Source organism: Euleptes europaea, chromosome 12 (genome assembly GCF_029931775.1).
Source record: "Euleptes europaea isolate rEulEur1 chromosome 12, rEulEur1.hap1, whole genome shotgun sequence".
Lineage (NCBI taxonomy): Eukaryota > Metazoa > Chordata > Lepidosauria > Squamata > Sphaerodactylidae > Euleptes > Euleptes europaea.
The window spans coordinates 23,162,164-23,225,816 of record NC_079323.1 but is presented as its reverse complement, the minus strand read 5'-3'; the positions used below and the strand labels follow the sequence as shown (position 1 = coordinate 23,225,816).

General features: G+C 44.8%; 2 protein-coding genes across 2 annotated transcripts; one reads left to right on the top strand and one right to left on the bottom strand.

Moving 5' to 3' along the window:
• Positions 1-31,250: 31,250 nt before the first annotated feature.
• Positions 31,251-37,473, top strand: MTIF3 (mitochondrial translational initiation factor 3). The gene is made up of 4 exons (XM_056858155.1): positions 31,251-31,758; positions 31,874-31,876; positions 36,314-36,468; positions 37,264-37,473. The coding sequence occupies exons 1-4, from the start codon at positions 31,278-31,280 to the stop codon at positions 37,471-37,473; spliced, it is 849 nt and encodes a 282-aa protein (XP_056714133.1). The 5' UTR covers positions 31,251-31,277.
• An 8-nt stretch (positions 37,474-37,481) lies between these two features.
• Positions 37,482-50,639, bottom strand: GTF3A (general transcription factor IIIA). Its single transcript, XM_056858154.1, has 10 exons — positions 50,609-50,639; positions 48,803-49,116; positions 46,847-46,947; positions 46,389-46,479; positions 45,045-45,133; positions 42,932-43,005; positions 40,092-40,175; positions 38,886-39,115; positions 38,745-38,804; positions 37,482-37,750 (listed from the first exon to the last, which is right to left on the bottom strand). The coding sequence occupies exons 1-10, from the start codon at positions 50,637-50,639 to the stop codon at positions 37,595-37,597; spliced, it is 1,230 nt and encodes a 409-aa protein (XP_056714132.1). The 3' UTR covers positions 37,482-37,594.
• Positions 50,640-63,653: the final 13,014 nt, after the last annotated feature.

Below are 63,653 nucleotides of genomic sequence, written 5' to 3'. Positions count from 1 at the left end.
CATGCTGTTGCTGCTTCTTGTTGTTCTACTGATGTTTTGTAACTTTCTATTTTCATGAAGCTGTCTTGACAATCTGTTTGCTATGAGGCAGTAGATAAATATTTTCAAACAACAAATTAATTATGGGACTTCATTTAGTTCTAAGTCAATGGGTTTAGGATTGAGATGTAAATGTTGGTGTGGCTAACTGTGGTTTTTAACTGAGTGTTGGTGTGCCAAACAAAATACCTGTGTGGTTGTAATGCTGGAGATACAGATCACACCAAGTGCAGCTCTTTCGGTTTGTATTTTACGGGGGCTTTCGTAATTATGCACCTTATGATGATGCTAAATCATGTCCTTCTAAAAATGCCTCAGATTAAAAGCTTTTACGGACTCTTTAGGCCATGGGCCTGCAATTACAGAAAATGAACTGCATTTTAGCTTTCATTGAAATTAATAACAGCACTTCTCCAATTGACTCAGTGAGTAGTTAATGGAACAAACTGCATATTTCACTACAATATGGTTTTAAAGCTATTTGAGATGGATTCTGTGTTTCAAATGGGATAATAATTTACACAATACAAACTCTTCTCTGGGGCAGATTTTGTAGACTCCTCAAAGTGCGTCCTGTTTTTAAGATGTAATGGCTCAGCAATCATTGACTGTTTCCATCTGATCTTTCTTGTGCAGCACAGTTTGGAATGGTTTATTTGTACCAAGGACACATTTTAGAAAGACATGAAAACACAGTGGATCTTGCATCAAACACCAAACTTTTATCATATGGACAAACTCCAGTTCACTGGCATTTCTATTGGTCATACTAGTCATTTGATATACTGTGTCCTCCTCTCCTGTAGGGGATGATGTATATATACAAGAAGGCAGGCTTAAACAACAACTTCTGACCAAAGAGACTTAACCCTGCTTTCATTAATAATGATTATTAATGCTTGGCCAGCTTCTAGATTCATGCTTTCCATTTTAAAAGGGCAAAACTCCTGTAACTCAGCAAAACTAGTTTGCATTTCTTCTGGCACGTGGCCAAGAAAATCTAGCTATCCATTCTTTGCTATGTCGCTTGCACACAAGATATTTTGCTCCACCTTGATTTCCAAACTGGAGCACTCTGTTTTGGAGCTTCCAAAACATGCTGTAGTTGTCCTGTTTCCAGGTTTTCCCCATCCTCAAGACACTCTTTCCCAGATGTGTGTTACTTTGATCTTTTTGGAAAGAATGCATTCCAAGCATTTTACCATGGGGGCCACTAGACATCTGATTGGCTGTGCAGAATTTTTAAAAGTTGCTTTGGCAGCAGCTGCCACCACAGATAGGGTTGTCAGGTCCCTCTTCACCACCAATGAGAGGTTTTTGGGGTGGAGCCTGTGAGGGCGGGGTTTGAGGAGGGGAGGGACTTTAATGTCATACAGTCCAATTGCCAAAGCAGCCATTTTCTCCAGGTAAAACTGATCTCTATCGGCTGTAGATCAGTTGTAATAGCAGGAGATCTCCAGCTAGTACCTGGAGGTTGGCTACCCTAATTAAAGGCCTTGCTATATATCAGCTATATTTTGCTTCTTAGTCTAATTCTTCATGCAGTGAATGTTGCCATACCTGCTGGATACAGTTTGCTGTGGGCGAGAAAGGGTCTGTGTGTTAAAAACGCTTTCTATTGGTCGCCAAATTATAAAACAAATGTGGAATAACTCCGGCTAGCAAGACCAGGCCTTGTTTACTAGTTTCCATCCCTGACCAAACTTTAAAAAGGTACGTTGGAGCTGGGGAACTGAATTTACTAATGGAAATGCTGACACACCTTTACTTATAGCGCTATAGAGGGTGCCCCTGTAATTATTCAATTGCCTAATTCCATTTATCTTCCATGAACCATTATGGGCTGCTGACATGCGGCGGCTTCCACAGCACAATACCTATCCGAGTCTAATGGATTGCAGGCAAAGTCAGTTAAATGGAATGAGTCTGGTGCCTTATTCTTAAAAGCTATTATTTTATAAATGAAGGCAGGTGGGTGCATTTACATTATTAGGATAAATATTTATGAACTGTATCCCTGATACCATCCATTACGAAAGCATTATCTCCCAGACTTTTTTTTAAATGCAAAGAACAATCCACTCCTGAGTATATTTTGATTTCTGTATTGACTGTGGCGCTCTTTTCACAAACCCACAATATAGCCTGATCCCAAAAATGCTCACTTGGTATTATTTCCATTTAATTTTCTGCATCTTACACAAGCAAAGGAAGTACTAAAAAGATAGAAAAAACCCTTTAAAGTAGCATTCCATGACAAATATTTTGTTCAGATCCATAGCAATAACTTTCCATTTTTTAATTCAACCCCTCATGGAAATATTCGGTTGACCCGCTATGATTAATATACTTTGCCAGTTCACATGTTACAAAGTTCTCTTGACCTCCTTGTCAACAGACATGCTCTGGGATTTCTGTGCTCAGAACCTAATTCTCAGGTGTGTGCATGACTGATTTGGGTCATGACCATGTCACATGGGGAAAGGGGGCTTGAAGCCTCCCCCTCCATGTTGTTTTCCTGACGTGAAATAGTTCTGGAGAGACAGTATTGTCCCTTTCAATAAACTTGTGTAAAGCCTGCCATCCACTTCCCAAGTGGGGCAAATAGCAGCTCCCTGGGGCCTCTTCAGGTCAAAAAAATGGCACGTGTGAGAAGGTTTAAGCCCCAGTTCTCTGTGCTCTATGGTCCTGATCCAAATTGGGCCCACTCCTAACTGGGAATTAACTTCCAATCTTGGAACTCCCAGAGAACACCTGTTGACAGGACCCATGGGGGCATGAGGACTTGTAAAATATGTATTGCCCATCAGTGGCTGCGCTCCTGCTGGCTTTGTGTTTTGGAGTGGGGAAACAAATCCAATTCACCAGATTTGCATCCGCCGCTCACATGGAGGAGTGGGGAATCAAACTTGGCTCTCCAGATCAGAGTCCACTGCTCCAAACCACCACTCTTAACCACTACACCACGCTGACTCTCTTGTATTGTATCTTGTATGATGTCACCCGCCCTGTATCGGCTTTGGCCAGGGCGGGCTATAAATCACAAAAACAAACAAATTGATCAATGTGTGGGTCAAGTGCCATCAAGCAGTAGTCCCCTGCGCAATCACCAAGCCATTAGTGACCCATGAGGTGATGTCACATCACACACAGGGTAATATTAGAGTTTCCAACACTGCCTTGGGAAATGCTGAGAGATTTTGGGGGCAGTGCTGGGGAAGGTGGAGTTTGTGTGTGTGTGTAAAGTGCCGTCAAGTCGCAGCCGACTTATGGCGACCCCTTTTTGGGGTTTTCATGGCAAGAGACTAACAGAGGTGGTTTGCCAGTGCCTTCCTCTGCACAGCAACCGTGGAGTTTAAGGAGGATTTATTGTCACTTCTGAGTGGCATTCTTCGCTCCTCTGGTCTATATGGTCTTTATCATAGAGCCAATGTGAAATGCTTACGGCATTACTACAGTGAGGGGGGAAAGTATTTGATCCCCTGCTGAATTTGCCCGTTTGCCCTCTGACGAAGAAATGACCAGTCCATAATTTTAATGGTTGGTTTATTGTAGCTGTGAGAGACAGAATAACAACAGGAAAATCCCCAGAAACCCAGAAGACAAAAGTCAGAGATTGATGTGCATTATAATAAGTGAAATAAATATTTGATCCCTCTGCAAAAGATGACTTGGTACTTGGTGGCAAAACCCTTGTTGGCAATTACAGAAGTCAGACGTTTCTTGTAGGTGGCCACCAGGTTTGCACACATCTCAGGAGGTATTTTGTCCCACTCCTCTTTGCAGATCCTCTCCAAGTCAGTAAGATTTTGAGGCTGATGTGTAGCTACTCGAACCTTCAGCTCCCTCCACAGATTTTCGATGGGATTAAGGTCTGGAGACTGGCTAGGCCACTCCAGGACCTTAATGTGCTTCTTCTTGAGCCACTCCTTTGTTGCCTTGGCCGTGTGTTTTGGGTCATTGTCATGCTGGAATACCCATCCTCGACCCATTTTCAATGCCCTGGCTGAGGGAAGGAGGTGCTCACCGAAGATTTGATGATACATGGCCCTGTCCATCGTCCCTTCGATGCGGTGAAGGTATCCTGTCCCCTTAGCAGAAAAACATCCCCAAAGCATAATATGTCCCCCTCCATGTTTGACGGTGGGGATGGTGTTCTTGGGGTTGTAGGCAGCATTCGTCCTCCTCCAAACACGGCGAGTTGAGTTGATGCCAAAGAGCTCGATTTTGGTCTCATCTGACCACAACACTTTCACCCAGTTCTCCTCTGGGTCATTCAGATGTGCATTGGCAAACTGCAGACGGGCCTGTACATGTGCTGTCTTGAGCAAGGGGATCTTGCGGGCTCTGCAAGATCTCAGTCCTTCACGGCGTAATGTGTTACCAACTGTTTTCATGGTGACTATGGTCCCAGCTGCCCTGAGATCATTGACAAGTTCCCCCCGTGTAGTTCTGGGCTGCTGCTTCACCATTCTCATGATCATTGCAACTCCACGAGATGAGACCTTGCATGGAGCCCCAGACCAAGGGAGGTTGACAGTTAGGGTTAGGGTTGTCACCTTCTCACCAAGCTGCTTGGCAATAGTCTTGTAGCCCAGTCCAGCCTTGTGCAGGTCTACAATCTAGTCCCGGACATCCTTGGACAGCTCTTTGGTCTTGGTCATAGTGGCTAGTTTGGAATCTGATGGATTGATTGCTTCTGTCGACAGCAGAACCCTAACCCTAATCTGGCTGGTTGATAGGGGATCAAATACTTATTTCACTCATTATAATGCACATCAATCTCTGACTTTTGTCTTCTGGGTTTCTGGGGGTTTTCCTGTTGTTATTCTGTCTCTCACAGCTACAATAAACCTACCATTAAAATTATGGACTGGTCATTTCTTCGTCAGAGGGCAAACAGGCAAATTTAGCAGGGGATCAAATACTTTTTTCCCTCACTGTATGTGGAAGCCATTTTTTCTCTTGCTCCTCAATTCTTCACGGGGAGGAATCTGGGCTTGGAGGCAGGTAATTCCCCACCCTGGTTGGGTAAATGGGAGGCCTAAGAAATAACCAGTTATTCCATTGAAATGGCATGTCATCAGTATGTTAATATCAGGGAGGGAGACCGTTCTCTTAAACTTCAAAGAACAAATATGTTGCTCACACAGCAATAATTCAATTCATAACCTTTCAGAAATTCAATATCCTAAGAACACTTAGGAACAAAATGTATAGTTGAGCCCCAGTCCAGAGGAAAATTAGTCATTCCTCAAGGTCACTTTACACACTAAATTTCTTAAAACAGCATACCTAAGATGATTTAAGCGTACATTTTAAAAATGTGAATGCAACAAACACGTTTTCAGACATTTCAGTCATGCCGGTGTATTCATCAGGCAGCTGAGAATGGCTGTTGAACATCCACTTGGTGATGTACTCATTTTTGTTTCTGGATGAAATGTGAGTCGGCCCTAAGTCCCATGGATATCAGTTTAAGGTTAGTTGCTAACTTATCCCATTAAATTCGGTGGGGCTTAAGTGCAATTCTGAATTGGTGCCAAGGTGTATAAACAATTTTCCCTCTGCCCAGAGAATGAAAGTGAGAAAAATCTCAATGCACCATTTTTCTTCTCTCTTTGTGTCACTTGGTATTCTGAGCCTGTAAACCTTGTTTGGAATGTAAATGTAATTGATTCAATCAGACACCCATCATTTAGAGCTTGAATATGGCCACTTGCTATCTGAGGAATGTTCTGCAAGACCCCATGCTGAACTGTATTTTGTAACACCGAGCTGACAAGACAGTCTTTGCTCACCACATGACAGAACAGAATTGTTTCTTTCCCAGAAACCATAGTTTAATCCGGGTTTTAAAATCCTGGTTTGTGGGGAGCAAACAAACCCCAGTTTGTTAAAGCACACAAATTTGGATTTCCAACAACGTGGAGTTAGATGGATACGGCTGCCAGGTCCCTCTTCGCAACTGGCTGGAGGTTTTTTGAGGCGGAGCCTGAGGAGGGTGGGGTTTGGGGAGGGGAGGGACTTCAATGCCATAGAATCCAATTGCCAAAGTGGCAATTTCTCCAGGGAAACTGATCTCTATCGGCTGGAGATCAGTTGTAATAGCAGGAGATTTCAAGCTAGTACCTGGTGGTTGGCAACCCTATAGATGGAAGACTTCCTAATCCAGGAACTAAATTAGGAAATCTTCAGTTGCAGATCCATGTGTGAGAGGTGGAAGGGGTGCATAAGTGTAGAGATTTGAGGGCTGTTCAACTCACAAATTGTGTGACTCGTTTGTGTCATCTGAATGCAGGCAAACAAAAAGGTTTAATCCACAGAGGTTCCTGTCTAAATCTTGACAGGGCACGAGGTAACCGAAGGAAAGGAGGGAGGAAAGGAGGGAGGACAGCAGGGGAGAATCAGGGCCGGTGCTTCCATTAGGCGAACTAGGCAGTCACCTAGGGCGCAAACCTCAGAGGGGTGCAGAACTGGCCTGAGAGGCACCGTTTTAAACAGATTAGTTTTTGGAAAAAATGCAACTGACAATTTATATTTTTTATTTTAAGATAAGTACCACAACAGTGCTATGGAATAAAATTAATTATAATGTCTTATAAAAGGTTTTGTGCTTTTATTTTTTCTAAGACATCCGTTTTTGAAAATTGGTTAGCAATAGAGGGTGGGGCACAAGAAGTTAGCCTTGCCTAGGGCACAAAAATGACGGGCAGCAGCCCTGGGGAGGATAAGCACAAATGCAGATACACTAGGGTTGCCAGCCTCCAGGTACTAGCTGGAGATCTCCTGCTGTTACAACTGATCTCCAGCCGATAGAGATCAGTTCACCTGGAGAAAATGGCCGCTTTGGCAATTGGACTCTATGGCATTGAAGTTCCTCCCCTCCCCAAACTCCGCCCTCCTCAGGCTCCACCCCCAAAATCTCCAATTATTTCCCAACCCAGAGCTGTCAACTCTACTTATCTGGGATAAATAAGAGACACAAGATGGAAGAACAAAATATTTCCCCTCCCCTTCGATACTGATCACAGTTGACTTTTCAGTAGGAAGCTCAGCCCATGTTCAGAGAAGTTTCTTATTATTTCACACATTCCAGGGCTGATAATAACCTGATTTAGAAAAAATATTCAGGTGATGAGCCATAGTGACCACTTGTCTACATTTTGCCTAGTGAGGCAACACAGAAGCCATGTTTTCCTGTTTCTGTAAAAGATCATTTTACAACATATGGATGCAAGATTGACAGAGGGCTTCAAGGCCTACAGAGCATGGCTGTGGGTAGGGTGGAGGAACATACAGGAATTAAAGTTTGGTTGAATCCCAGAGAAAACACAGGCATGATCATTCTTTATTACCATTACAAAGCTTTCTTGTTTATGTGATTAAGCATGTCAACAAACTTCCTTTTAACATAGTCCTTTCCCCCTGGCTAATCAGAATTAAATATGATATAAAAACCCCATGTATGCAACGCTTATTTGGGATAAGAACGTCTTGTGATGCTAAAACTCAGACTATGTGAGAGAAGAGGAATACATTTTGCTTGTGTGTCTGTGTCTGTGTGCTTTTCCTTTCTTGTGACAGTTATTTATTAATCCATTTACTCCTTCCGGGATATTTCCTGAAGTGTGTTTTCCCCCCAGTCTTTCAAGAAACATGAAAACATTTAAATTTCTTTAAAATTCCATTTGACTTAATTATGGCCATTGGCCTCATCCTGGCTCATTTTACCTGCTTTGGGTCATAAATAGCCACCGGTGCTCATCTTTTCATAAAGAGTTGTTTTTCCTACCTGATGTTCGCTATGTTCAGAATGTTAATAGCTACTATAGCGGAATATGAATAGGCTTGGTGGAGCCACTTGAAATATAGAAAAATGGCCCAGACATTAAAAAAGATAAAAGGGAAAAGGGCAGTAATGAATTTAGAGGAAAATGAACATTAATGGTACTAACATTACTCATGTTCCACATAACAAATTATTGGAAGTCTGTCAAGCACACCAAATTACCTACTCATCGGCTGTTGTGGGGCCCTCTGGAGCCATCCAAAACCAGCAAAAGCAAGACAATTTGAGCTAATTTTACTATTTATAACAATAGAACAGACCATTAAGATAAATTAATGTCATTATCAAGTTTCTATGAAAATGACAAATACCGCTATTTCAAGCAGCTTTAGAAGCTGTTGACTATAATGAAATCTGCTGTACAGGTACTAAAAAGAAACACTCCAGGTAATTATTTTCTAGTAGCTTGTTTGTTTCCCTCCCATTCATTTGCTTTCACCACAATTAGTTCTGTACACAATACGTGGTAACTAAACAGTCAACACGACGTGGGCATTAGGACTAATTGGGCAATTAGGAGGCAGTTTCCATCCTTTTAAGTCCTAAAGAGAGTGAGGAGTAAACATTCTCCAGGCAACAAAGACAGCACTACACAGAGCAAGATTGACAGAGGGCTTCAAGGCCTACAAAGCAGGACAAGAAATAAAGTACCCATCAAATGCTCCGCCTAAAGCAGCACCCAAAATGAGATGGTTTACTTAACCGATCCAATTGGTCACCTCCTGAAAACGGCAGCAAATATCTTTGTCGAAACCACAAGATGGTCCTAGGACATCAGTACAACACCTTGTGGTTAAGTAGCATGGTACACCAGGCATTTCTAAACTATGGACTGGGTAGGGGGACATAGTCGCTCATGTACTTCACAAGGGAGGACTGTCATGGTGACCTGGCAGGGGGGTCTCACCTCATTAAGATTAGCCTAAGACCCACGCCAAAATGGCTATCCATGTAACTTTGGGGAAAGCTTCATCCAGAGAAGGAAGCAGATTTCCCAGTCTGGAAACAGGGGACTGGATCCAGTGCAAAATTTCTGCTTGCTCTAGAGCTCTTTTTTGTTTGTTTGTTTGTTTGCCATCAAGTTACAGCTGGTTTATGGTGACCCTGTGGGGTTTGCAAGACAAGATATGTTCAGAGGTGGTTTCCCATTGCCTGCCTTTGTGTTGCAAACCTGGACTTCTTTGGTGGTCTCCCATCCAACTACTATCCAGGGTCAACCCTGCTTAGCTTCTGAGATCTGATGAGAGTGAGCTAGCCTGGGCAAGAAGAAGAACAAGAAGAGTTGGTTTTTATATGCTGACATTCTCTACCTTTAAAGGGCCTCGAAGCAATTTATAATCTCCTTCTTTTCTTCTCCCCACAACAGACACTTTGTGAGGTAGGTGGGGCCGGGAGAGTTCTGAGAGAACTGTGACTAGCTCAAGGTCACCCAGCAGGCTTCATGTGGAGGAGTGGGGAAACCAACACAGTTCACCAGATTAGAGTCCACCGCTCACGTGGAGGAGTTGGGAATCAAACCCGGTTCTCCAGATTAGGGTCCAACGCTCTTAACCACTACACCACGCTGGCTATCCAGGTCAGGGCTCAAAGGTAGGTGGAAACAAAAGAAAAAGACTACAGTAACCACTTGTGCAAAGTCATGGTATCCCCACTTTCATTTCTGCCTATGCCAGATATTGTGTAGCTGGTCCCAGGGTTTCTGGAAATGAACCTAGCATCATCTTCATTCTTAGAATGGCTCCCCGAGGTACAATATGGGAGACTGTTCCCAGCTCTATTCAAGCAGCCAGCCGGGTGCATAAAAGGATAATATGTTTTGATAAGAAATTGTACGTCTGTATAAGGAATAACAACGTTTGTGAAGCTGTTGGCTGAGGAAGCTGTCTTGTGACAGTGAAAGCGTCCAAAATCATCCAGAAGGCGCTCCCACCTCTCTTCTCTCCGGTCCACGCTTCATTTTTATTTCCTGAGAATATATAAAAGACATTGTACTTACCTTCAGACATTACACCATAGTTGAACTTACTATCTAAAGCAGTAGCTGATTAGCTACACTTTCTTGTTCTATATCTTGTCTTTGTATATATTGTACATATTGTTGTATTTTTGTCACTGTTGGCTACTTGTATTTGTACTGAATATATGTTCACTTTTTGCCTACATTGTTGAGAGCTGAGTACTATTGTTTCTCACAGCTAGTCTATTTAGTATTAGTGCTTTATTTTTTGCTAGCTAACCTCCAGGTACTAGCTGGAGATCTCCCGCTTTTACAACTGCTCTCTAGCCGATAGAGATCAGTTCCCCTGGAGAAAATGGCTGCTTTGGCAATTGGACTCTATGGCATTGAAGTCCCTCCCCTCCCCAAACCCTGCCCTCCTTAGGCTCTGCCCCAAAAACCTCCCGCTGGTGGCGAAGAGGGACCTGGCAACCCTAGTAGGCACTCTCACCTATAACCTGGAGCTACATTCCCACTTCCCTTTACAAGTCAGATAAGAACTTTATGGCTGCTCCCTGTTGGACAGGAGGGCTCCTCCATCACATTCATGCCCTCATTGTGAGTTTCCATAGATATCCCTCTGGCCACTCTTGGCAAGGGAATACTAGTCTTGATGGGCCTTTAACTTTATCCAGCAAGGCAAGTCTTATACTGTTACACACACGAGTGTTGCAGACATAAAGGATCTATCGAGTCCAGCACTGTGGTTTCCAAAGTGGTCAATTACACGGCTGCAGAAGGCCTCTGAGCAGGAAATGAAGGGCAAAGCCTTCCCCAAGATTTTGCCACCAAGCAAATCAAAGCGTTTACTGGAAATATAAATGTTTAAAAACCACACTGAAATGATATTTGGGCAAATTCCAGCTGTAATACCACCGCAGCATTTCAACTATTTGGCAGAAAACTGACGAAGGTGCATTTTGTTAAACCTCCAGAAAGGTAGCTGATATAATGCTCTCTTTTATAGATAATTCTGGTGTGTGTAAATCTCCCATCATACTTTTGCTGTTGTGGAAAGAATTTGCATACCAAAACTAAAGATGCTCAGTCACCTGCTGGTTCAGCTTATAGTTTGTTTCCCAGGTGTGATTGATACAGGTAAAAATTTGGTTCCTAAGAGATTCAATATTGTCTCCCTCTGTCAGGCTTGAACAAAAACTTGGATTTCCTCCCTCACTGCAGTTGTTAATAGTTCAGTGTGACCCATGCTTTAATGTTAATCAGTTCTGCTCATGTTTCACACTGTTCCTTGATTATATTTTATGTTGATGCTACTCTGCCCACCTGTTACAGGCAGGGCCGTAACGGGGTGGGGGTTGTCGCCAAGTGCCGCCCTCTCTGCATGCCACAGGGGCGGCAGCTGCCCTCCCCCCCCCCCATTATGGCCCTGGTTACAGGTAGGAGTGGTCATTGCCCATTCTGTACAGATTAATTTCTCTTGCATTGGTTATTGTTTCAAACTGGCCTCTTTGTAACATCTCCCCACACCTGCCCATCTGTTTCTTGTAGCTCTAAGTGTAAATGTAGGTGGCTTGGGTGGACGTGTTATGTATCTGATGAAGTGAGGTCTGACTCACAAAAGCTTATGCTAGGATTAGTGTTGTCAGTCTTTAAAGTGATGTTGGATTTCTGTTTCATCTGGCCCCCTAAGATGATTTTTTTATGGCCCTGAGAACCTGTGTTTTTGGAGCAGCACTGTTTCAGCCTTATAACAAAGAAGTTGCCTCCTCTTCCTACAGCAAAACCTCTTCCCCAGATCTGCCTGGCTATCTCCCACCTATCCACACTAAGCTCTAGACTTTTATAGTGAATGACCTAGGCCCCTTGACTGCTAAATAGGGTTGCCAACCTCCAGGTAGTAACTGGAGATCTCCTGCTATAACAACTGATCTCCAGCCAATAGAGATGAGTTCACCTGGAGAAAATGGCCACTTTGGCAATTAGACTCTATGGTACTGAAGTCCCACCCCAAATCCCGCTGTCCTCAGGCTTTGCCCCAAAAACCTCTTGCTGGTGGCGAAGAGGGACCTGGCAACCCTACTGCTAAACATTATCCTCTCTTGCACTGTACATTAAGACGTTATCCCACAAGTATTTGGAGGCCAAATTATATGTCCCCATACCAAGGGTTAAGAAGTGGCCAGTCTTGACTCAAGAAAGCGAGCCAAACTTACACATTACAGGAGAAAGTACTCAAAGGTCACTAGCTAATCAGACATGAGAAGTGTCTCTTCCCAGCCCCAAATATGGAAATTGTTGATACTGTTGCTTTTCCTGTCTCTTTGGCCAATTCATGTCACTTCCCTTTCCATAATAATACTAATCAGCTACTAGAGTATCTTATCCTAGATGGTGCTCTTCTGATCAGTTCAGTCAGTGTTAAAGTTAATGAAAGGCAATTAGTATGTGAAAGCTCTATCAAACATTTTGGAGCATTTTATTAGTACTATTAGTCAGAGGTTTTCTATGTCAGGGGATTTTGCTTTTTTCTTAATTAGACCTTCATGAGAGGATATCACATTTGATGATCCATTTAGTAATTTATTGTAAAATAAAGGGACTCTGGACCAACCTGGCCTCTGATCCGTGAGGCATAGGGATATAGGAGCTGCATTCTGGGACTGCATGGAGTCCCTTGCATTGGCAACAGTTTTAATATATTCATTAAACTGGGGGGAGACAGATTGATTTGCAGAACAGCCTTGTGCTATCAAAGTGAAAAAATGCTGAAACAGGACAATTGAACTGGCAGCTTATTTTTATGTAAAGTCGAGTGCGGGGTGGAAGAATCGCAGCCCAATCCTGAAATGGGGGGCGTAAGAAAGAAGCTATCATAACAGCTGGGCAGGCTCAAAGGGCATTCTGGCCTTGAGAGGTTTACGCCCTAGGGAACTACAGCTGGGATGGTATTGGGAACATCTGAAACTAATGAGGCCCATGATGTGAAAGAGGGAGGGTTTTTCCATGGAGAGAAGCTCCTTTCGGGTTATGATATTGGGTTAGGGCAACTGCCAGTCAGACCATATGTGATCAGTTTTGTTTTGTAAGTGGTTAGCACAGCTAGTTGTTTCAAGTTTCCTTTTTATTACCTGTGTTGGAATGACAGTTTACCTATTTTTACTCGCCTTGCTCTTCCCGTGCGTTTCTAAACATTTTGCCTGCATTTTCTGAATTCATGTTTAGCCAGCATCCAGAAAACCCAGGTAAAACACACGGAAACATGCGGGGAATGCAAGGCGACCTCTGACGTACGGGAAAGGCATGCATAATCAAAACGAAGCCCCGAAGTAGTCAGCAGGGTTACCGCGAGAAAACAGCCATGCATAAATGGCCTCAGTCAGGGTGGCTGAGCTGAGATTCAAATGAGGATTTCTCAGCTCTTATTCTTAGCCACTGCAGCACACCAGCTCTCAGCTTGCCACATCTACATACACAGTAGGGTTGCCAGGTCCCTCCGGTGGGAGATTTCTGGGGTGGAGCCTGGGGGTGAGGTTTGGAGAAGGGAGGGACTTCAATACCACAGAGTCCAATTGCCAAAGTGGCCATTTTCTCCAGGCAGAGTTGCTAGGTCCCTCTTCTCCACCGGTGGGAAGTTCTGGGGGCAGAGCCTGAGGAAGGTGGGGTTTGGGGAGGGGAAGGTCTTCAATGCCATACAGTCCAATTGTCAAAGTGGCCATTTTCTCCAGGTGAACTGATCTCTATCGGCTGGAGATCAGTTGTAACAGCAGGAGATCTCCAGCTAGTACCTGGAGGTTGGCAACCCTAATGCACGGCCATGGCTTTCCAGCCTGTGGGCACATGCAGCAAGATGAACACGTTTGCGATTACATCTGTGCATAAATTGCGCATGATTGCCAAGCACCTTTCTGTGCAGGAAGCCTCTAATGTGGGTAGCAGCCCTCATTATTTCCTGGGTAGGTGTTTCTTTTAACCCCATCCAATTTAATAAAAATACGTGGCCGTACTGGACCTCTAAAGGGATATGAGATTTTTCACATTGTCTGGCAATGAATAATACATTGGGAAGCAAAGGCAAGCATTAGCTCTCTTCTAATCAGTATCATGTAGCATTTTACCAATTAACCACTTCTCCTAGGCACTTTAGTGTATGAAGTGGCTCTAGGCAGAACTCCCACCAGGATGGACTTGGCCATCTGCATTTAGAAAATTGCCTATACATTTATTAAAGTGAAATTCACCCATTAATTAGTCCTGTCAGTCTTTCCCCTAGGGGGTCTCATTAGCACATTGAGCTAATTGCTACTACCAGAGGCAGAAGGGTGTGGAATTGGAAGGGGGGGATGAGAGACAGAGAGTTTGAAAAAAAAAATCACACCATATTTTAATTCCTGTTCTTTTTAAAAAAAAATTTTGACAAGATAAAAAAGGTAAAATGGAATAAACATTTCACTGCTGTCCTCTTATTCACTCTATATTTAAAATATCGGTTATTAAAACTCACATGGATTTCTTTGATAAAAGGAGGGGGGAAGTTGTTTGTGACAGGACATGGAAGGCCGGTGTTCAAGGAGAAAAAACATTTCACTGGATTTGCTCAAGCCCCCTAGCACATCTAAAGCAGCACGCTGGGTGCAGATAGGGTTGCCAGCTCCAGGTTGGGAAACACCTGGAGAGGTTGGAAAACACCTGGAGCGAGTTTGAGGGCGGAGTTTGGGGAGAGAATCAATGGGGTATAATGCCATAGAGTAGGGGGTGGTCAAACATAAGGCCCGAGGGACGGATCCGGCCCCTTGAGAGCTCTCATCTGGCCCGCAAGGCAGCCACTCTCCCCACTCCCAATCTGGGCTGGCAAGGCATGGCTTGGCCCAACCAAGAAGCATTTATGTCATATCTGGCCCTCGTAACAATTGAGTTCGACACCCCTGCCATAGAGTCTATTTTCCAAAGCAACCATTTTCTCCAGGAGAACTGATCTCGTCGCCTGGAAATCAGTTGTAATAGCGGGAGATCTCCAGCCACCACCTGGAGGTTGGCAACCCTGGATGCAGCCATTGTGGGCTTGGCTACACAGGCGGGAGAATGAGACGACAGAATGGGAGAAGGGATTCTAGTGCTGAAAACTCCACCTCATCAAAATTTACCTGGAAGTAGAAAATTAGCAAAGACAGGAAGTTTGTATCCCACGTTTTGCCTGTGCTGATGGTTTCAAAAATGTCGGCCACACGTCTAGAGACAGAAGCGGCCCATTCCATTCAATTAGCAGCACTCCTTAACACTTCATTCTGCTAAGGCCCTCTCTGCGTGTGTTATTTAAAGCCTGGGTTCAATGCAGCTGGGAAGTGAGAGGTTTTTTCCTCCTTTCATTCAGCATCGTTGTGCATTCACGCACCTCACAATTTTTCATGGCCTTTCTCCGATCTTTCCCAAATAGGGTTGCCTGCTATTACAACTGATCTCCAGCCGACAGAGATCTGCTCACCTGGACAGCATGGCCGCTTTGGCAATTGGAGTCTATGGCATTGAAGTCCCTCCCCTCTCCAAACCCCAGCCTTCTCAGGCACCACCCCCAAAATCTCCAGGTAATTTCCAACCCAGAGCTGGCCACCCTACTGCTGGGTGACCTTGGGCCAGTCACAGTTCCGTCAGAACTCTCTCAGCCCACAAAGAAGCAGGCAGTGGCAAAACCACTTCCGAACGCCTCTTGCCTTGAAACCCTACAGGGTTGCCATGAGTCAGCTGTGACTTGACGGCACTTTCTAACACCACCAGAGATTCACTTTTTAAAAAGTAAAGTCTGAGGATTCAGAGGAACTGATACACATATTAGTATATCGTTACAATAATATAACAATATTCACTTGCCAATTTAAAAAAAAATACTGAAAAAGCCAGGGTGACATGGAGGGGTGGTTACTGCCAGGAGACTGGGGCAAAGAATATGTGGGGGAAATTGCCATGTGGACGTTCTGTTGCCACCGCACTGTATCTGCAGCTGTGGCAGCAACAGGGAAAGTACATAAGCCTGACCCCGTGTGTGTCCTGGGGGAAGCCACATGGCTAGGGTTGCCAACCTCCAGGTAATAACTGGAGATCTCCTGCTATTACAACTGATCTCCAGCCGATATAGATCAGTTCACCTGGAGAAAATGACTGCTTTGGCAAATGGACTCTATGGCATTGAAGTCCCTCCCCTCCCCAAACCCCGCCCTCCTCAGGCTCCACCCCAAAAACCTCCGGCTGGTGGCAAAGCGGGACCTGGCAACCCTAGCACCTGGAACAGTCGTCACACCTGAGCTCAATCCCACTTCTAAACTTCAGCTACAAATGTGCAGGTTACAACTAGGTCATCAGCTTCAGTCTCCCCCAAGTGCGCTGCTTTCTAATTTAATCCTGCAACACTGAACAATTAAAACAATTAAGGTCATGAATCAACAAAGAAAAACATCTTATTTTATCTGCTAATTGAATTGAACAAACAAAAGATACAAACCTCCACATGCTCTGATTAACTATGTAGGGTACCCCTGCTGTTAGGGTTGCCAGGTCCCTCTTCGCTACCAGCAGGAGGTTTGGTGGCAGAGCCTGAGGAGGGCAGGGTTTGGGGAGGGGAGAGACTTCAATGCCATAGGGTCCAATGGGCAAAGTGGCCATTTTCTCCAGGTGAACTGATCTCTATTGGCTGGAGATCAGTTGTAATAGTGGGAGATCTCCAGCTAGTACCTGGAGGCTGGCCACCCTACCTGCTGTCCATTTGAATTAATGATTTTCTGCTGTCTCATAGGACAGTTTCTGAGATAATTTTACACAAGGCCAGTTCTGAGGCATGGCGAAACTGGATATTTGCATAGGGTCTACCACCGCAGCAGCAGCACCATTCTGACTTCACAACAAATATCCAACCATGTGCAAGACAGCATGAGAGAATTCTGTTTCACTTGTCATTTCCAGGTTGAAGAAGAACAGTAAGTTTTTATGCCCTGCTTATCTCTACTTTAAAGAGTCTCAAAGCGGCTTACAAACACATTCCTTTCTTCTCCCCGCAACAGGTAGGTGGGGCTGAGAAAGTTCTGAGAGAACTGTGACTGGCCCGCGGTCACCCAGCAGGCTTCATGTGGAGGAGTGGGGAAACAAACCTGGTTCACCAGATTATCTTAACCACTACACTACGCTGGCTCTCCTTGCCTCAGCGATCCCAAAATCCAGGAGTCTGAACATCAAAGCTGGTTGGCTTCTTGCCTCAGTGATCCCTAAATCCTAGAGTCTGTACATCAAAGCTGTTTGGTTCCTGACACGCAAATGTGCTAGTGCTGATTGATGTATTTATTTATATCTCACCCTTTCTTCCAGGACCTAAGGGTAGCATATAAGAAATTACCCTATTTTGTCCATACAACAACCCTATGAGGTTAGGCCAGGGGTGTCAAACTCAATTGTTACGAGGGCCGGATATGACATAAATGTCTCTTGGTGGGGCCGGACCATGCCTCACCAGCCCAGATCGGGACTGGGGGAGGTGGCTGCCTTGGTTGGCTCGTGGGCTGGGTAAGAGCTCTCAAGGGGCCGGATCCGGCCCTCGGGCCTTATGTTTGACACCCCTGGGTTAGACAGTGAGAGAGTGATTGGCCCAAGATTATTCATCAAACTTCATGATCACCATCTAGGGTTGCCAGGCCTCTCTTCGCCACTGGTGGGAGGTTTTTGGGGCAGAGCCAGAGGAGGGCAGGGTTTGGGGAGGGACTTCAATGCCATAGAGTCCAATTGCCAAAGCGGCCACTTTCTCCAGGTGAACTGTTGTCTATCGGCTGGAGATCAGTTGTAATAACAGGACATCTCCAGCTAGTACCTGGAGGTTGGCAACCCTATCACCATCCTGTTCATTATAACATACTGGCTCAGCTTTCACCTAGGGTGTATTTGGCTCATTTGTTTAGAAAGAAAAATAAATGCCTAGGTACATTTTCTAGTAAACCTCTCTCTCTCTCTCTCTCTCTCTCACACACACACACACACACACACACACACACACTTCTATTATGAAAAATGTCCAGGATAAGCTAATAGCTACCTTGGGCACCAGATGATATTATGTTAATGAAGAGTGGGATAAATGCTGTGGCAAATTTGCATATAATGATCAGGCCATAGCCTTTCCTGAAGTGCACATCCCAGCGTGGCTGCCCCCAAATAGCAGACCTTTTCCATGCCAGCCATAAAACTAGGGAAAGAGTGTTAGAGAGAAAGAGACAAAGCAGGTTTTCTAATTTCTGTCCTATATTTAACAGTGCTGTCATTGCGGCTCTGAAGGCATCATCTAATTACGAGCATGAGAGTGGTTACGCAAATGAGATGCTGTGGCCGTTGCGCTTTTCAGCTTGTAACGAGCATGCCCAGTATAATTAAGTTGTCTAGAGCCACAACATTTGTTGAGCTGGGCTTGGGTGCCTGAGCATCTTCCAGGGAGGGGTTGGCTTTGTGCTCCCTGCTTATTCTGCTGCTGTTACAAACTTTGCAAACCATAAACTAGAAAACGCAACTTAACATCATGTAATGCTAACAACACATGAAGCTGCCTTATACTGAATCAGACCCTGGGTCCATCAAAGTCAGCATTGTCTACTCAGACTGGCAGCAGTTCTCCAGGGTCTCAGGCAGAGGTCTTTCACATCACCTACTTGCCTAGTCCCTTTAACTGGAGATGCCGGGGATTGAACCTGGGACCTTCTGCGTGCCAAGCAGATGCTCTACCACTGAGCTACAGCCCTTCCCTAATGTGAGAGCCAGAGTGGTGTAGTGGTTAAGGTGTCAGACTAGGACCTGGGAAATCCAGGTTCAGGTCCCTAACCTGCCGTGGAAGTCTGCTGGGTGACCTTGGGCGAGTCATACACTCTCAGCCCTGACCCTGGCTGGTTTTTGAATGGGAGACCTCCAAGGAATACCAGTGTTGTGACACGCAGGCAATGGCAAACCACCGCCAAACGTCTCTTGCCTTAAAAACCCTACGGGGTCACCATCAGTCAGCTGTGACTTGATGGCAAAAAAAATTGCTAACAATGATTGTAGCGAATTGCTGCAGCTCAAGGTTCCTTGTCTCCTTACTGGCTCTCCTGAATCTGGTTCTTGTCCCATGAGAGAGCCAGTGTGGTGTAGTGGTTAACAGTGGTGGTTAGAAGAGGTGGACTGTAATCTGGAGAACCAGGTTTGAATCCCCACTGTTTCACAGGGGCAGCAGATGCTAATCTGGTGAACTGGGTTGGTTTCCCCACTCCTACACATGAAGCCAGCTGGGTGACCTTGGGCTAGTCACAGCTCTCTTATTGCTCTCTCAGCCCCACCTACTTCACAGGGTGTCTGTTGTGAAGAGGGGAAGGGAAGGTGATTGTAAGCAGGTTTGATTCTTCCTTAAGTGGTAGAGAAAGTCAGCATATAAAAACCAATTCATTCTTCTGTTTCTTTCTTTTTCCTCATATGCCCTTGTGTATCCCCCATTTCCTTCAACTGAACTTATATGAAAGATTTCATGATGGATTATGCCTGGGGACTCTTAAATATCTGAAATTGCCGTGTATGTGCTAGTTATTTAGAAAGGCACAATGATCTGAGATCATTACATAAATATTTCACAGGATGACAATCATGAACAGAATTAATCTGTTGCTGTTCACCCGCAGAATTCACAACCAGTTATTTTGGAGATCTACTGAAACAAATAATGTCTGTAGAGCAAGTGATCTGAGGATAATAGCCTGTGCTGAAAGCAAAATCTTTGCAGCTGTCACTGTTGTGATATATTACAGACATTTTTGGTCTTAATTGAAAATATTAATAACCAGCTTCATTCCCATGCCTAGCTTAAAGCATTGGTACAGACATGTCTCAAATCCCTAATAAAGGCATTCCCCCCTCCCCATTTTGAAATCATCCCCCTTGAGGATGTGAAATATAAAAGGGGGGAAATGCCTCTTGCGTCCCCTTCCCCAATCTACTGAAGCTGATAGCAGCAAAGACATTCTACACAACAATGAGATCCACAGGATGGCACACATGGGTATCAACAGTGTCTGCCAATGTGTTTCCTGGTGCCCATTTGCTACTTGAATCTTAGGGATAAAATCCTAAGAGTCTGGGTTGCCAGGGAACCCCTGACCACCGGCGGGAGATAGGGGGATATAGTTGCCAGATCCAGGTTGAGAAACTCCTAGAGATTTGGGGATGGAGCCTGGGGAGGTCAGGGACCTCAGTGGGGAACAATATCATAGAGTCCATCCTTCATAGCATCCATTTTCTCAAGGGGAATGGATCTCTGTAGTCTGGAGATGATATGTAATTCTAGGGGATCCCCAGGTCCCACATGGAGGCTGGCATCATAAGAACATAAAAAAGCCATGCTGGATCACACCAAGGCCCATCAAGTCCAGCAGTCTGTTCACACAGTGGCCAACCAACCAATCACAGTGGCCATCCCTGCTAAGGGTCCTGAATAGAACAGGGGGAAAGGGAAGTTTGGGTCACTCCCTATCAGCTGAGCAGGTGCATCACAACTCTTAGTGTGACCATAAACAGAGACTTTATAGAAACTTATCTCTATGGCAATGCAGAGAGTAAAGGTTCCAATTTGTTTAGAAACAGCAATGAAAATGAATCTTTTCCCGAAAAACCCAGTCTCAGTTTTCCTCTACCTCTTTCGAGAGCCAGCGTGGTGTAGTGGGTAGGAGCACTGGATTCTAACTTGGAGAACTGGATTTGATTCTCCACCACGAGTGGCAGACTTTAATCTGGTGAACCAGGTTGATTTCCCCACTCCTCTACATGAAGCCTGCTGGGTGACCTGTCCAAACTCTCTCAGCCCCACCTACCTCACAAGGTGTCTGTGTGGGGAGAGGAAGGGAAGGCAATTGTAAGCTGGGTTGAGTCTCCTTAAAAAGGTAGAGAAAATCGGGGTATAAAAACCAACTCGTCTTCATCTTCTGGTGTTTCAGAAGAGCCTTTGCTTCTGCAGGAAGCATCCTCTCAGAAAAAGCTTTTTTCCATTGTCACAGGAGATCACTTGGCTTGAAACCACCCATTTTGTGTGCGGCCCTGCCACCATAGCCACAATTTTGTAGTGGCACTGTCACAATCCTGGGCATAAGTGAGGAATGAGTGCGGGGTTGCCAACCTCCAGGTGGTAGCTGGAGATCTCCTGAGATTACAACTGATCTCTAGGCAACAGTGATCAGTTCACCTGGAGAAAAATGGCTGCTTTGGCTTCATTTAGACTTCTGATTCTATTTCCTTTAAATATACTCGTGATATATAGATAGTCAGATATGGAATACCAATAAAAGTTCAGTGGTGGTACATAAATACCACCATAAACTCTGTTTTTAACTGGACTTTGTTCTCAAAATGGTGTGGTGGTTGTGGTTACCAGGTCCCTCTTCGCAACCAATGGGAGGTTTTTGGGGTGGAGCCTGAGGAGGGCGGGGTTTGGGGAGGGGAGGTACATCAATGCCATAGAGTCCAATTGCAAAAGCGGCCATTTTCTCCAGGAGAACTGATCTCTATCAGCTGGAGAACAGTTGTAATAGCAGATCTCCAGCTAGTACCTGGAGGTTGGCAACCCTAGTGGTGATAGAAAATTGTTTCATTTCTGAAAAGAAAGATGTGGGAGTTCAGAGTGTGTGGGAATCCTGCCATCAGGTCAATTCATAGTGCTGGTCTTAATCTGTACAACCCTTCATTGCCTGGGCCCCACTTCTCTTTGTGCTAAGATCTGGCGAAGGCATGCTAATGGTATTATCTTCCATTTGCTAGTAGCATTTAAGGTGGCCAGTCAGGGAATTTCTCAGTTATGGCTTCTGTTCTTTGGCACAGGCTTCCAGAGCAGAAAAGTAAATTTAAATTTAGTAAATTTTTATAAAGGCCGTTGGGACTTCCTTTTTCAGTTGGCTTGTAGGTGAAAATGTTGATGAGATGTTGGGCTGATGTTCCTGCTATTATACTAGGGGTGTACCTGCTCACCAACCCTATAGCTCAATGCCCTTGCAATATGCATAAATGACCTTTGATAGCACAGGGAGGTTCTTAACCCCCCTTTGTTTTATAAAGGAGGGTATCTGCTCCATCCTCCGTTTGTGTTGTGTTGAGAGCCAGCGTGGTACAGTAGTTAAGAGAGATGGTTTGGAGCGATGGACTCTAACCTGGAGAACCGGGTTTGATTCCCCACTCCTCCACATGAACGTTGGAGGCTAATCTGGTGAACTGAATTTGTTTCCCCACTCCTACACAGGAAGCCAGCTGGGTGACCTTGGGCTAGTCATACTCTCTCACAGGGTGTCTATTGTGGGGAGGAGAAGGGAAGGGGATTGTAAGCCGGTTTGATTCTTCCTTAAGTGGTGGAGAAAGTTGGCATATAAAAACCAACTCTTCTTCTTCGCAGTAGGGGCCTAGAGGCTTACATCATTGTTGTCTCTTCCATTTTATCCGCACAGCGACCCTGTGAGGTACTTCTGGCTGAGAGGGTGTACCTGGCCCATGGTCAGCCAGCAGTCTTCAGGGGCAGAGTGGGGACTCCAAGCTGATCTCTTTGATCCTAGCCCGGCATTCTAAGCAATACACCACACTGGCTTTGGGGGAGGGGCTGTGGCTCAGTGGTAGAGCATCTGCTTGGCATGCAGAAGGTCCCAGGTTCAATCCCTGGCATCTTCAGTTAAAGGAACTAGGCAAGTAGGTGATGTGAAAGACCTCTGCCTGAGATTCAGGATAGCTTATGCCAGTCTGAGTAGGCAATACTGACTTTGTCGAAGGCTTTCACGGTCAGAGTTCATTGGTTCTTGTAGGTTATCCGGGCTGTGTGACCGTGGTCTTGGTATTTTCTTTCCTGACGTTTCGCCAGCAGCTGTGGCAGGCATCTTCAGAGGAGTAACACTGAAGGACACGGTCACACAGCCCGGATAACCTACAAGAACCAATACTGACTTTGATTGGCCAAGGGTCTGGTTCAGCATAAGGCAGCTCCATGTGATAGCTTAGTGAAGCTGTTTAACCTCCTTTGTTTTGTAACAGAGGAGGTATTTTCCACCCTCACTGTCTGTGCTGCCTGCACTTCCCTGGGTTCCATTGCAAATAGCAGAGGGATGTTCTGGAGACCATATGGGCCAGGATGTTACAGTTCCCTTTATTTTTTAGCACTGAAAATCCCATCATTGTCATTAAGCTGATAGCCAAGGTTGAGATTCCTAGCTTTATTTTCTGACGAGTTATGCCTTTCACAAACAAACGTGGGTTCCATAGGAAATAGCATGAGGAGATGGGTTTCTGGACTTAACATGGGCCAGAAGATTCCAACTCCCTTCACTTTTTTGGCACTGCAACCCCATTCAGAAGTGGGTGGCCAATTCTAAGACTCTTAGCTTTGTGTTCTGATGAGTTATGCCTTCCACAGAGAAACTTAGCTTCCATTGGAAATAGCATTGGGGAGAGTGGATGGATTTAACATGGGCCAAAATGTTATGATTCCTTTCATTTTTGGCATTTCAACGGCTGTGGTCATGTTGAAGCAGGTGGCCAATTTTGAAACACCTGGCTTTATTTTCGGATGAGCTGTGCCTGCTACAAACAACCTCTGCTTCCACTGCAAATAGGGTAGGGAGGGGGGCTTTTGGATATAACCTGGTCCAACCAGGCAGTGAGACTCCCATAATCATCTTGAACCTGACTGCCAATTTTCAAATGCCTAGCTTCCTTTTCTAATGGATGGATCCTTTTATTATTATGTTTGTTTTAAATGGTGATTTAATTGTTTTATTGATTGACATTTGTAAACCACCTTGATCTTAAGAAAGCTATAGAAGGAATTTTCTTTCCTGACGTTTCGCCAGCAACTGTGGCAGGCATCTTCAGAGTAGTAACACTGAAGGACAGTGTCTCTCAGTGTCAAGGGTGTAGGAAGAGTAATATATAGTCAGAAAGGGGTTGGGTTTGAGCTGAGTATTGTCCTGCAAAAGTAATGTGCTAATCATTGTCCTGTAAGTATTTGATACTTACAGGACAATGATTAGCACATTACTTTTGCAGGACAATACTCAGCTCAAACCCAACCCCTTTCTGACTATATATTACTCTTCCTACACCCTTGACACTGAGAGACACTGTCCTTCAGTGTTACTACTCTGAAGATGCCTGCCACAGTTGCTGGCGAAACGTCAGGAAAGAAAATTCCAAGACCACGGTTACACAGCCCGGATAACCTACAAGAACCAATGAACTCTGACCGTGAAAGCCTTCGACAATACTATAGAAGGAAACTCACTGGTTCTAAAAGTGCAGGAGGAGGCTGCTGATGTTCAGTGGCAGAGGAAAGACATTTGGCACATTCTTATTATATAATATTGCTCCACTTATATTTCTTTTTAAAAGGGGATGGTGCTAATGGGTAAGGCTGAAGGAGGAATGGGACTTCACGATCAACAATGGGGACTGACAAGACTCCCCCCACCCCCACATTTGCACAGTGAATTACATAATGACTACTTAAATAGCTACTTTTCCAAATAAGCAGTGCTAAATGTACTGTTTCGTAACAGTTTGTCCAGAATTTTAAAAGTTGGGGTGAAACTATTCAAGAGCCATTAAAAGAATATCTGTCTAGACCATTTTGCAACATATAGCTTGTCACGGTTGTATGTTTGTATATGAACTAGCTCTATACTGATTACACTGGTACATTCTAAAGGAAGTTTTCTATCATAAATTTTATTTAGACACTTGCACTCAGATTCCTCTTGGTGCTCGATAAGAGAGGAAAACAGAAAGAAAAACTTCAAGGGGGAGGGAATCTCTATGCACAAAGACTGCATTGTTACAACATGATCCCCCAAAAGCTGTCCACTACTGACAATTCTCTCTTCTGCCTATAATGTCCCCGTCTTTTTAGCATCCACAAATTAATCCTGACTTAGCCAAGCAGGGAACCTATTTTCAACCCTCAATTTGAAAATCATGGAAGCTTTATAAAGTCGTTTTCCACCTGCATTTCTTTTTGTGCAACTCAGCACATTTATCTCCTATAAAGGGCTGCATGGGGGGGGGGGAGGGGGGAAGAGCCAGCTTATAAAAACTTTGTTAAGCTGTCACAATCAATAGAGATTTTAAAAATTGACTGACAAAGAAGAAACAAATTGCATCTTCGAATAAGTTTCCTTCCAACTCTTGTTAAAAGCTATAACCTCTGGTGTTAACTAATTTTAACCCATTCTGACCCTCCGTGTGGCCCCCTAACCTTCTCTTTCTTCTGCTTCCTGTGCCTGCTGAAGAAAACTGGTCCAGTCACTTGGAAAGGGTTCTGTGTTGCACACAAAGGCTCAATCTAGTTGTTAGTCTGTCAGGAGGTAGAGAATAGACGGAAAGGTCAGCACCTGTGCCGAGAAGCAGGTGACGGCAAACAGCGCAGACCATTCTAGGGCCGGCTCTAATAGTGTCTACCCTTCCCCCCCCAAAAAAAATTCCACACTGTAGTCGAGGGTATTCAAGGCAGCAAAGTTTGCAACTGCTCTGTGAATGCAGACTTTAAACAAATTAATCTATTGCTGTTCAACTGACTGTAAAATTAGTAGATTTACTGTTGCAAAAGAAGGAGAGCATTCACTTCCCTTTTAATAAGGTCACGGATGTGTCCTGGGCTTCCAACAAAGCAGCTTTCAAAATCCTTGCAGCTGAAGGCAGCGACTCGCCAAAGCTACGGAACAATGTCTCAGATGTACAGCAAAAAGGGCCCTGCCATACAGGGCCTTGTGTTTAACGAGACAGTTAATGCATTGGCTACACCAGTGAGGGTTTGTTAGTTTTTAAAAAATCATTATTTGCTAGCAAGAACACATGGGGATTGTGCCAGGGTAATTATTCAATCCTACAAACCTGAGACCGACTGGGACTCCCTAAAAAAACTGGCAACGTTATGCATTGCTGGTTTTGGGTGGTTGGTTTATATGCCAAATTTGGCAAGATGCCACATGTGTACCCCAAATGTTACCCTCAATTTGCTTTGTGTAGTCATATGAGGGAACTATGAAGATGAGACTCCATACTTCCACAATGAACTATTACTGTATTAAACAGGGGCTCATCCAGGCCTCAGAGATGCCCAAGGGAATTCAGGAACAAGTAAAAAAAAAGTTTAAAAAACACAGTTCTAAGGACAGGTTGGTGTCTTGATATTTAACCCTCATCATGTTAGGAAAAAATTACACCTGCTTACCATCCCAATCTTAGATGAATATATTTGATTAATTCATTTAGCTAATTCACAGCACTATATTAAGCCGAGTTATACACTTCCAAGTTCACCAACTTCTATATGTAATGTCCATCTCATAGATTGTTTGAGATTCAAAAATATCCCTCATCCTAAAGGAAACCAAACAATCAACAGATATTTTATAGTAAACCCTTGTGGGTTAAAAGTTCATACCATCAATCCAGTAATTCTCCCTGCACATACAGTGAAAATTAGCTCCAGAAATCCAAATCTCCATCTTCACCCACTTTCAGTCTGAGAATGAAATGTGAAAACCAACTGCTGTATTCTAAAAAGTTACTAGATTAACAGATATCTTAGTCCAGGGGTGTTGAACTCATTTATTACGAGGGCCGGATATGACATAAATGTCAATTGCTCTGGCCGGGCCATGTGTACCATAAAATTTAATGCCAGGTTCCGGAGATACAAACTTTATAGCAGACACACGCAAAGCCAATTAACAATATTATTTTTTACTTTGTTACTTAAAATACAAACAAGCTTAAAACAATAACACTGGTGTAGTGGTTAAGAGTGGTGGAGTCCGGTCTAGAGAACCGGGTTTGATTCCCCACTCCTCCACATGAGCGGTGGAGCTAATCTGGTGAACTCAATTGGTTTTCCCACTTCTACACATGAAGCCAGCTGGGTGACCTTGTGCTAGTCACAGCTCTCTTAGAGCTCTCTCAGCCCCACCTACCTCACAGTGTGTCTGTTGTAGGGAGGGGAAGGTGATTGCAAGCAGGTTTGGAAGGCAGAGATGGAATCCCGTCACTTCATTCTGGATACAAAGGGGCTTGCTACAGTTCAACAGAAGTGCCATAGCTATTTAAAATGCTATGGTTACATATTTGTTATTTCTCACATTATTGTGTTTGATGGGGTGGCACCCAGGGCATATAGTACGCATGTGGCTCTTCTGAACATAATTGCAAATGTGGCTCTCTGCGGGACATGGAGTGAGTACCATTGTCTAACAGTGTAATTCTATATAGAATTACTCCAGTCTAAGCCCAATCAAACAAGTTACTCTGCATAACTACTCCCTGCTAGCTCTTAGCAAGGCAGCTAGAACCGATATGGCTATGCAAGATCTCTTCATACACATACCTTTTTTCTACAGATATAAGCTCAACTATACATATATGTGTGTGTAAACCTGCACATCATGTGAAAAAGTTATGGAAATGTACTTTCTGCTATATGAACTAGCATCTACAATCCACAGGACAGCAGAGGCCAAACAGGACCAATTTAGAAGAGTTGGTTTTTATTTGCCGACTTTCTCTGCCATTTAAGGGCGAATCAAACCTGCTTACAATCACCTTCTCTTCCCCTCCCCTGTGAGGTAGGTGAGGCTGAGAGAGCTCTAAGAGCTGTGACAAGCCCAAGGTCACCCAGCTGGCTTTGTGTGTAGGAGTGGGGAAACAAATCCAGATTAGCCTCTGCCGCTCATGTGGAGTGAGGAATCAAACCTGGTTCTCCAGATCAGACTCCACCGCTCCAAACCACCACTCTTAACCACTACACCACGCTGGCTCTCACATTTACATTTTACATGGCTGGTGAACTGTGTTGCAGGAATCAATCATCATAAAATGCAAAGTGGAAATATGTGTTTGTAAACAGACCCTGGAACATGATAGCAAAATGTGGCCAATCTATCAGAGCTTCGTGGCACATGCCTATTGCGTGTTTCCAAACACACTATACCATCTCGATTTTTATTCACTTTTTACATCCCACCTTTCTTCAAAGTGGAATGCATCAGGTTTCCCAGATATCTTCCATCCAGGAAATGACCAGACCCATAAATAACTGCATAACATACTCTCCAATCATATTCTGGTACCCCACCTTCCCTCCTGTATCATTTGGTATCTAGTGAGTGGAGGAAAGGAACCGTTATATGGGCAGCAACCCTGTGTAATTTTCACATGTATGAATCAAACTCCAGAGGGATCCACACCATGATGACCACTTAACTCCTGGGTTTTTGTGAAGACAATAATATCCAGATGAAGACAAGAATATCCAATTATTACCGTCCAACAATGTAGATCCAGTCAAACAGCACCTCCCCACCCCCCAACTTCTGAAGTTAAAAATTGTTGTTGGGGGTGGAGATTTCTCTCCAGGAAACTGTCTGGGGGCGGAATTAATATCCCTCACCCAAACGCCACGTGGATTGTGAAAAAAAACAAAAAATGCATGGGGGGTTTGCCGCTCTCTAGATGCACATTTCCCCCATCCGAATTCTTAAAACTCAAAAATAAGCCCCTATGTCTATGCACGGGAGGTTTTGCCTTGGATTTGCCGCTCTCTAGATGCACATTTCCCCCATCCAAATTCTTAAAACTCAAAAATAAGTCCCTATGTCTATGCACGGGAGGTTTTGCATTGGATTTGCCGCTCTCTAGATGCACATTTCCCCAACCCAAATTCTTAAAACTCAAAAATAAGTCCCTATGTATAAGCATGGGAGGTTTTGCCTTGGATTTGCCGCTGTCCAGATGCACATTTCTCCCATCCAAATTCTTAAAACTCAAAAATAAGCCCCTATGTATAAGCATGGGAGGTTTTGCCTTGGATTTGCCGCTCTCTAGATGCACATTTCCCCCATCCAAATTCTTAAAACTGAAAAATAAGCCCCTATGTCTATGCATGGGAGGTTTTGCCTTGGATTTGCCGCTCTCTAGATGCACATTTCCCCCATCCAAAATCTTAAAACTCAAAAATAAGTCCCTATGTCTATGCATGGGAGGTTTTGCATTGGATTTGCCGCTGTCCAGATGCACATTTCTCCCATCCAAATTCTTAAAACTCAAAAATAAGCCCCTATGTATAAGCATGGGAGGTTTTGCCTTGGATTTGCCGCTCTCTAGATGCACATTTCCCCCATCCGAATTCTCTAAGCTCTGCACGGGGGGCTTGTTGTTGAGTTTTGAGAATTTGGGTGGGGAAAATGTGCATCTAGAGAGCGGCCAATCCAAGGCCAAACCTCCCGTGCGTTTTCGCCCAGGTCGGGAGACTCGAGGCTGGATTTCCCGCGCCTCGTGAAGTTGCGCGGTCGCTTAACAAACATTGTCGTCCCCCCCCCCGCCGCCCTTACCACCACCTCCCTCTTTAAACAGACGTGTCAGAGAGGACTCTTGCTTCCAGAGAGCGGCCCCGGCCCCAGCTAGCACGAGGACGTCTCCCCGACACGTTTCCTGCCTATTCACACAAAACGTCGCCAGCAGGGCACCGGCGAGCTGCTCGCACGAGCGCGCCACGCGCGGAGGGGGCGGCGACACCTCACGACTGCCCCGCCCCCCTCCCCAGCCGCGCATGCGCAGGGCGGCAGACTGGGCCTCGCCCCGCTTCCTCCACAGGCCCTTCCTCTTCCCGCCCCCTCGCTTCCACTGCGCAGGCGCACTGGGCTTGTGGACAGGTAAGTGGAGGAGGCGCCTTCTGTCCCCGCCTCGGGCCTTCCTGGTGGGCGGCTCTGCTTGCAAGACCCGCGCCGGGCAGGCTGGAGCGTGAGGCTGGGCTGCTGGGGGAGCGATAAGGGCAGGGTCCCGTCGGGCTGTGGGTGGTGCTGAGCCCCTGCCCCTTTTGCAAAACCTGGGCTTCTCTGGTAGAAGGATCCCACCGCCTGTGTGCGCGCGCGCGCCTTATAACCCTAGAACTGGAAGGGGCCACCAGGGTCATCTAGTCCAACCCCCTGCACAATGCAGAAAACTAACAACTACCTTCCCCCCCCCCACACACACACACACACACAGTGACCCCTACTCCATGCCCAGAAGATGGCCAAGGTGCCCTCCCTCTCATCATCTGCCTAAGGTCATAGATAGGGTTGCCAACCTCCAGGTAACCTTAGGGGAATATAGAGTACCAGGCTCTATAAATTACACACAAACTAATAATATGTAATAAAGTGAATTTTGGTGCAAAAAGTGTTGGCATTCAAAAAAGGAAACTTATAAATTATTGCTACGAGTACAAGACAATGCGAAAATACAGACAACAAAATCTACTTCTATCTTGTCGCAATAATTAGCTATTAGTCCCCTAGGACTCTTATAAAGTTCATGTGCATACGAATCCCACAGGCGCAGGAAGAAGTAGAAGTAGATTTTGTTGTTTGTATTGTTGTATTGTTTGTGTGTAACTTATAGAACCTGGTACTATATATTCCCCTAAGCTTGACTGTTTTAGTACAAGTGCTACTTCTGCTCCAACCTCCAGGTAATAGCTGGAGATCTCCTGCTGTTACAACTGATCTCTAGCCAATAGAGATCAGTTCACCTAGAGAAAATGGCCGCTTTAGCCATTGGACTCTATGGCATTGAAGTCCCTCCCCAAACCCCACCCTCCTCAGGCTCCACCACCCCCAAATCTCCCACCCGTGGCGAAGAGGGACCTGGCAACCCTAGTCATAGAATCTGCATTGCTGACAGATGACCATCTAGCCTCTGCTTAAAAACCTCCAAGGAAGGAGAGCTTACCACCTCCAGAGGAAGCCTGTTCCACTGAGGAACTGCTCTGACTGTTAGAAAATTCTTCCTAATGTCTAGATGGAAACTCTTGATTTAATTTCAACCCGTTGGTTCTGGTCCGACCTTGTGGAGTAACAGAAAACTACCTCTCCAGAAACCTACTCGAGGCAGCTCACAAGGAAAAAGCAATACCCCCACCCAAAAGGAATCCAACATAATCAGCATTAAAAACAAGCTTATAGTCATTGATAAACTTTTCATAGGGTGTTTTAAAAATCATCTATGCTAGTAGCCATCATATGTTGTAGCAATGCATTTTGTAAATTATGTGTTGCATAGTCATTCCATCTGCTTGTATTATGGACTTAATTAGTTTCATTGGCTGAATTATAAGAAGCTACCTCTGTAAGCCACGTCAGATTGACTCATAGCTCTATGGTGGTTATATCCACATAGGAAGCAAAATACAATAAATAATCCCCATTACTATCACATATTTACAGTATATTATGCAGTGAGAGGATGGAAGATGCTATAGCTGAAAAATGATTGTTACACCCCTAGAGGAGTTGCATTATCCATCACCATACAGTCTTAAATTGTTTGCCGTATTAAACTTTTTGTTCTCTATTTTTAGGTGTCTGGACTCCATTTATTCTTTTCCCCATAATGACTGCTTTGTGCCTAAAGAAACTAATGGGTCAGGCCCTAAGGACTGATGCTAATTTTCTCACTAGATGTTTTGCCACTTTGGGGGCACAACCAATGCGCACCACAATGATCTCTCACACCTGGGTCGATCTGGAGCAGTCTAAAAGAGGATTTCTCTCTGTCCTTACAAAAACGTTCTGTACATACAAAGATGCTGAGGAAAAGGTGAAAGGAAAGAAAAACGCCAATGCCAGAAAAACCATTGACACTGTTGGGAGGAAAATCCCTCATCGAATTATTCGCCTGATTGATGAAAATGGAGAGGATCAGGGACAAGTACACAGAGCGGATGTGATTCGTATTATGGATGAAAAGGAGTTGAAGCTTGTTGTGCTGAAGGAGTCAGCAGACCCTCCCGTGTACAGACTAATGAGCGGTCAGCAGATTCACGAAGAGCGCCTCAAACTTAGAGACAAACAGAAAGCTAGCACCAAAAAGGGTATGCGATGCACTTGTTAATTAAGCTTTGATTCCGACAGCTGTTCTTCCAAATATTGATTGGGATGCATTCTTCTGTTGAATGTGGACTAAAATGGCTGATACTTTATTCTCAGCTGGTAATTCTTAGCTGATACTTTATTCTCAGCTGATAATTGGAAAGAGCTTGTGTTAGTTACAATGCCACTTTCTTAAGTACATGCATATAGGTCTGTTTGTTCTTATGGATGGACCATCTGATACACCAGCCAGGCCAATAGAGTGTAAATCTGCAGGGTGGCGCATTCCATGATTCCATATGAGCCCAGAACTAATCTCCTGAGAACCATGGATTTTTTTGTTTACGTTCTTGCTCTTAAGACCGTACGCTTAAATTGACAGTTGCAGAAAATAGTTAAGTGGTCAGGAGTAGGGCTTAATACATATACGTAGAAATATAAACATACATATTTTTGGCAGAATTTGGCAGTTGTTACAGAATTTGGATAAATTGATAAATTCAGGTAAAGTACAAACTTGCATTATAAGTCTTCTTGGTTAAGAAGTCCAACATTTTGGAAAAGACTGAATTGCCCTTATTTGATGGAATGAAGTTAACCTTTTGTTAATCATGTTAAGAACTATTATGTTATCAGAGAAGCAAATTGTGGGGATGGCTAGAAGTACTTTTTCATTTACATCTGATTCAGGTTAGCACCCCTTCTTGATAGGGGTGACCAGGATACACTGATGCATGCTTCTGTAATATTTAGACCAGAAGTCCCTAATATTTTTGAGCCTGTGAGCTTCTTTGGAATTCTGACACAATGATGGACGCAACCACAAAATGGCTGCCATAGGAGGTGGAGCCAACCACAAAATGTCAGGAAGTGAGGTCATGCATAACTCTGATAGTAACTCTTCAACCTTTCAGGTAGAAGATCTACTTAACACAATGCCTTTTAAAAGGATATATTTCAAAATATTTTGCATACACACAACTTACCTTCGGCCACACAGGGAAGTTGCTTGCATTGTGCTGCTGAAGCAATTTTTTAAAAGTCTACACAGCCAATCAAAAGCCCTGCTGGGCAAAGGTCACACCTGGTCACACCACTTGGTGAACACCCACAGCTGTTGCATAGAGGATCCCTGTTCTAGACTGCTGTAACACACGGTTTTGAAACCGCACCAAGCATTTATATACTAGCAGAGAAGGGGGAGAATCCTAGTATCTAGGATAGAAAATCGAAAATCTCCTGCAGGCATCTTGGCCCTTCACTTGGAGAAGAGCCCAAATAAAAGTCTCGGATACAGCTAGTTTTGCTGCTAATGTAAAAGGAAGGAGGGGCCCCCACTGACCACCAAAAAGCCTATGCTGGGAATCAGGGGACCAGCATGGACAAAAGCCATGTGGGACAGGGGTTGTAGTAGGGAGAGTATTTTGGGTGAGTTCGAGTGAAAAAGAAGGCTGGATCCACCCCAGTGTATTGGGATGAAGTAGTACTGAAGAATATTCCAAGAATGTTCATTAGATACAAATAAGCATTTGTTTGGGCTTTTTGAAGCTTTGTGCTAATCATTTGTTAATGACTGTGAAAGCTGCTGGCATTCAGATAGCTGCCCCACTGATGAGCATATTCATGTGGTGGTGATTAAAACCTCTCAAAGAGGTAAATGGGCTATGTTTTCACATTTACAAAGGAAGACAGTTTCTACCAAGCTCTTCTTTTATAAATTCATAACCATAATCCGTTCAGCACAGGCTACAAAAAAAGAATCACAAAGATACCCCAGGGAGTTTCTTAACTGCAGGCCTTGCTTACCCTGGCTGTCTTTCTGACCATTTTATGCAACAAAATTCTACCTATGTAAGTGTACTTAACCACAGTTTCCCCCCTCTGGTATTCTACAGTAATCGAAGCAGTCTAGTCCATTTGGTCCTTTGCTCTTGCTCAAGTATTGCTGTTAAACTAGCAGCAGCTCTCTGGGTTCTCCGGCAGAGGAAGGTCTTGGACTTTTGCTACCGGAGATCCTGATGCCTGAACTTGGCACCTTCTACTTGCAAAGGATGTGCTCTGCCACTAAGCCACAGCCCCTCCTTTCCATTATAACTACCTCTCCCAGGTTTTATCCTCACCAATGTAGATTCAAAACACATAGATCAGTTTCTCTATTATAACCATCAGCTTTTTCAGATTTGAGAACTGCTTTAATCCCAACCTGCACAGTGTGTGTGTGTAAAGTGCCGTCAAGTCGCAGCCGACTTATGGTGACCCCTTTTGGGGTTTTCATGGCAAGAGACTAACAGAGGTGGTTTGCCAGTGTCTTCCTCTGCACAGCAACCCTGGTATTCCTTGGTGGTCTCCCATCCAAATACTAACCAGGGCTGACCCTGCTTAGCTTCTGAGATTTGACGAGATCAGGCTAGCCTGGGCCATCCAGGTCAGGCAACCTGCACAGTAGGGCCCAGTTATTTTGAACATCTCTCTTCCTCCTTCCACTTTTCTTTAAAAAAGCATTAAGAAAATTAAGATGTGGAGTATTGGTATGACCTAGTTATGGGTTGCTCAAACCTGGATGGCCTAGGCTAGCCCAATGTCGTTAGATCTCAGCAGCTAAGCAGGATCAGCCCTGATTAGTACTAGGATGGGAGACCACCACGGAAGTCCAGGGTTGCTATGCATAGCAAGGCAGTGGCAAAATACTGGTTAGTCTCTTGCCTTGAAAACCCTACTTGGTTGCCATAAGTCAGCTGCGACTTGACATAATTTTCCACCACCAGCTATGGGTTATGTTCCACCACAGGAGGACAGTACATTAGAAGGAAATTGGCAAGGGCGATGAAATAACCTTTATTAGAATGAGTCAGGTTTCACAGTGTGTGTATGACCTTTCAGGTTACATGGAATTCTTGCACAGGATTCAGGTTATTAAAAAAAGGATATCTTGTGGCAGAACACCTCTTGTTAATTTTCCATTCTGGACTTTGCAGACTTATTTGGAATTATACCTTGGGCAAGAGATCTTGAGTTAGCACCATGATGGGCCACAAAAGGCAAGGTACAGCCTCCACTGCTTCTCAGCCTCAGAGGGAAGATTCAAGTGGCACATAACCTGAATTGCCAATACTGAAACAGCTGTAATTGGCCTTGGCCCTTAAAAAAAGAGATAAAGGTAGACAAATTCCTGTTTTGGTCCATGGAGGGCTGGGGAATCAAAGTAATACTAGCGTAATATCCTTATTAATTCATGCCATCGTATTCCCTATTACTATGTATGGGTGTGAGAGCTGGACAATGAAGAAAGCTGATAGGAAAAAAGTAGACTCTTTTGAAATGTGGTGTTGAAGGAGAGCGTTACTGATACCCTGGACTGCCAAAAAAACAAATCAGTGGGTTTTAGAACAAATCAAGCCTGAATTGACCCTAGAAGCTAAAATGACTAAACTGAGGCTGTCGTACTTTGGACATATTATGAGAAGACAAGAGTCACTGGAAAAGACAATCATGCTAGGAAAAGTTGAAGGCAGCAGGAAAAGAGGGAGACCCAACAAGAGATGGATTGACTCTATAAAGGAAGCCACCGCCCTCAATTTGCAAGATCTGAGCAAGGCTGTTAAGGATAGGACACTTTGGAAGACATTGATTCATAGGGTCGCCATGAGTCAGAAACGACGTGACGGCACTTAACACACACAATATCCTTATTAGGACCAACTAAACAATCACAAATTTTATCAGGCCAGCTGTTGAGTAAAGTATGATGGGTGGAAGAAAGATGCTGCTGGATACAAGGGCGAGACCAAGGCCAATTAGTTTACACCATGCTAAGTCCTAGTGCTACTGGGGCAAAGACAGTAGATCTCCCTCAAATATAAGAGCCACCAGTAATTCAGGTTGCTGTCTAGTGCGGAAAATACAGATCCTGTGTAAAGCACTTAGCAGCAGTAAAGGAAAACCTGGTAGTCCTCATGTTAGCATAGGTGGTGCACTAGAAGCCAAACGAGATAGTATTACCTAGTTCTTGGAGGGCACAAAGTCCCTGTGATGAATGCCCCTATATGCCTGCTGATGGAAATTAAGAGGGGCAACAAGTTCGCATATGTATGAAAGAGCAAGAGTCCAGTAGCACCTTAAAGACTAAAAAAAATTCTGGCAGGGTATCTGAAGAAGTGAGCTGTGGCTCACAAAAGCTCACACCCTGCCAGAAATTTTGCTAGTCTTTAAGGTGCTACTGGACTCTTGCTCTTTTCTATTGCTAGTGATAGACCAACACGGTTACCCATCGTGGCATACATATATGAGATTGCTAATGAAAAGTTCGGCAGCCTTTTGGTCCCATCTGTCTTCCAAGGCCCTTTAGTGTAGTGTACAATTCTATTTTAATTAAGCTACAAAAGACTTCAGCATAGATTAGAAGCCCCACTTCACCTGTAATCATACTTTGAAAGAATAAAAGGGTGGATTCAAGAGCAAGCAGGAAACAATCCTGGCTGAGCAACTTGTCAATGTAGGGGCCTAGTTTAGGATGCAACTATGTGGAATTTGCAGGCTCTTGCTTTGTATTTTAAACAGGACCTGTTCAGCAGAAGGAACTGACTTTTACCACAGCTATTGCACAGCACGATTTAGATGTGAAGGTGAAACAAATTCAGCAGTGGATTGAAAAGAAGCATCATGTCAGGGTTACGGTGCAGGAAAAGAAAATCGCTGATGGACCAGAAAAGATGGTAAGCGTGAGGAACAAAGTGATCTTTGATCTTTTGTGTGGTTACTTACAATTAAGATCGCTAACATTACCTACCGTATGTAGTCAGAGATACATATATATTTTGTACAGGTCTGTGTGAAGGTGTCCCACTTTCCCATTCAGACTAAGGCCATTTATGCACGGGAGGCTTTGCCACTCTCTAGATGCACATTTTCCCCATCTGAATTATTAAAACTGCATGGGGGCTTATTTTTAGTTCTGAGAATTGTAGTTTTGTATCCTCCTTCAAGTGTCATCACTCCACAAGCTGAACAGCAGTATGGAGGCAGGGGGATGTAGTGGTTAAGAGTGGTGGTTTGGAACAGTGGACTTTAATCTGGAGAATCGGGTTTGATTCCTCACTCCTCCACATGAATGGCAGATGCTAATCTGGTGAACTGGGTTGGTTTCCCCACTCTTCCACATGAAGCTAGCTGGGTGACCTTGGGCTAGTCACAGCTTTCTTAGAGCTCTCTCAGCCCCACCTACCTCACAGGGTGTCTGTTGTGGGGAAAGGAAGGTGATTGTAAGCCTGTTTGAGTCTTCCTTAAGTGGTAGAGAAAGTTGACATAAAAACCAACTCTTCTTCAATTGCAATGGAACTTAGCAACAAGACAATGTAAAGATTAAGGGATGATGGGCCCAATCCCCACTGGCAAACAAATGGCTGCCGATACGAGGTTTATCAGTGGCTGGTATTATCGGATTTACAGTTGCATCTTTTGACCAAGCGTGTAATACAGTTCATATTGCCAAGCCTGCTTCTCATTTTCAGCTAAAGCTCTTCGAGCGGATTTTGGAGACCATGTCAGACAAAGCTACTTACCTCTCCCCGCCTCGTGTTCTTAACGAAAATAGAAGTATGTGTGTATACAGACATATGTCGGAGAAAGAACTCCATGAGTATAAACGTATGGAAAAAGAAAAAAGTACACAGAAGGACAATGAAAAGGAACCTACTGAGTCGTGTCTTCAAGAACAATGATATATTTTTTTTAATACAAAGTGGAAACATTTCAGAACAAATTGAGTTTTCTGTACAGGCTGCAAACTTACCAACAGTGACTTCATAAAGCCATTCATGTGCATGAAACTCATCTACAACTCTAGTCTAGACACAGTGTTTCAACAGCTGGCAGGGTATTCTTCACATTGTTTTGTGCGGTCAAAGTCTCATCTATTGCCAGTTCATTTCTTTGCTGTGCTTTAGGTGGAATGTAGCCACTGAGGCGAGAGGCCAGACTCCGCTTGGGACGCTGTTTCTAGAATTAAGAACGAACACAACAAGGTCCATCATAAAGAGAAAGCATTAAAGATTTTTTAAAAACGTTATTGTGTACATTTATGGTCCTTTTTGGGTGAAAATTATGTATATGTGATTTGGGGGAGGGGCTGTGGCTCAGTGGTAGAGCATCTGCTTGGCATGCAGAAGGTCCCAGGTTCAATCCCCAGCAGCTCCGGTTAGAGGGATTAGGCAAGTAGGTGATGTGAAAGACCTTGAAACCCTGGAGAGCCACTTGAGACCATGAGAGCCGCTGCAGGTCTGAGTAGCAGACAATACTGACTTTGATGGACCAAGGTCTGATTCAGTATAAGGCAGCTTCATGTGTTCATGTGATGCTTTGAAATACTAGGTCCTGTTTTCATGTCAAGAATCCATTTTTCTATCCATTTTATAAGGGACAGCAATCAGTTTCTAGACCCTCTGTTTCCTCTATTTCCCCTTTAAGAGTTTCAGTAGCCTTCCCCAACTATTGCCCTCAGTCCCAGGATCAATCCCCAGCATCTCCAGTTAAAAGGACCAGGCAGTATATGTTATGAAAGACCTCCGCCTGAGAACCCTGGAGAGCTGCTGCCAGTCTTAGTAGACAGTACTGACCTTGATGGACCAGTGGTCTGATTCAGTATAAAGGCAGCTTCATGCGTACTAAGATGGAAATTACAATTCCCTTCAAGTTATGCTTTAGACAACATCCCATATCAATCCAGGGACTCACCCCTGGTAGTACCCTTAATAGAAAACTTGGCTTTCTTCAATTTCTCTCGCAGAGAGGAACCTCAAGATTTCTTTTAGGCAACATTTCAGACAATTGTAATTACTTCAGCTACATAATCTAGAAAGTGAACCTGCTCAGCAATGTGGGATTCAGGTAGATCCCTATGTTAGCAACCTGGCCCCTCACCCAGAAAAGTCCTGCAAATCACAATCGAGGAATGGCTGCTCTGAAGGCAAAATGATTCAAGAGTTTGACTTACCTTTAAATTCAGCTTCCTCTTCTCTGGGTCATGTACAATGGCATGCCTTACGAGACTTTGCTGTAAAGAACAACAGTGCTGTTTATACAAGGCCTAAAAAGGAAGAATGTGGACTTCTAAAGCCTACTTTTAAACGCCTACTTTCATTGCGAAGGCTTTTCCACAGCCAGGGTGGTCACATGAGAATGGCCTTTTCTCCTCATGGAAAGAGACAATATGGCTCTGAAGATTGAACACGGTGGTATAAGTCCTTCCACAGCCGTCTCTTGGACATCTGAACACATCCCTCTCCAAGGCATGAATTTTTTGGTGGCATCTGAGGTAATCTTTACGGGTAAATGTTTTGGCACAAACAATGCAGACTACTGGTTCTGAAGGAGAAAAAGACAAATTACTGGCAAGAGTTCCCAGTTTCTAAGCAGCAGAATCTAGCAGCAATCCCTCATTTCTTCCCCAGCAAATAGCAGTATGCGTGCATGCTATCTGAATAGCACAACACAATACCATAATATGTTACCATGACCCCAGACCTTAGCAAATTTTCCCCAATCACCTTTCATGCCTTCCAGCCCTATCAATTACATACACACACAGGATCCTTACACTCAACACGCAAGTGATAGTATAGCAGAATAGTTATGAGATTAGCTATGAATTGTGAAGAGCTTGGATCAGATCTCACCTGTGACTTAATAAGCTACTATTTCTGAGCCACACCGCCACCTCCCCATTTGCAATATGGGCTTAATATTGACTATTGTAGGGTTGATATAGGAGCCCTGTGGTGCAGAGTGGTAAGCTGCAGTACTGCAGTCCAAGCTCTGCTCACGACCTGAGTTTGATCTTGACCGAAGTCGGATTCAGGTAGCTGGCTCAAGGTTGACTCAGCCTTCCATCCTTATGAGGTCGGTAAAACGTTTATCCAGCTTGCTGGAGGTAAAGGGAAGATGACTGGGGAAGGCACTGGCAAACCACCCTGTAAACAAAGTCTGCCTAGTAAACATCGGGATGTGACATCACTCCATGGGTCAGGAATGACTCGGTGCTTGCACAGGGGACCTTTACCTTTTTTAGGGTTGATAACAAGGATTGCTAAATACGCATGATTTACTGTATCTTTGACATTCTTACCCACTATATAAGTGTGTGTGCCTGCCTATAGCTACTCATCTGCCCCAAACGTTACCCAAACGTGAACAGTATACTAAATGGCCTATTGTTACTTGGAGTTGAACATGAAAAAGTCAGAGTAGATTAACTCACAAAAGAACAATGATTTAAATAAGGAATATAGCAGACTTCGGGATGAGCTTTTAGAGTGAAATTCCGTGTGTTTCAGCAACTTACCGACATGTCCAGTTTTTGCATGTTTCCGGAGCTGTGACCATGTTTTCCCGATAAACGAACAGCCATCTTTTTTGCATGTATAGCCTATTAAAAGATGCAAAGCTGAAGTTTAAAACAGCCTTCCTGTAGGACACTCACAATTCTAATTCACCAAGCTTTTGCTACCTGTGCAAACAACTGTTTCAACCCACAAATTGGGGAAGGGCTGTGGCTCAGTGGCAGAGCATCTGCTTTACATGCTGAAGGTGCCAAGTTTGATCCCCAGCATCTCCCGTTAAAAGGATCAGTGGTAGGTGATGCGAGAGACCTCTACCCAAGACCCTGAAGAGCTGCTGTCAGTCTGAGTAGGCTCAGAATAAGGCAGCTTCCCAGTGTAATGAGAACTGCCTCACAAGCACACTTGCCACAGAAATGAACTGCATTACTGCTTAGAAACCACTGTCATTCTACATGGACCACTGGGCAAGTGATGATTTACCATGTCACTTGAGAAAGACCGCCAGATTGTTCTCTTTAAAGTCAACCTTATGCTATATATATAGGTGCAAGATCTCTTTTAGAAGTGTGCTGAATTTGAGAACATACACAGGTATTTAGACATCTCACCTAGTCACTTTCTGCTCTTTCCCCCCACCCCCAAGTAGGGTATCCCATCAATTAAAACACTCAGTTCAAGTCAGAACTGGATGCCTTAAATAGCCTCAATCCATACACATGGCTTGATTCAACTGTGTGTGTTAAGTGCCATCAAGTCACAGCCGACTTGTAGCAACTCAGTAGGATTTTAAAGGCAAGAGACTAACAGAGGTGGTTTGCCATTGCATAGCAACCCTGGTATTCCTTGGTGGTCTCCCATCCAAGTACGAGCCAGGGCCAACCTTGCTTAGCTTCTGAGAGCTGATGAGATCAGGCTAGCCTGGGCCATCCGGGTCAAGGCTGATTCAACTGCTGTATATGAACTGAAAAATAAGCCCTGTAAAACGAACTGGGAGAAATCAATTAAGGAAAGACTGGAAGTTGTAGAAAGAACTGTTTCAGCAGCAGTGTACTTTAGATTTCCCCTTTCCTAAGTCTTAGCACTCCTTGAGGTGATAATGCCTATTGCTTGGATCCTGCAAAGAGTTCTACAGATGGGAGGGAGGGTGATTTTCTCTGATTCTCCCCTCCCACCACAGACCCCCATTCCCTCCCAGCTATTCCTAGGGTCTTCCGTCCCCCAGGAACAGCATTTTAGGGGGCATTTGGGGCTGCAGTAAGGAGAGGTAGGAAGTTGCACTCTCTGGATAGAAACCTTCTATTCATTAAAATTTCAGGCAGGATCCAAACTCGTGTTTTGGCTAAGCATTGCAGGCGGACACACTGGCTGGGCCAGACATTCCCCTATACAGAAGGTATTTCTTGCACTTAAAAAACATGATACTAGGAGAAGGCAGGGCTGGAACCAGATTCCCAGACATGCCAAACTTCTGTTTGCAAGGAACACAGGCATGTTTAATCATGTAGCAGTCTCACCACCTCTGGGAGACTTATGTCTTCATCTATCACTAAAACAAAGAATGCATACCAGAGAAAGAGTTACGCACCAGTCCAGTGTGGTGTAGTGGTTAAGAGCACCGGACTAGAATCTGAATAACCCAGGTTCGAATCCCCACTTGTGCCAAGGCAACTCGATGGGTGGCCTTGGGCCAGTCAGTCTCTCAGCCTAGCCTACCACACAGGGTTGTTGTGAAAATAAAATGGAGGAGAACAACGTAAGCTGCTTTGGGTCCCCACGGAGGAGAAAGGTGGGGTATAAATAAATTTAATAAATAAATACTAGAATGTCAATCACAGTTGAAGGTAGTACGGATTGCTTCCCAGCTAGAGTGTTTAGGAACAGGAGGCAAACTTACATACTCCTTTTCCATCTTCAGGTCTGTATCTGTACCACTAAAAAGAGGGCAGATGCAAGATAGTGAGGAGAGTGCTGGGACAAGCTAAGGTATTTTTCCTACCTCCTAAATATTCTCAGTTAAATTTTTAAAAGGTTGCTGGAGCTCCTAATGCCAGTATATAGTTTCCCGGTGAACGATCCCAGCTGTGAAGGCACTGGGAATGCTGTTGGCTTCTCCTCGGCATACACAGCATTATTACCACGCTCTCTGTACCAATAAGAATTTAACTGTAGGGCAGCCAGACAAGAAATAGCACCCAACTCCGCGTGCCAGAAGCAGGGCACAAAAACCAGACAAAGCAACGTTGTCTAGCTTAAGCTGCTTGAACCCCCTGTGACGACGGCAGGTGTGTCATCAAACTCAGTTCTGCCCCAGTCCGGAGGGGAGATAACAATTTAATAGGAAAAGGGGCCAGTGTGTGAAGCTGTGAGGAGTAGGTTTCTATTCCAACAGGGTAGGATCCAAGTTTTGGCCCTTGGTAGAAACAGGTTAAGAGCAAGTGTGGTGTAGTGGTTTAGGTGTTGGACTAGGATCTGGGCGACTCAGGTTCGAATCCCCGCTCTGCCATGGAAACTTGTCAGGTGACCTTGGGCCAGTCACACACTTTTAGTCTTGACCCTGGCATGTATTTGGATGGGACACCTCCAAGGAATACCAGAGGCGTGATTCAGAGGCAGGCAATGGCAAACCACCTCTGAACACCTCTTGCCTTGAAGTCACCATAAGTCAGCTGTGCCCAGACAGCAAAAACAAAACCGGTTAACACCCAGGATGATTTATAACGTTCTTCCACCTAGCAATTCAAGTGACGTCTCCCTACCTATTCTATGTGCACTGCTGTTATGAGCCTGCCTAACTTCTACGGCTTACTACTTTGGCATGGCTGAAGGAAAGAGCCTCAATTACCTTCATGGGTCTTTTCGTGGCGTTTTAACTGATGAGGCATAGAAAAGCGCTCTCCGCATCCTTGGTGACTACATCTAGGGGGCAAGCACACACACATTGAGACAAAACTAAGCAAAGTGTACACACAGCATGCCCTCCCATAAATATGGCCAGCTCTCTCTGTACTCCTGCCATCCCTCTGAAGATTAACAGGACCATTTGATAACATGATAATAACTGTTCAAGAAGTCGTCAGTAATAGGCCCAAACCTGTCTTTGGTCTTCACACAAGTTTAAAAATATTTATTCATTCATTTACAGCCTGCCTTTCTCATTGGGACTCAAGGTTTATTAACAAAATATAAAAACTATTCAAACAAACAGTCAAGACCTCCAATAAACCATGCAGTGGGACCAGGATTGCAGAACTGGAGAACGACGCAGACCAAAAACGGTCTAAGGCATGCCATACCGTAATGCAGACAGCAATAAAAGGAAACAGATTATTGTCCTATCTCTTATAAAAGCAATCTCCTGAGCAGTTCCATTTATACTACAGTCAGTGATGCAGGGTGGAAACTTTTCTAATGCTGTATTTATCCATGGAAATTTTTTGCCCTGCGTATGTATGCTGTTCTGCTGCAAATCAGCCACATTTGATTGTCTAAGTGTCGGATAAGAAGCATGGACAAACCTCAGTGCTCGTCCATGATACAAGCTTGTACATGGTATATTTAACCTTGTTGTGTTAACATTATTTAAACATGAACATTTTCCAATTAAAATTTGCCCAGAAAATTTACATCACTGACTGCAGCTCTAATCCTTTTATAAAAAGGCCCTTCTATGCATCTCCCATAAGTTCTCAGCCACAGTTCACTACCTGGATGGTAACTGGCAAAATCAAAACTAAAATATTTATGGAGTCATCCATTTGCTAGGAGCCCCGTGGTGCAGAGTGGTAAGCTGCAGTAGTGCAGTTCAAGCTCTGCTCATGACCTGAGCGCGATCCCGACGGAAGTTGGTTTCAGGTAGCCGACTCAAGGTTGACTCAGCCTTCCATCCGAGGTAGGTAAAATGAGTACCCAGCTTGCTGGGGGAAAGGGAAGGTGACTGGGGAAGGCACTGGCAACCCACCCCGTAGACAAAGTCTGCCTAGTAAATGTTGGAATGTGACGTCACCCCATGGGTCAGGAATGACCTGGTGCTTGCACAGGGGACCTTTACCTTTTACATTCATTTGCAGGGCACTATGCCGAGTTTCATAAACAAAGCAAGAAACGCAGAGAGGTCCCTACTCTGCCCGCATTGAGTCTACAAATCTTAAATAGTGAGGACTCCAGAAGAAACAAAGGGTAGAGAAACAACGGTAGGAAGATGTGCTCAGATGCAGCTACATGTGCTTAAACTTGATTACAGTTCATTTGTTTTCACAACTACAAATTAGGAGGCGGTTCATTATGCAGGTACCACAAGTTAGACATATAAGTGAATTGGGTTTTTTGTGCTAACTTGTTGGTAGAAACACAGATGCAACCCCAAGCCCCACTAAAACGAAGCAACTTCCTTTCAGATAAATGTGTCTGGACAAAATGTTGGCTTTCCACAGCATGGAAACAAAAACTGCCTGTTGTATACAAAAGCCCTATCTGTAATTTTGCTTATGCAAGCAATTGTTCAATCAGAAGTTTAACAGCAAAGCCTCTGCCAATGCAAATCACTGCTCTGAGCCTAGCTAGAGGAAATGCTTGGAGATCGAGGGCTGATCTTCCCAACATTTATTTTTCTTTCTAAGCACAGGAACCTTTCCCCCGTTCAGCTATCCCAGACTTCAAATGCCACCCCTACCCACTATTTACAAAGCAGAAAGCTCATTAACTCGTGAAAAAGGTACTGCCTTGCACGCTATGAGACTGGAAGTGGCACCCTAGTCAGGACAGGCATGAACAGGTCAGACCATTTCCACTATTTTCTGATATAAATCAAAAGCTGAGAGCCTAACCTCAGGCTTCCAATAAAGCAATGTTTCAAAAGGTAACCGTCATTGTGATCTAGAAGCACTGAAAACATCAGTATTGTTTCCGACACGCAATGGTATTTTAAAAGAATAGGCAGCGTTAGATGATTCACTTACTTGAAGAATCGCTCTCCAGTATGTTGACACTGATGAATTTTTAACTGCTGGTGTTTTTTAAAAAACTTCCCACAGTTTTCAAAGTCACACTGTTTGGAAAAAAAAATCAAGTTAGTTGCTGTTAAGAGACAGGCCCAGGTGAATTTATGCTAGTGCGTGATGTATTTTGAGGCTTCCTCAAGGCCGCCATAGGAATCCATGGCAGAGTTGGGCACAGGACTTGGATCTCTGGGCTTTTAGTCCACCACGTGACCCAGTGGGAAAATTCATAGAATAAAATCATAGAGTTGGAAGGGACCACCAGGGTCATTTAGTCCAACCCCCTGCACAATGCAGGAAATTCACAGCTACCTCCCCCCCCACACCCCCAGTGACCCCTACTCCATGCCCAGAAGATGGCCAAGATGCCCTCCCTCTCATGAACTGCCTAAGGTCATAGAATCAGCACTGCTGACAGATGGCCATCTAGCCTCTTCTTAAAAACCTCCAAGGAAGGAGAGATTGCCACCTCCTGAGGAAGCCTGTTCTACTGAGGAACCGCTCTGTTAGAAAAGTCTTCCTAATGTCTAGACGGAAACAATTTTGATTAATTTCAACCTGTTGGTTCTGGTCCGACCTTCTGGAGCAACAGAAAACAACTTGGCACCCTCCTCTACGTGACAGCCCTTCAAGTACTTGAACATGGTTACCATATCCCCTCTCAGTCTTCTCCTCTTCAGGCTAAACATACCCAGCTCCTTCAACCTTTCCTCATAGGATTTGGTCTCCAGACCTCTCACCATCTTTGTTGCCCTCCTCTGGACAGATTGTCTACATCTTTCTTAAATTGCGGTGCCCAAAACTGAACACAGTACTCTGTTCATGTACTAAGACCCCCAAGACTGAAATGGGCCAAGTCCTTTGCACAGCCTAGATGTCCACTACAACCTGTGCTCTGCACGCAAATAGGGAAGTTTTTCCCAGCCCCAGCATACAATGGGAAGGTCTGCCTTGCCCACATGCTGAACCGCAGCTCAGCAATGGAACTGTTTCAGGAATCAGCTACATCACAATATCAAGTATTAGTTATTAATTTTACTTAGGATATTTCTTTGCTGCCTCTTCAGAGTCCTGCTCTAGGCAGCTTACAACTAAAACATCACAGTATTAAAAGCACACCATTAAAATTCTCTGTAAAACAGAAGCATACCATTAAAAAGCTAGTAAGATAAACCCCCCTAATTGAAAGCCTGGGGGAAAGATGTATTTTGGCCCAGTGCCTAAAAGCTAGTAAAGCAAACAAGCAATATTAGAAACGATTCTCTAGTTCTAAGTAAGCATGATAGAACAATGAGTGCTACTTACCACATACTGGCGATTGTTATGTTTGCATCCCATGTGCTTATTCAAGTTTGATCTTGTTGCAAATTTTTTATTGCAGCCATCAATTGTACACCTGCAAATGTAGATATTTATGTTCTCAGCAATTAAAATAAGAATTAACATGAGAGCCAACGTGGTGTAGCGGCAGGAGTACCGAAGTGGTAGGACCTGGGAGACCCAAGTCGGAATCCCCACTCTGCCTTGGAAGCCTGCTGAGTGAACATAAACCAGTCACCCACCGTCAGCCTAAACTCCCTCTGCGAGGTGTACAGAACAGGAGTAACCTACTCCAGTCTTTTCAGTTGACTTTTGGTTGAGTTTTTCTCCTTTTTCTTTTATTGGTTATTACAACCAACCAGTTCTCATGCAACCAAAATCTTTAGAATCACAAAATGGAGAATTCCGACTCTTCCCACCCACAAATCCAACAGTTTACTTACATAAATTGCTTTTCTTCGGTGTGTACAAGAAAATGGCGCCTAAGATGGAAGTTTCTTGTGAACCTTTTACCACAGCCTTCATAATCACAAACAAAGGGTCGCTGACAAAGAGACAAGAGGGTTATAAGCTAAAGGACACGCTTATGTCTCCTGCCCACCAAACTGCTCTTTCACAGAACATACTGTTCAGGGTTGGTTTCCATGAACTATGGGGACAGTAGCCTCATCTCAGTATTTGAAATTCAAACACTTTGACTTCCCCACTTCCCTGGCTCCCCAAATCACAGATCCAGTTACCATTCTGCCCCCTACCCCACTAGGACCATTCAGCCCTGCTTTCCCCCTGACCATCTTGGCTATTTCTCTCACAATCTACTGCTTCTGTCACAGAGGCGCCACTGCCAATGTTCTACAGGCAGTTCTCACTTTAGGGCATATAGGAAAGACTTTGTAACACTGAATCAGTTTCAATAATTAAGGGCATTATTTTTGACGGTTATGTTCATCATCAGAACTGACAAATTCAGTGTTCATAACATGACGATGGTTTACTGTATGGTGGTGGAAAGTGCCTTATGTTCTCCTTTTTCTTTTATCGCTGACTTGGCAGCCCCATGGCGCAGAGTGGTAAAGCTGCAGTACTGCAGTCAAAAGCTCTGCTCACGACCTGCGTTTGATCACGATGGAAGTCAGTAAAATGAGTACCCAGCTTGCTGGGGGTAAAGTGTAGACAACTGGGGAAGGCACTGGCAAACCACCCCGTAAACATAGTCTGCCTAGTATGTCGGGATGTGACATCACCCGATGGGTCAGTAATGACCCAGTGCTTGCACAGGGGACTACCTTTCCCTTTATAGCTGACTTATGGCAACCCCTAGCGATGTTTTCAAGGCAAAACATGTTCAGAGATGGTTTGCCATTGCCCTGCCCCCACGTGACGACCCTGGTATACCTGGGAGGTCTCCCTTCCAAATACTACCCTTCTTAACTTTCGAGATCTGACGAGATCAGACTAGCCTGGGCTATCCAGGTCAGGGCTTGCTATACAACACACAGTGCACGAACGCTGCTGGAACAAACAGCCCCTAGCTTAGGTGAGAGCAGGTACAGCACAGTGGCTGAAAGATTTACAAGAAGCCTTTCCTTTCTCCATCTCTTTCCCCTGCCGCTCCTTTTCTGCAATTCTTCTCAGAAAATTTTGCTTGTCAAAACAATCCCCATACCAGATGCATCTAATAGAAAAGGGCCAGAGTCCAGTAGCACCTGAAAGACTAACAAAAATATTTTCTGGCAGGGTCTGAGCTTTTGTGAGCCACAGCTCACTTCTTCAGATACAGCTAGAATGTGAATCCATCTGTCTTTAAGTAGAGGAGAGTGAATTCAGACAAGCATTAGTATGTAAATGATAACAGTATGTACATGTGACTAGCAGACGTGATGGGATTAGGTGTGGCATGCAGAAGAGTCTGTGAAGTCCAGGGGAGAGATGGGTGTGGAGAAATCAGCCTTGGTCATGAGCCATCAATGCAAGGTCTTTATTCAGCATTGACTTTAGTTTGAATATCAACTGTAATTCAGCAGTGAGAGAACTGCTACTCTTAAATCTCTCAGATGCATCCAAGGACGCGAGCCTTGGCTCACAAAAGCCTGCCCTAAGATGCACACCGCGCAGGCCACGCAAAACACCCGAGCAAGGCTAACGCCTGACTGAGCAAGCGCCGATCCCCACTAGCAGCCAATCAGGAGCTACCTCGACCGCCATTGGTCGCACACTCCCCGGCACGCTCTAATAGGAACCGTCGCGCTGCTCCTGAGCCCGCCCCTTCCCTCGCCAGGTGCGGCAAGGTTCTCTCCCCGCCCACACTCCCGGGAACGTTCTCTTGGGGGCGGCGCCCTCCCTCGCGGCCCAATCGCCGCGCGCCCTCGCGCCAGGCACCCCTCCAGCGCCGCGCTCACCTCCCCGGTGTGTTTGCAAAAGTGCTCCTGCAGCTTCCCGGCCCTGTTGAAGGTGGCCTCGCAGTCCGGGAAGGAGCAGATGTAACGGGGCGGGACAGGGCAGCAGCTGCCCTCTCCGCCGCCACATGGCTCTCGCTTGCCGGCTGCGGACTGAGTCGCGGCGGCCGCCGCCTGCTCGCGAGCAACCTCCTCTCCGGCCATGCTGCGATCCCGGGCCACGTGACGGCCCTCTTGCGCCGCCCACTTCCTCCTCCTCCTCCTCCTCCTCTCCTTCCAACGAGGAGGGCGTGCGTTGCGCTCCTTCTCTTCCTCCCCTCCCCAATCCGTGCATAACTCACGCTGTCGGCTTTATCGGTTCTCCTGCGCGAGAGATTGGACGGGGAGTGTAGCGGGGTTTGGAGTCTGCGCCCCCAGACCTACTGGGAGGGAAGGGCACGGCTGTCTTGCTCCTTAGTCAGTACTTTTTCCGGTGGTTTTAAGAAAACGGAAAGCATCATCATTATTGGTTCTTGTAGGTTATCCGGGCTGTGTGACCGTGGTCTTGGTATTTTCTTTCCTGACGTTTCGCCAGCAGCTGTGGCAGGCATCTTCAGAGGAGTCACACTGAAGGACAGGGTCTCTCGGTGTCAAGTGGGTAGGAAGAGTAATATATAGTCAGAAAGGGGTTGGGTTGAGCTGAATCATTGTCCTGCAAAAAGCATCCAAGGTAATGTGTTAATCATTGTCCTGCAAGTATCAAGATAATGTGCTAATGAGGGTGTGGTATGTTAATGTGGAACCATTGTATCCTGAAGTGATCTGTTAATGTGTGAAATCCAAAGCTAATCTGCATGGCTATTGTGGACTGTAGTCTTCGTTAGCCTGGAGGTTTTCAGGACAGGAAGCCAAGCCTTATTCATTCTTAAACTCTCTTCTTTTCTGTTAAAGTTGTGCTGATGTTTATGAATTTGCTTCTCTGTGCAATCTGACAAAATAGTTGGTAGAATTGTCCAGTCTTTCAGTGTCTTGGAATAAGACCCTGTGTCCTGTTTGTGTCAGTCCATGTTCAGCCACTGCTGATTTCTCAGGTTGGCACAGCTGCTGGCGAAACGTCAGGAAAGAAAATACCAAGACCACGGTTACACAGCCCGGATAACCTACAAGAACCAATGAACTCTGACCGTGAAAGCCTTCAACAATATCATCATTATTATTTTCAATATAGTTATGGCGACAGTTATTTATTGTAGTCTGAGATAATAATTCATCATTGTAACTTTGTTATTCATCGTATTTTTAAATAGAACACAATGTTAGGATTATATTCAAATGAATTATTTACAATAATAAAAATTATGTCATACTTGGAGAAGGGTGAGTGAATAGGAGGCCAATGGTATTAGATCAGCTGTTACAATTTAAAAACACTCTAAGAACATTGTTAGCAAGGGGGAAAGGGGAGTTAGTTTAGAAACATGTTATGCGTGGGTTGATGGCCCTGTGCCAATGACCCCTCTAGGAGGGGAAAGTGATGTCACTTCCAAGTCCCGGAAGTGATGTTTGTCCATCATCAAAGATCTAGAAATTCCTCCAGTTTTTATGGTAAAGGCCATAGAAGTTGGGGAATTCCTAAAGCATCATAGTGCCTGCTAATGTTTTTCTTAGGGCCCCCTTTCCTGTTCCCCAAACTAAAGAGCCAATCCTGGCTTTCCTCCATCTCGATGGAACAGGAGGGGCTTCAGAAGACCCCAGGAGGAATCAGTTTTATATCTGCAAGGAGGACCCACTCAAACCGCTGCTCCACCTTTGTTATAAGTGGATACTTACCGGTAGTTTGGAACTGCTCAATGGCAGACATTTTTGTGGTGATGCCCTCTGCCTGTTTTGACAATCCATAAGTGTCTACAGGCTCAACAAAGTTGGGAATCCCCATTCTAGTCCATTGAGCTGGGGGAGAAACAGCAACACAAAACATGGGGTTCCTCCACACTGCAACTTGGGCCATGGTTCCTCCAACTTCTCTGTAGCCATGCTACAACCCCTGCTTCTGATTCAATTTATGGTACATGTGCTACAGGTTGGCAGCTCATGGATAGAATATTCTGGATATGGGTAGACCAGAGGAGAGCTGTCATGTTGTACAGATTAAGAGTATAGAAGTGGGAATGGGGACACCCAGGTCCACATCCCCATTCTGCTATGCCATTTGGCTGAGTAACTTTAGAAGAAGAAAAAGACGAAAAGTTGGTTTTTATATGCTGACTTTCTCTACCACTTAAGGGAGAATCAAACCTGCTTACAATCACCTTCCCCTCCCCACAACAGACACTCTGTGAGGTAGGTGAGGCTGAGAGAGTGACTAGCTCAAGGTCACCCAGCTGGCTTTGTGTGTAGGAGTGAGGAAACAAATCCAGTTCACCAGATTAGCCTCTGTTGCTCACGTGGAGGAGTGGGGAATCAAACCCGGTTCTCCAGATCAGACTCCACCGTTCCAAACCACCGCTCTTAACCACTACACCGTGCTGGCTGAGTAACTTTAGGCCACTTCCTTGTTCTCGGCCTAATCTACTTAACGGGATTGGTGTGAGGATATAAGAGGGTGGGGAGAACAGTATATGCCACGCTGACCTGCGTGGAAGAGGGGCAGAATAAGAATTTTAATAGCTAGATGAACTGGACCACTAGGGATGCCTAAAGAAAAATGTCCTGACCCTTTAATTGAGGCTCACTGTGTGGAAATGAACAGATGAAGAGCTTTTCAGTGCAGGGAAGTAAATAAGTTCACATGGCAAATAACACCACATTATAAAAGGGACAGGACATTTTTGCTCCAGGCAGTGAGCAACTTTATGGATCTCTCCCCAGTGTTTGTAACCAACTAGAACCTGTTGGCTCTGGGTAGTCCTGCAGAGAATGCTGAACTAGGTAAGCTTTGGTCTGATCCAACTAAAAAAAAAAAACCCCAAAAAGTTCTTTTGGCTGTATAAAAGAGTTAAAACAATTTTTTTATTTCTGAACTCTTAAGAGACCATACAAGTATGCGATCTCAGGTTGTAAATTTAGAACCCATTGCTAGAACACAAAGAAATCCTAGGCAGGTCTACTACTCCTCATCCTTTTTGTGTGTGTGTGTGTAAAGTGCCATCAAGTCGCAGCCGACTTACGGCGACCCCTTTTGGGGTTTTCATGGCAAGAGACTAACAGAGGTCCTTTTGGGGTCTGTTCAATAAGGATTACTCTCAGGAGAGTGTTTTTAGGATTGCACAGAAAGTTCCCAGGTTTTGTTTTTTAAATAGATTATGTAAATCTACCTCGGGAACATTCAGTGGTTCATAAAATTGCTGTCTTGTTCATTATGATGCCCTCAACATTAAATAAATGAATCTATTTATAGGGAGCTAGATACGATATCTGATGAAGGGAGCTTTGACTCTTGAAAGTTTACCCTGAAAATCTTGTTGGTCTCTAAAGTACTAGACTCAAATCTTCTAGCACAGACCAACCCCTTATCCATGGGCTCAACTACACACCATAGATTCTTCCATGTTTATTTTAAATGCTATTTTTTCCTTTAGCAATTTTTTCAGGATTTATGTAGATATGTATACTGCTTTTCTCCCCATCAAGAACCCAAGTGCTCATATTATAATTCTCTTCTCTTGCATTTTATCTTCAGAGCAGTAACCCTGTGAGGTACGTTAGACGGAGAGAGAGAGTGATTAGCTCATGGTCACCCAGCAAGCTTTATGTCTGTGTAGGGATTCGAACCTGTGACTCCTGGATCATCGTCAGATACTCTAAGCACTGTACCATGCTGCCTCTTTATCAAGGAGGTATGGAGAGACATCAGGGCTGCCAACAGGTATGAAGGGAAATGTCCTGTCCCTTTTACAGAGGATTCAAATGTGGAAATGGGCAGGCAAAGATTTTCAGCGTGAGGAGGTAAATAACATTGCCTGGCAAATATTTCCTAAAGCCTTTATTAAGGGGACGTTTTTCCTCCAGGCAATTGTCAGCCCTAAGAGAGAGAGAAACTTTAAGTTTTTTTCTTCCCCTGCCCTTTTCTTGCTGGAAAAAGCTTCCTTGGTTGTTTTTGCCTCCACAGTGGGGAAAACTTACAGATACTCATAATTCCCCTAGGGTTGCCAAGTCCCTCTGCACCACCGGCAGGAGGTTTTGGGGCGGAGCCTGAGGAGGGTTTAGGGATGGGATAGACTTCAATGCCATAGAGTCCAATTGCCAAAGGTGCCATTTTCTCCAGGTGAACTGATCTCTATCGGCTGGAGAACAGTTGTAATAGCAGATCTCCAGCTGCTACCTGGAGGTTGGCAACCCTAAATTTCCCCCTCCCACCCAGCAGGGATCAAAGCAGTTAGGGGTGGCTTTTCTAGAAAGAGAATGGCAGAGGAGGGTTAAAGTTTCCCTCTCCTTAATAAAGAAACCCTGACAGTAAATTTGCAAAAGAAATCGTGTTTAAAATAAACACGGGAAAGAAAATATAATTGAGGCCTGTGTTTCAAACACTGGAAAGCAACGTTCTAAAACTGTTGTTAGTTACAACTTAGCTCACTATCTGCACAAGTTCTACAGAAACAATCCTAGGAAAACAGTGTTACAGGAAAATGAACAAGGAGCTCGGTTCTTAATTATCTTTAGTACAATCCATATGTTACAGCTGCAGCAAGCTTCCTTTCTGCGTTTCGGTTAATCTAGTCTGTGTTTACAACAGCTCGAACTTACTGGTAGGAACTTGACATTTCTTCCTATTCTATTTTAAGGCCAGACGATTGATCAAGTACTGCACGCTTGAAATAGTCAGTGTCTGATTAGCTGTTCTGTTACTAGACGTATGTCAGGCCTCTGATTATGTCAGTGTCCTTAGGAACCCTTTGTGAGATTTCTGTTTACTTCAAAACCATGTTAGATAAAGGACAGTTAATCAGTCGAGCTTTCCTTTCTGCTACATTCGGCCAAGAAAGCTACCAGATGGTCTGGCTTTTAAGGCACGGGGAATTTCATTGCTTGTTTCTCCCTGTTTTCAACGAGACTACCAGAAAATAGTGTTTTTCACGTCTGAACCGTCAGGGTTTAATTCTTTCCTAGTTTTGTAACTTCCATCTAAGACTATTTGGTTTCTCCGGTACACACAGGAAACAGATGCAAAGAATGGGTCATCGAGCGGCCCCAACAGCTGTCTTTTCCTAAAAGTTCAGGATGGGCGCGGTGGAGTGGGTGAGCTCATAGACCTGAATCAAATTTTTAAAATGCCTGTGATTCTTACGGAGTCTCAGTCCCTGCCTCACTTATAGTTGCAAAAGAAAAGATACGATGGGGAGAAGATATTTTTTTCCTGCAACAGAAAACTACAGTTTGAGTATTGGAAACCTCGTCAGTGATGCCAAGCAGTTGCCTGAAATGGAATCCAACCCCAGTGTGGTGTGCAGTGGGAGGAGTAAAAGGGGTATACAACCAAAACCACCTCCTTTCACTCTTTCCTTGGTAAATTGAGTTCCTCCATGATGCCAACTAACTGCCTTAAATGTGATCCAACTCACTGTAAGATATGGTGATGGAGTACTAAAAAGGTAAAGGTCCCCTGTGCAAGCACCGGGTCATTCCTGACCCATGGGATGACGTCACATCCCGACGTTTCCAAGGCAGACATTGTTTACCAGTGCTTTCCCCAGTCATCTTCCCTTTACCCCCAGCAAGCTGGGTCCTCATTTTACCGACCTCGGAAGGATGGAAGGCTAAGTCAACCTTGAGCCGGCTACCTGAAACCAACTTCCGTTGGGATCGAACTCAGGTCGTGAGCAGAGCTTGGACTGCAGTACTGCAGCTTACCACTCCGCACCACAGGGCTCTTGATGGAGTATTAAGTGCACCTTATAGTCAAAATCATCTCCTTTCTGTTCATCTTTGGTGAATTTCATTCCTCACTAAGCATGCTCGTAATGGCACAAATATAATTGCCAAGCAAACTCAAACTTGATCAAGGAACCTCTGATAACATTTGACCCTAAATACTATCGTCTTAGTATGGTACCACAAAACATCCCTTTGAAATTTCATGATGTTTTTAAGTACGCTACAACGGCTGCCAGAACGGTTTTAGCAAGAACTTGGAAACAAATGCACACACCAGAAATAGAGGAATGGAAAGAAAAAATGTTGGACTACGCTACTATGGCCAAAATGACTTTTGTTTTAAACCCAAAGTCTAACGAATCTATAGAACAATTTGACGAAAAGTGGGAGTCATTTTACACTTATATGAATTCCAGTTACATTAACTAAGAAGATCAGCATGACCGTTTATTAAATAATTACAAAGGTTTTACTATGTTATATTATATATTATATAATACGTTATCTTTTTAAAGGGAAATTGATTGTCAAGTTGAATGACCTTAACATTGCAAAATGTATTTTTCTGTTTTGACATAGTGCTTTACAAATGATTAATATTTTGAACACGATGAGTTAATTTTTAACGGAAATTGTTAAATCATATTGTTGTTTTCCTTTTTTTTATCTAATGTCTTACCCTTTCCCTATTTTATCCTTTTGTATCCCCCAATTTTATAAATAAATAAAAAAATATATTTTTTAAAAAAGGAACCTCTGTTACACACAAGACAAACTCCTGATCAAAGCACTTCAACAGTATAGCTCATATATTTATTTAGGAATACCGGAGAACAGGCACATATCCCTCAAGGTCGTAGTTAGATTATTAAAGTGATTACTTGTCAAACTAAGAATCGCTTATACTTTATCCCTTCTTTGTGCCTGTCCCATTGGATACATCCTTTAAAAGAGCAACATTTAACATGCTGCATTGCCTGCTTTTTCATCAGTGCAGCCAAAACCATTTCTTCATGAAGTGATCACCAGAACTGGTAGCAAAATTAGCCAGGTTCACGGGTAGGCAGGCATAAAAAATGCCCAGGAAATCTAAGTAGTAAGTCTCAACTAAAAAAAAAAATCTCAAACAGATTTATACCCCATTCAACTATGTCCATCTTAAAAACTGGAGGAAGGGGCAGCAGACATGGAGGAGAGTGTGAGAAAGTCTAATTGTGTGAGAAAGCAATCAAATGGTTAGACACAGTTCATTTGGATGCATCTGAACAACCAGTTGAATGATGAGTTCTCTGATTGTGACCAGAAAGCAGAACTCACAGGTGTTTTAGCATATCTACTGTTTATCAAGGGCAAGAAGCAGCCACACACACACACACCCCAAATTGTTTAATTTTCACATTTCATAGGTGCATTAAAATGTATCTGACTTGTAATGCACAACTTCATGTGCCAAATTCAGGTGTGCCGTGTGTGTGTGTGTGTAAAGTGCCTCAAGTACAAGGTGAAAAACATGAGATGGAACAGAGCCATCTTGTGGCTATGGGGAGCCATGAAAAAAGATTCCACTCAAAATGAAATTGAAAGAACTGCTTCAAGGATCACATATATCCACGTGGAAGAAATGTGCCCATACAGTGCAAGAATGAGGAGCAGGCTGCTGTGCTTACTTTCCACGTCCTGATATGACCCTTCAGAACAGGATGAAGGAAGCAATTTCCTTTGACGATCATTGAAACCGAAGTTCCTTTAATTACTTATTGTTACTTTCAGCCATAATAGCTAAATGAAACCTTCACGTCTGGAGAAGCACATGCCTAACTCGTTGCTATTAGGATTAGTGGGATTTAAAAGTACTTAACTGTGGGGTGGGAGTTAATCTGGTCTCCCTCAAGCATCTTCATCTACTTATTTTCCTCAGCTTTTGGCCTTCTCCCATGGGCCATCAGGTTAACAAGTGCACTCAGGAAGAAGAAGGAAAGATTGCAGTGTAATTCCAGCACACAAAAATCTAATTTATTTCACATAAGAAAAAAAAATTCCTGTAATAACTTCCAATTGCAGAGAATCATGAAAAACGGAGACTTGTTTTAATTCAGATTGCATGTAAAGGCAAGCAATTTATAAGCAATTTGAGGTGAAGGAAGCTAAATTATCCAAGACAAAACATACAAAGGTATGTTTTAAATCATTTTTATGGCCCCATGTTTATTTCTTTGTCTGAGTAATTTCTCTACTGCCTTTTCAGTATTCAAAGTAACTTGCAACAACAATCCAAAGAGTGTCACCTAACAGGAAAAATGCAAAATAATAATCGTATTAATAACACTATAAGAGCAGTAAGAACAATGACTCACAGACAAAGCAAAGCCAGATAAAATCTCCTCTGTCTTTTCCTCTGAAAGACCTTTTGTTTGTTTATCAAATTTATATCCCACCATTCCCTCGACAAGCAAGGCTTGGGATGGCAGGCTTACAACAAAGTAAAATACAATTCGATACACAATTGTAAAAGCAATAGTAATAATAAATATACAACACAATTTAAAACCAACTATTAAAATCTCCTAATGAAACATAGCAGCATCCAACAACCCAACAGTAAAATCATCTGGAAATAGTATAAGAATTGCAAGACATACACAACAACTAATTAAAAGCCTGTTGGAAGAGCTCTGTCTTGCAAGCCCTGCAAAATAAATGTCTTTATTCCCACTGAACTGCATAAAGGAGTCAGCCTTCCTCCAACTTCTTCTGGGAGCTGATTCCAGGGTGAATATAGAGGTGCCAACTGGTTTGGAGAAAAATACCTTGTTTCTTTAATCGAGGTTTAATGGGATGATAATTGCCAGATAACATTAATTAAGCCTCTGTCAAAGGGACAGAACATTTTTTTCCAGGCCAGTTGGAGAGTACAGTTGCAGAAAGGGCCTTGTTCGTAGCCCCTTCTGACTTTAGCTGACAGATGGGATGGGGGTCACTAGGAGCGTTTGAGGGTGCAATCATAATACCAGGGACCATGAAAAGGTATTTGAGTCCCAGGCCCCAAAGGGTTTAAAGCTTAACATCAACACCTTGAATTGAACTCAGAGAAGAACTGGCAAAACAATGTAACCTGAAGAATCAGTTGAATATCTTCAAAGTATGGAGGCTAAGATACGAGCTACCACATTTTGCACTAGTTGAAGCTTCCATCAAGGCAACCCTAAACAGACCGTGCTATTGTAATCAAGCCTTGGTTGTTGAAATAGGGGTCAGTGTAAAAAGATCAGACCTGTGCATTAGATGTAGAGGGGGGAAAGCACAGCTCCCACCTGCTTTTCAAAAACCAGGACTACTCATAAAAAGTTTAAGAGCAGTCATTGTGGATAGGGTTGCCAACCTCCAGGTACTAGCTGGAGATCTCCTACAACTGATCTCTAGCTGATAGAGGTCAGTTCACCTGGAGAAAATGGGCACTTTGGCAATTGGACTCTATGGCATTGAAGCCCCTCCCCTCCCCAAACCTCGCCCTCCTTAGGCTCTGCCCCAAAAACCTCCCGCCAATTGTGAAGAGGGACCTGGCAACCCTACAAGGGGCCTTTTACCACTCAAACTCACAGTTTGAGTGGTAAAAGGCCCCTCGCGATGAGGCACTTCTAGGTGTAAACTGATCTCTAGCTGATAGAGGTCAGTTCACCTGGAGAAAATGGGCACTTTGGCAATTGGACTCTATGGCATTGAAGTCACTCCCCTCCCCAAACCCCACCCTCCTCAGGCTCCACCTCAAAAACATCCCGCCAATGGTGAAGAGGGACCTGGCAACCCTAATGGTGAATTAGACCAGGGGTCCTGTTTCACAGGGTAGCCAACCAGATGCCTTCAGAAGTCCTACAATCAGGGCACCTGTAAGCTCCTGATCCTTCGAACCAGAAATCACCACAGAGTCATATAGAATCCAAGCAGATGGCTTTTACTGGTCAAAAAGGCAATACAGTGCATACAGGGAACTATGGCAGCTATGAGAGTCTCACTAGCCGAACGATAATAAATGGCGGGAGATTATACAACATCAGCATACACAGACAGAGTCAACTTTCCCAGGAGCAGTATTCCCAGGCCTTGGTATGTGTGGTCGGCCTTGAGGCTAGACAGTACAGTACCGACACAGAAACAATACTGAAACCGAGATAGCAGCCTGACATCCTGCTCCCCTTAAGGCCCCCTCCCAGTCTGTAAGGGGGATGGTCTGTCCGGGTAGGCAGTGTGAAAGGCATCGACTAGTTTGGGGGCGGAGACATCTCGTGCGCGAACCCATTCGTCGTAGGCAGGGGGGAAGTGTTTCCAACGGACCAAATACTGTAGGTTTCCATGGTGAACACGAGAGTCAAGGATTTTGGAGACTTCGAAGTGCTCTTCCCCCCCCACCATAATGGGCTGTTCGGGGGGCGGATCGGGATGCCATTGTGGAGAGGCCGTATGGGGCTTCAGGAGGCTAATGTGGAAAACGGGATGCACACGCCTCAGGGTTTTCGGGAGAGCTAATTCCACCGTGACAGGATTTATGACCCGTGTGATCGGGAATGGGCCAATGAATTTAGCATTGAGTTTAAGGCACGGACGGGTGGAACGTAGGTTTTTGGTGGAAAGATAGACCAATTTACCCACTCGCAGTTCGCCCCCAGGGGAACGATGTTTATCAGCTTGTGCTTTGTATTTGCGCTTGGCTCGGTCGAGATTGCTAACGAGCCAAGGCCAAGTGGTACGGAGGGTGTGTGCCCAGGAAGCAACGTCAGGATCTCCCTCCCCCTCCACATTATTTCTGGGAGTAACAGGACCAAAATCCTGTCCATACACTGCATAGAATGGGCTAAAACCTGTAGATTGATGTACAGCATTATTGTAGGCATATTCTGCAAAAGGTAACAGTTCTACCCAGTTATCTTGGTGGTAGTTTACATAACAGCGTAAATAACATTCAAGGACAGCATTTACACGTTCAGTTTGACCATCGTTTTGAGGATGGTATGCAGTAGACAATCCTTGTTCAACCCCTACCAACTTGAGGAATGCTTTCCAAAACTTGGAAACAAAGCCACTGCCGCGGTCACAGATTATTTTGCGCGGAAACGAATGTAATTTGAAGATATGTGTCACGAAGAGGCGGGCCATTTTTTGAGCAGAGGGGATCCCTGCGCATGGAACTAAATGGATTTGCTTGGAAAACAAATCAGTAACAACCCATAATACAGTCTTTCCCCCGCTGAGAGGGAGATCAGTCATAAAGTCCATAGCAATCACTTCCCATGGTCTGTTGGGTGTTTCTAGAGGTTGCAGTAGCCCCGGGGGTTTGCCTTGTGATCGTTTCACTGTGGCGCAAACAGGACAGCTGCGAATAAAAGAGTCAACGTCGGAACGCATTCCCCCCCACCAAAATTGTCTGCGCAATAAATGGAGAGTTTTTAGGAATCCAAAGTGTCCAGCTGTTTTTACTCCATGAGCTAAGTGTAAAACGTCTTTTCGAAGTGCCTTGGGTACATACAATTTAGAGTCTTTGTACCATGAGCCTCCCTGTTCTATTACCCCAGGGGGTAGGGTGTGAGTGGAGCGTTCAGAAAGGCAGTGGTCCCGAAGGGTATTTAAAAAGGATTCAGAGATGGGAACCTTGGCGGGACCCCCCCCCCCCGGCTACAGTAGTTTTAGGATCAGCTATGGGGGTAGTGCTTACGTGCGGTGGTGCGCAGATTGTAGGCGGTAGGGCAGCCGGTGGGGTTGGAGGAGTGGAATCGTCGGTTCGTTGTTGTTGCGAGGGCGGTTGGGTAGCCGCTCGGGTTGGAGGTGCTGGAGAACTGGATCTGGGATGCTGCTGCTGAGATCGAGTTTGCACGGCCAGTACAGGAAGGGCTCCCCTTTGCGTAGGGGTGAACAGAGAGTCAGTTGGTCTCTCGAGTTTTACCGGGTATTGTGGCAACCGGGAGAGGGCATCTGCGAGAACGTTTTGCTTCCCAGGAACATGCTTTAGGACGAAACGAAACTGAGCGAAGAATTCAGCCCAACGTTGTTGTTTTGCTGATAGTTTATGGGACCCCGTGAGGGCAGCTAGATTCTTGTGATCGGTCCAAACCTCGAAGGGGATATTGGACCCCTCTAAGAATTGTCTCCATAGAGTCAGGGCATGGTGAACGGCTGCTGCCTCTTTTTCCCAAATGGGCCAGTTCAATTGTGCGTGCGCAAATTTTCTCGAAAAGTAAGCGCACGGGTGAAGGAGGCCATCCGGACCTTTCTGGAGGAGGGCCCCTCCCATAGCTACATCGGAGGCATCGACTTGCACAATAAACATTTGGTTTGGGTCTGGGTGCTGTAGTACGGGTTCGGATGTGAAGAGGCGTTTGAGAGCCACAAACGCGGCTTGGCATTGATCAGTCCACAGGATTTTTGCGGAGGGTAAGGTAGCTGTGTTTGCTTTCCCTTTGGTTTTTAGTAGATCAGTAATGGGTAGGGCCACTTGGGCGAAGTTAGGAATGAATCCTCGATAAAAGTTCGCAAATCCTAAAAACTGTTGCACTTGCTTGCGGTTGGTGGGAGGAGTCCAATCGAGAACGGCTCGGACTTTGACAGGGTCCATGCGAAGACCTTGGTGGGAGATTATGTATCCTAAAAATGTGAGCTGGCTTTGATGAAACTCGCATTTAGCCAGTTTTGCAAAGAGTTGGTGGTCGCGCAGGCGCTGCAGAACTTCTCGGACTAGAGTTACATGCTCTTCCATGGTTTTTGAATAAATAAGAATGTTGTCTAAGTAAACCACCACCCCGCGATACAGCAAGTCATGAAGGATTTCGTTGATGAGTTGCATAAAGACCCCCGGGGCCCCTTTTAATCCGAACGGCATCACGAGGAATTCATACATACCGAAACAGCTAGAGAAGGCAGTGAGGTGCTCATCTCCTTCGCGGATGCGGACTCGGTAGTAGGCTTCCACCAAGTCTAACTTGGAGAATACCCGGCCCTCCTGTAACTGTCCCAAAATATCAGATATTAATGGGATAGGATAGGCGTTGGTTTGGGTAACCGCATTGAGTTTCCTGAAGTCAATGCATAAACGAAGGTCGCCCTCTTTTTTTTGGACAAAAAACGCGGGGGCCGAGTTCGGGGCATTCGATCGGCGAATGAACCCTCTGGCGAGGTTTTTGTCAAGGAAGTCCCGGAGAACAGTGCGCTCGGAAGCGCTCATAGGGTAAATTTTACTTTTGGTTAATGTGCAGTCCTTGACCACCTCAATTGTACAGTCCGAGGCCCGGTGGGGGGGTAAGGTATCACATTCTTTAAGGTCGAAGACATCCGCAAAGTCTCGATATACATTAGGTAGGACTGGAAGTGCTGGGACATCGGAGGCCAATGCTGGGACGGGCGGATATAACAGTGCAAAGTTCTGCCGGTGCTGATCGCACATGGGGCTGGCGAAGGAGATAGAGTTTGTTTCCCAGTTAATACTGGGACTATGTCCTTTAATCCAGTTAATACCCAAGACCACTTCAAAACGGATAGGGGCTATAGTGAAGTCTACTTGCTCCCAGTGGGAGCCAATTCCCATTGCCACCCCTATGGTGCGGTGATCAACTGGACCCCCCTGGAAATGGCTCCCGTCTATTTGGGCAAATTGGACAGGGGCGGGTAAAGCCTCAGATTCGGCTCTGAGTGCAGCAAAAGTGGCTTCGCTTATGAGAGTGCGACAGCAACCGGAGTCGATTAGTGCTTTGACGGGTAGTTGTGGGCCACCGTTAATGTGTTGTAAAACTGCATCCACGTAGACGGTGGAGTCCACTTCTTTGATTTTGGTAGGAGCATTCGGTTTAACAGGAGGATCCTGAGAGGTCTGTGGAGACGCTCCATTCACCACAGACCGGAGCCGTTTTTTGACAAGTCGAGGGGAGATTCCAGGTTTAAGGCTAGAGAATTCCAAGGATTTTCCTCATCCGAAGAGGGAAAGTTGTCCCCCAATGGGGCACTTGTAATCCGAGACCCGGCGGGGTCGTTGGTAGTAGGCAGGGAGGCTGGGTCTCCGGCATGGAGTGCAGAGGGTGTGGGTCTTCCCGGAGCTGCGCTGCGGGTGGCCGCGGTGCCTCTGCGTGGTGGACGACCTCTGGCGCGGGTTGTCGTGCTGGGACGAAATAATTCATGGCGGTGCGGGCAAACAGCTGCAAAGTGGCCCATTTCTCCGCACGTAAGACAGGCACCTCTCTGAAATCGGGCTTCACGTTCCTGGGGTGGACGTGGAGGATTTCGTGGGACGGGCGGTGGTGCCTTGGATTGAGGCTTTTGGGTGCCTTTTTCCTTGTGCTTTTGACGGACTAGGGAAATAAAGCGTCGGCGGCTTTCCACTTCCTCGGCCAATAGAATCCAGTCTTCAAGGGTATCGGGATCGCCCCGCATGTATGACCAGTTCAGAACGTCAGGGTGCAAGGCTTCCCTGAAATGATGAATTAGGGTGGTCTCGGGCCAGCCTACAATTTTACTTGCCAGTCGTTGAAATTCATCGGCAAATTCTCGAACTGTAGCAGAGCCTTGTTTTAGTTGTAAGAGTTCCGTTTTGGCTCTTTCCCCCAGGAAGGGGTCTTCAAACCTCCTTCTCAGAGCAGTCATGAAGTTGTTGAGGGAACGAATAGCCCGAGAGCGGGTGTCAAACTGGAGGACCATCCAGTCAGCTGCTTTACCTGTCAGAAGGGAAGCTACATAACGCACCCGGCTATCTTCCGTGGGGAAAAGTTGTCCTTGTTCTCGCATATAACTGTCCACTTGATGCAAGAAACAAGGCAAAGTCTCGAGAGATCCGTCGTACGTAGTCCTCAATTTAAGTTGCTTCCAAGGGCCGGGCGCCGGTTGGCCCGGTTGCACGGGTGGTCCGGGCGGAGGAACAACGGGAGCTCCGGGAGGCAAGGGTGGAGCAGGCACATTAGCGGGTGGTTGGGGTGGCTGGATGGGCACCCCCTGACCCGGTATCGGAACGGGCTGTGCTTGGGCTATCAGGGTT

What these genes read in the sequence shown, in the direction of transcription:
- MTIF3 (XM_056858155.1), top strand. Translation starts at nt 31,278, where the DNA reads ATGACTGCTTTGTGCCTAAAGAAACTAATGGGTCAGGCCCTAAGGACT. An exon ending in CTGATGGACCAGAAAAGATG is followed by an intron (nt 36,469 to 37,263) that starts GTAAGCGTGAGG and finishes TCTCATTTTCAG; the next exon opens with CTAAAGCTCTTCGAGCGGAT.
- GTF3A (XM_056858154.1), bottom strand. Translation starts at nt 50,639, where the DNA reads ATGTCTGCCATTGAGCAGTTCCAAACTACCG. An exon ending in TTTGCAAACACACCGGGGAG is followed by an intron (nt 46,948 to 48,802) that starts GTGAGCGCGGCG and finishes TCTCTTTGTCAG; the next exon opens with CGACCCTTTGTTTGTGATTA. An exon ending in ACCGAAGAAAAGCAATTTAT is followed by an intron (nt 46,480 to 46,846) that starts GTAAGTAAACTG and finishes CTACATTTGCAG; the next exon opens with GTGTACAATTGATGGCTGCA.